Source organism: Pinus tabuliformis, chromosome 9, assembly GCF_031772625.1.
Source record: "Pinus tabuliformis cultivar Carrire ecotype Pingquan chromosome 9, CPIR1, whole genome shotgun sequence".
Classification (NCBI taxonomy): Eukaryota; Viridiplantae; Streptophyta; class Pinopsida; order Pinales; family Pinaceae; genus Pinus; species Pinus tabuliformis.
Window position 1 is genome coordinate 1,768,220,188 of NC_142307.1, and position 72,089 is coordinate 1,768,292,276.

Below are 72,089 nucleotides of genomic sequence, written 5' to 3' on the forward strand. Positions count from 1 at the left end.
TAGTTTGGTGATGTTGATAATGTCAAGTATGTGATTAATTAATGCGGTTAAATAAATCATGAAATGGATGAAAGGTTACATCATATAGTTTATGTTAATATACTACAAGAGTGGTTGTTAATGGTTATGCAAGTTACTATTCCTATACTAAAGTTACTTTATGTACTAATGAACATCATATCTAATGGTTAATGAGGAATCTGGAATAGTTATTTGAATAATTACCTATGGGTAATTTGTGTAAATTTTTTCTAACTCCATACATCTTCATGTGAGGTTACTAGGGTATGTTACATTCCACTTCTTGCTCGAATAAAATTTCTCTTTCCCATCTAAAATTCCTTTTTGAAGGAAGGTAGGTCATCCATCGACATGTAGTTTAACCATTTTTCAATCATGTGCTTTCAATTAATGCTACGGGAATACTAATATGGATCAAGGGGATTAAGGGGAAAGTCGGATAATTTACCAATATTGATTGTATTCTTGTTCCCTCGTTTTACTTGGGAGCTGATTATTATTTGATTCTAGTCCAGTGGGACCTCCTCTGGGGCCTTAGGGTTTTAGGAAGTGAACTATTGGGGAGACACTTATTAAAGTAGTGTGTTCAATATATTCAATACTTAGCACATTCCATCTTTCCCCTTATTAATCTCCATTCTTCAAACTAGTGGTCATCGATCATTAGGATTGACACCCTTTCATCCTCATCCTTGAGTTTGGGTCTAGAAAATTGAAGTAGTGTGTTCAATATATTCAATACTTAGCACATTCCATCTTTCCCATTATTCATCTCCATTCTTCAAACTAGTGGTCATTGATCATTAGGATTGACACCCTTTCATCCTCATCCTTGAGTTTGGGTAGGGAAACTTTTTCCCTAGAGGTTGATGTAGCTAAAAGAAATATAAAATCATAAGAAAGCCACACTGGAAAGAAAAAAAATGTAAAAGATGGTTGGTAAATTTGATTAGCACACGGGAAAAAGCCTAGCATGAGCTCTACCCCCTTCATTAGCCATCACCAATTACGTTAAGCATATGATGCTTCATCTATAAAAGGAACTATTGTATTGTCCTATCCTGTATGAGTGATAAAAAGACTCATCATTAAGGGGTAATGGAAAATTTCAAAAAGAAAGCTTGGGCTCTGTTACAGGGAAAAGTGTCTATACAGAACTACTTATCCCACTAAGGTGTGGTAGCTACCTTAGAAACAAACAAAGTAAAGCTACTTTCATTTTTCCTTTATGAAAGATAGATGAGAGAAGAATAGAGGAGACCAACCTTTGTCTTGCGCTTGGCTCCTAGTTCGATTCCTCTCTCTTTTGATAGTCCTTTGCCACTTGCTTCCTCGTACATCCAGTTGCACAGAGTACCTGTAGAATCAAAGTAGCATAACACTATACAAGAACATGGATCTATTATCATAAACAATCTAGGATCAGATGTAAATTGACCATACAAATGCATAAAACATAAATGACACAAGAGTATGGAGGAAAACTTGAATAGCTTTTATTGATAATCAAGAAAGAGCCAAGGGAGTTACAACTAGTTGTTCTGACCCAGCATCATCCTCTCAGCAAGTAAGCCCTTCTTCACCTCATACAAAGCTTAGATCACCCAATACTATGATGTTGTCTCAAGAAACCAACAACAATTCCTTACAAGATGCAAAATTCCAGCCTCTGGATCTCTGGGATGAGGGATCCATATATAGATATCTGTAAGGGAGATGAGTCAGCTTGTGATTTGATTAGTGTCTTCCCTTTGATAGTTCTTGCTTCCACTTGGATATTGATGATCTCTTACTCATCATTGGTCAAATTCAGAGAGGCAAGTGTCACAGGAGAAGTTTATGGAAGATTCCATGCCTCTCCACTTCGCGGATTGACACTGCCATTTGTCACTTCTCGCCCATCGCACCCCATAGAAGGTCTTTTTGAAATGAAACACACCCACAGAGTGTACTTAAGTGAGATGCAACGCACTTTGCCTATGGAGCAGGTGAAATGATCCTGTTTTGACCAGTTCTGAGTAGTTTTTCATGGAGAACTTTTGGGAGAAGCTGTAATCAGTTGACCTTGTTCCTTTAGGGGTTAGAACAACACTTTTAGGGACTTAGGAGCCCTTGGTTTATAGACATTTTATGCTTGGGGTTGCAGTGCCCAAAAATATCTATAACAGCTGCCCCCTAAAGCATGAGGTCGTTAATCTTTTTTTTTTTGTGATGTCGGGTGAAATGATTTATTATGAGGATCCGAAGTTCTTTCAAGCTGGGAGGAGACCTGTAATAGGATACAATGCAATACATTATCTTCAATTTTTTTTCATGATCTAGCTGAGGCGGGCATTCCCATGCTCAACTTTATAAATTCATTTTCATGTACATAGGACAGACAATCATCTGAGTGCAGACTGATGATTCTGGTAGAGCCATCATCCCTTTGATTGGATGATTATCTGTGCAACAATGATGTACATTTGATGTCTTTATTTCCATGAATATATATCACAGCCCGAATGGATGAAACCAGATCCGGGGTCTTCAATCGCGTTTGATATTCACTCGAAGTAAAATTCTATCCATAATGATAATGACCCTCAAGGTACTGTAGTACAATTCACGTGGTGTGAATAAAGGACTTGGCATCGAACACCACACAAAATCTTTCGATCGAAGGCCATTGATGTAAACCTGTCGCCGGAAGTGAGAAACTTGCCATTGAGGCATGCAAGCTTCAAAGTACTGAACTGGGTGTTCCTAGATCGACTTCTTGGATAATGAGCTGATGTCGACAAGAAGCGATCCGTCATAGGAGGGCCTTAATGAATCCCACATCAATGACACAGAATGGAGCAAATGATTTTAATGGAGGTGAAAATGATCTGGTGATATAAGGTTCAGGTGGCGGTCATGAAAGAATGGAGTGTAAATGTATTGGAGCGGGTGAGACACAGGTGAATTCTCTGAATGAATTCTCTTGAACATATTGGCGGCACTGACGTGATGGATTGGTAGCATTAACCCCAAATGTGGATGGTGTGATGGGACCATGGCGATGTGACCGGTGAATGAAACAACCCAACTCGACTTGGATGCGGAGTGAAAGTGTCATGTTCAAGAGCTACTTGCTACCAACAAAGTTTCTTCAAGTTTTCTTCCCAATTTTTCCCCAGTCATTGCTGACCAGTACCTCTTTATTTTTGTCAAGCTTGAGGAGGATAACATATGCTTGTTCTATAATTTTCCCTTCGGGCAAACCCATCGCTATGTTTTAACGAACCTAGCGATAGTGAAACTCGTTCTTGTCTGCTATGGACAAGTTTGTCACTATTAGGTTTTAACGAGTTTAACGACAAAGATAACTCGGTCCTTTTCAATTTTAGAGAGTCTGAAAAGGGACGTAAAGGAAACTCCAAAATTCCTTTTTCGTCATCTAATCCCTTAAGTCCGAAAAAGTATAAAACAATACAGAAGGGATGAATTTTCGATACTTTTAACGAGTCGAACAAAACAAGCGCTCGATCTTTTTGTGTAATAATCCCTCAGGTCCAAAAAGATTAAAATCTAAAGGAGGGATAGCACTTCCGGTCCCTTTAACGAGATGGAGAGGCCAATGGCTTGGCAATCTTTTCATATTTTACGAGTCAGTTGAAAAGAGCTTAAAGGAGACTCGTCTTTTGTGGAATGAGTGATAAAATTGGGTAGCAGCTGATTCCAGGTAAGGTTTGGAATTTTCCAATCATGGCAGTGTTACAAGGATGGCTAGTGGGATCACTCTTCGCAGCCGTTCCTCAAAAGGGGTAAACAGTCAAGTGGAGGTGAATGATCAGCCAATACAGAGTGGAGATGATGATGAGAACACGAACAAGGCTTTAAAGGCTGAAGTACTACATTCACGATGGTTATTTACCAGGAAATAGTTCATTTTTTAATGAGCTTAAATGCGGGAAGAAAGATTTGCTCATGACTTATGTTTATTTTTTAACGAGCTTGAACTATGTGCTAAAATTTCTCGATGTAGGTTTATTTTTTAACGAGCTTGAAGTCTGCGTTAAAACTGCTCGATGCAGGTTTATTTTTTAACGAGCTTAAACTTTGTGGAAACATTGCTCGTGGCTAGGTTTATTTTTTAATGAGCTTGAACTTTGCGGAAACATTGCTCGTGATAAGTTTGCATGCCCCTAGCATAATAACGCAAATCGAGGTGCATGCCCGCCAAGCTTCATTGCATTCAACTCGGTGGTTGGAATGAAGGTTTACCTTCAAGGTCTTCGAAAGACTCGACTTTGATTTTATGAGATCGTAATCAAAGACTCGATTTGGAAAGGGAGTCGTTTCATTTTTTAATGAGGTTGACACAGTAAAAGAACTATCCTCATGACTCCTTGTTTCATTTTTTAACGAGGTTGACACGAGATAAGAACCATCCTCGGAATCCACTGTGTTTACAGTATTTGATAGGAAATAAAAAACTGAGGGATGATGAAGGTCATCAGGAGTATCTTCTTCACAATCCAGAAGAAGGGAACGATGGTGGTAATCTTCCCATGGTGCCCCTTCAATTACCATTGATTGAACAATTCCTTCGTCGGTGTAATGCACTCGCGACCAAGGATCTGAAGGGGTGCCATATTCCTTAGACCTATCTATCCAAACACTCGATGAGCGTTGATTTGGGTTTGCCCCCCAAGCCAAGAAAATTGATTGCTACAATATTTCTAAAATGGTGATGATCCATGCTGACAAAATGTTTAGGAATCTTCCGAATCCATTAGATATAGAAGATTTCATATTGCAGGTTTCCACTATGGCCACTTCCGCCAAATTACTCGGAGGTGGCAGGGAAAAAGTACCCATTAAGGTAGGGTCTTTTAGGAGGCCTACTCCAATATTTTGAAGCGAATGATTGCTTCCATGGATCATTGGAATGCTTCCCGTAACCTGTGAAATGTTGGGGAGAAATGTTTGTTGGTCGACGATTGTAATTCCTCCTTGAAAGGGAAATGCAATCTTCCTAAAATAGGTCGATACCACAGCAGCCATAGCATATATCCATGGTCTTCCCAGTAGGATGTTGTAATCGAGATTTCCGTCGATTACCTCAACATCTATTTCTACTGTTTTCCCTCCTAGTTCAACCTTCAAGTTACTTAGAATACCATATGGGGTATATGTTCGTCCGTCAAATGCTTTTAATTTTGTCGAAGATCGCGACAAGGTTGGAGATCCTAAGGTTTTCCAGCAACTCATTGACATAATACATGTAGATGCCCCCTCATCAATAATCGTTCGATGAACAATTTTGTTGAGGGCTTTCACTTGAACGAGGAAAGCTAGTTGAGATGGTAACTGAGGATCGTATCCTTTATGATCAAAGGATACAAGATTGGAATCCTTTGGGTCTATCCCACCGATGGCTGATAATAAAGCCTGCTTTTGGGATGGGCAATTTTGTAGTACCTCAAGCGTTGACATAGCGGATGGAGATTGGGCCAAATCTTCCACTATATTATAATGCTGTGCTACTCTAGCACTAGGATTAAATGTCAACTTGTGTACTACTCCCTTTGGTGGTTTTATTGTCAACTCAGGAATGATGGGCGGTGCAACTTCTGTCGAAGTTGTTGTCGAACTTTTGACAGCTGTGGATTCTCGTAATCTTTGTTCCTTGTCGATATCAAAGCATCATTTTGATGTTTGGAAACCGACAACATCAGCACTTGAGACGGGGAAGCATTTCTACTGTCAACCAGATTTGTTCCTGGGTTCAGAAACGGATCAGTTAATACTGCTGAGGTCTTTGTATTCTTGAAGAATTTTTTAAGCTCAACTTTATATGGACAATCTGATGTCCAATGATCCTCATCTCATATAAAGCATGGATGATTTGGTTTCCTATTTCCAGAAGGGTTTGCAGAAGATTTTTCAAGTGATGATTCTTCCTGTTTCTTCTTCTTCCCTTTGCCTTTCTTCTTGCCCCCTGGTTGCTTCAGTTGTTTGCCCTTGTCGGTCGACACGACATTTACCTCCGAGGTGAGAAGTTCTTCATTTGCATTTTGACTGGAAATCTTACGAGCCTTTTTAGATGTAGCCTTTATCGATTGCGTGTCTATTGCGCCAATCATGCCATCGCCGGCATGAGAGTCATTGTTTGATTTAGGAGGAGGAGGGATCGATAATTCCGGTCTAGGAGCATCAGGTATCTTATCGTAGAGCGTGCCAGACTGAGTATAAATCAAGTCTAAATATTGCGCATGAGCAATGACTTTCTCTTCGGTGACGACTCCCCCTTTTGCCACATCTTCCGTAATGGAAGGCAATAATGACTTAATAAACCATTCAGCTAAAAGCTGATCAGGAACATACGTTTTTACCATTCTACGACGACATCGCCACTCATGTATATGATCAGATATGTGAGTGGCCGTTGTTTGTTTGAAATTGGTAAGAAGTTCCGTTCCTGTTTCGTACCTTATCGGTAACTGAAAATGGGTTAGAAAGGTTGTGGCTAGGGTACTGAAGTTGTCAAACGAAGCTCTGGGCAATTCGATATACCATTTTGCTGTCAGACCAGTTAACGTCCTCTGAAAAAGGTGAAGCCTAATCGAATCATCGTTTAGGGTGTTTGATGAACACCATAGATGAAATGTCATCACATTATTCGATGGGTCTTCACCCGGATTTCCATTAAATTTAGGAATATCTGACGGAAGTTTATGCGGAATCGTCGGCCACCAAGGGGCATAAGCAATTGGATCATTCATCAGCCGGTTTAGATCTGGTAATTCTAGAGTTGCTACAAAGGGAAATTGTTGATTCAGGTTAGGCGAAGCATACCCAGGATAAGATGGAATCATCTGAGCAGTGGGTCTTTGCATACCAGCATAATGTATTTGATGCTGGAAACTTTGACAAGGTTGATGGGCATAACCATTATAATATGGTTGTTGATAACCGCTTTGGAAATGCGGTTGCCCATTACTTACAAAGACTTGTTGCTCAGGTCCTTGATATGATTGCTGGAATGGCGGTTGTTGAGATTGAACCAACCATGGTTGTTGGACCATTTGCTGTTGCCCAATACTGGATGATTGACCAAGATGAGGAGTCATAGTACTTGTTTGAGCCCGAGTCGCTCCAGATAAGGAGGCACTAACCTGAGGTTGTGATTGAGTCGTTGAGACAAGAGTCTGTTGTATTGAAACCTGAGAAACTTGGGGTTGACATACAACAGGTAGCGCTTGTACTTGCAACGCAGTCACCATAGCAGGTATAGTGGGAATATTCGACACAGGGTGGACTGGTTGCATTGAATATACAACCCTTGGTTGCTAAGGCAGTATTGGTACCCAACCGCTGGATGTAATTCCAGTTTGACCTGAACTTTGTTGTAAACTCTCATATGGTTGTCCTCCGGGAGGGAACAATGAAAAGGCATACTGCCCTCCATATGGTGGAAATCCAATACTTAAAGGGTAGATTGGCCTTTGAAGACACATTGGATTAATTTGTTGAGTTTCAACATAAGAAATACCAGATGATAATCCAGATGAAGAAATAGGAACTGACCATGTCGTCAAAACAGTCTCTGATTGGACTCCGGCTTGTTGATAACTTGCTGGGACAGATGGTATATCGGCGAACATCGTTGGAGTAGCAACAGGAGGCTCCGCCACTGCTGCGTCAGATGACATAGTCCTGGATGTTGACGGTTGTTCAGACATATCTAGTCTATCCAAAATATTTCCTAGTGATTCTACAAGAACTTGCGATGAAGGGAGACTAACTTCTAAGACCAATGAGGGAACAGTGACGTTATTCCGATTAAAATAAATTTTAGATGCTTTTACACAACTTGTTTTTTCAATTTTAAAGAGTCGAGAAAAAGCAAAAGATGACTCTAGTCGCCTTCGATTTTTAATGAGCCTGAAGTGACAAGTGCTCAGATGGACCTTTTCCATTAAGGAGTCTGAAAAGGAACGAAAGGGACTGCTCTGGAAATCTAGGTAGAGGGATTACCAAACCAATCGCAAAACTGCAGAATACGTTTTACGGTACGGCAGTCAATCTTCCCGAATGCTGTGTTCAGTGCATTGCGATCGATAGGGCGGCAGACAGGGCTTCCTTAGGATAAAGGATTAAGCCTATTGTGGTCTCCCAAAATATACTCGACGGTACGTGGGAGCACAAGTCCGTACTGGCACTTATCGTCTCAAAGTGGAGGAATCACCCAACCAACAGTGAGAACAATAGTTACCAGGCTTTACGACGCCGGAATATGTCTCTAGCCTAGACTTCTAGATGTTGTGCGTTACGTTCCAAAGCATTGTTAGATTCATTAAATTTATTTTATAGTTGATCTTGCTTAAGAAATTTTCCTTTCAGGTTCACCGCGTGATGTAGATGTACAATTCCTAAAATGCAATCTAAGATGATAAACAGTCTTTTTATCTTCTTTGTGCAATGAAAATCCTAGCTACTAAGGAAAGAGAGACAATATTCTTTCACAAAGAGCATAGAGCACACACTATATGCACTGTCCTAAATCAAACCAATCAAATAGTCTAAATGCAAATGCACATGCATGTATTTGTTTTCAGCCTTCTTAATATGTGAATGATAAAAAGAAAGCTAATGCGCAAATCTGAATTACTTCTCAAAGCGACAATTACTAACAAGTTTCTTTTCAAAATAAAAAATGAAGACAATGACAACACTTTGCGATTTGGAAATGAAGACTTGCTTTCGACACTAGAAAAACTACAAATTCAGATCAAATACAACAGTAACAGGGTAATCGACTATCAATAGCAATCAGACTCTCTTCTATGACTGAAAACGACACTTGCGACACTTTCAAATCAAGAAACAACAGTACAATTACGTTACTTTTTTGCAAATGAGAACTGAAAATGACTCAACAAATACACAAAAACATTTACAGTTCTTTGCACAATGGAGGTGGAATATCAGCAAGGAAAGGGGTTTCAAACAGAGGTATACTGACTACAGGTAGCAAAACTCATGAATAGAACTGAAAAGAATGAACACAGAAACCAAAATTGAGGAACAATGCCTAGTCTGATCAGCGCACCTATAACACAGTGAACTTGAAATGCAGCGCACCTACTACACTCGGGAAGTGCGCTGAATTTCAGATTCACAGAACAGAGACTACGTTGGGCCAGAGACGAGACTTTGCTTGGGTTCTGGGTCACAGTTTGCAGTTCAGTTCAGGGATTTTGGCCGAGCAAGTGGTAATCAGTAAATCAACAACAGGGGTAGATCTAAGGAGGTTACTAGAGCCACCACAAGGGCAATTAGAGAGTTTGTAAATTAGTTGTTTAATTCATAAACAAAACCCGGAGATTGACTGAAGTGGCATTTATCTACTTTGCATTTGCATAGAAAATGTAGTTCGAAAGCTACCTGGCTCGACTTCAGGCTCCGTCTGTAATTTTATAAAGTAAACAAAAATGTAGATAAACAAACAACCTAGTCGCTCCCCAGCGGATTCGCCATTTTTTTATAGGGAAAAGTGTCTATATAGAACTGCTTATCCCACTAAGGTGTGGTAGCTACCTTAGAAACAAACAAAGTAAAGCTACTTTCATTTTTCCTTTATGAAAGATAGATGAGAGAAGAATAGAGGAGACCAACCTCTGTCTTGCACTTGGCTCCTAGTTCGATTCCTCTCTCTTCTGATAGTCCTTTGCCACTTGCTTCCTCATACACCCAGTTTCACAGAGTACCTGTAGAATCAAAGTAGCATAACACTATACAAGAACATGGATCTATTATCATAAACAATCTAGGATCAGATGTAAATTGACCATACAAATGCATAAAACATAAATGAAACAAGAGTATGGAGGAAAACTTGAATAGCTTTTATTGATAATCAAGAAAGAGCCAAGGGAGTTACAACCAGTTGTTCTGACCCAACATCATCCTCTCAGCAAGTAAGCCCTTCTTCACCTCATACAAAGCTTAGATCACCGAACACTATGATGTTGTCTCAAGAAACCAACAACAATTCCTTACAAGATGAAAAATTCTAGCCTCTGGATCTCTGGGATGAGGGATCCATATATAGTTATCTGTAAGGGAGCTGAGTCAGCTTGTGATTTGATTAGTTTCTTCCCTTTGATAGTTCTTGCTTCCACTTGGAGATTGATAATCTCTTACTCATCCTTGGTCGAATTCAGAGAGGCAAGTGTCACAGGAGAAGTTTCTGGAAGATTCCATGCCTCTCCACTTCGCAGATTGACACTGCCATTTGTCACTTCTCGTCCATCGCACCCCATAGAAGGGCTTTTTTAAATGCAACGCACCCACAGAGTGTACTTGCGTGAGATGCAACGCACTTTGCCTATGGAGCAGGTGAAATGATCCTGTTTTGACCAGTTCTGAGTAGTTTTTCATGGGGAACTTTTGGGAGAAGCTGTAATCAGTTGACCTTGTTCTTTTAGGGGTTAGAACAACACTTTTAGGGACTTAGGAGCCCTTGGTTTATAGACATTTTATGCTTGGGGTCGCAGTGCCCAAAAATATCTATAACAGGCTCCTAAGCTATGCAACCAAATTAAAGAAAATCATAAAGAAGTAAAAGGTGCACCAAAAGTGTGGAAAAAGCGAGCCAAGGAAAGGGGTAACTCATGCCTTGATGATTTCTCCCTCCTTACATCTATACACTCAATATGTTGGACCTTTGTTATCTTGGCACATGGCTATGCTACCTTTCTTTAAATTTTGAGTCCCACTTTTTAGCCACCATTTTCACACACACCTACGAATTGATGGGCTAACTTGGGGCATGTCACTCCTTGGGGATTAGAAACACCTAATAGGGTTATCCATATCACCATATGTAACATAGGGAGGTAACAAGTTTATAGGACTTTATCTAGTTAGAAGTTGGAAGGCGAAATTTATGTGAAGTATCACTGTGCCCCTAACATAGGCATGGTCCACTATGATGCATTTATGATTATTGTCCCTAGTGATTAGCGATTTTACTTGATTTTGAGTAAGGTTTTGTCAAGTGGTATTGCTATAGCATTAGAGGCCTCCTAAGAGGTGATTATCCTCCTTCTCAACATCATTCTAAAGGTCATTTTACACATCCAGAGAGCATATATTACCTTGTTGATGCATCATTTACTACCTAGAGCAGAGCATTGGGATATGTGATGGTTCCACAATGTACTTGAAAATCTAAATTACCCCTAGATGTTAAAACATTTAGCCCATGAAGCCTGAGTGATGATTATTATCCTTGATATGACAAGGGAGGTCTTGCACATCACTATGTGACACCAAAAATTGAGTAGATTGGTGCAACATCACCCTTCTTGTCCTTTAGAGGTTAACGTAGGGAATTTTAGTGATGAGTTCTTTGTTTGGAAGCAATCGGGAGGCATGCCAATGGACATAGAACTATTTTTTGGAGTATGGCCATGGACAATCAAACTGTTGAGTTAGCATCACCCTATTAATTCTTCTAAATTATATTTTTATGTTAGGGGGACTTACTATTCCCCCAATTAACCCATAAATATTAATTAAAAAAAAATAATAATAACAACAACAAACAAAAAAAACATAAATGAAGAAGACTACCATTAAAATAATAAATATGTCTCTACTTTTTGAAACATATAATCAATAAGAATTTTATGATTGTGAAGTTAGAGATAACAAAAATGATGAGAAATTTGGTGGTGTTATAGATCGTAACAATAATTGTTAGGGTTGTTTGAGTAGACTTGACTTGGTCAAGTTACTAGTGGTTTCAGGCTCTAGGTATACAAGCACCCATGGTTTTTCCCATCGTATTGATGTGAAATGTAGCCTATTTATAGGCCAATAAACTCCATGATTATTTGTCTTGCTAGCCAGTAAGATAAAACAAGTTGTCTTTAGAGGCCACCATCTCTCTCGATTCTCTGTGATCATAACATCTGGTATCATAGGCAAGTTGGTAAATATGAGAGCCTAGTAAGTATGAGAACTTGGAGTTAAGAGTGAAGCTCAATGATTTGGTATAATTTGTGTGTAAAAATTCATGAAAAGTGAAAAAGAGAAAATTTGGAGCAATCTACCCATAATGATAAGTCCCGAAAGTGAGAATAGTTGCTGATTTTTTCTGAATTAAAAAATAAAAATAAAGGAGACCTCATGGGATGTTTTTGTGATAAAAGAGAATGATTCTTGTTGATGGAGATCATGTGGACTAGACAAAATTGTGTTGAAAGGGAATATCAAGGTATGGATCGAGCTAGGTAAAGAAGTCAAGAGAGTGGTTGAGAAAGGATGAAGATGGAGTCAACAATGTTAAAGTTTAATGAAGGATCCAATGTGTAATGAGTGAACACTCGAAGGGTTTTGGTCCAAGGTAGGCATCTCCCTAGGAAGTTGTAAGACATGATGTTTAGGCAGACATGTTGCACCATAGCACGCATAGTTGTAAGGCCTTAAGATCTTGCTCGGGCATACATGCAGTGCAAGTGGCACATGGAGTCAACAAGTTGTGGAATGGACCACTTGGGGAGGTACCATGGTGGAAATTGTATTGGTATCCTTGCTTGAGGGGGGGAATATGAAAACTCATATGAGATGGTTTATGAATGGGATTAGTTAAATCTCCTGAAGTCAAGTTTAAGGAGGGGATTGTTAGGGTTTTCCAAGTAAACTTGACTCGATCAAGTTATGGGTGGTTCAAGCTCCAGTTATACGAGCAACCACGTTTTTTCCCATGATATTGATGTGAAATGTAGCTTATTTATAGGTCAATAAACTCCATGATTATTTGTTTTTCTGGTCAATAAGATCAAACAAAGGTGTCTTTAGACACCACCATCTTTGTCTGTGCTTTGTGATCCTAACAATAATGTGAATTTTTTTTGAGTGGTTGTAAAAAAAAGGTTTTATATGATAAAGTGAGTTTTACATTCGTTACATTGAAGTGGATTCATGTGACAACGTCAATGTTAGAAGAAACACCATAAATTTTGTAAAGAAAGAAAAGACATGATTGTTATCATTTAATATATGAAAAAGAAATGTGGCAATGAAAATAGAATTATTATAAATACCAATCATTAATGTTTTTTTATTGTGGTAGAGCCTAGTTTCATTTTGATGTTGTTTTTGGAGGCCTATCCCATTCTTGTCTTGTTGTTGGAGGATAACATAATCAACGAGATTAAAAATAAAGGGTATAAGATAATCTACTTAATTTAATAAAGCTTGAATTAGCGTTTAAGCACAATATGGTACTTCAGTTTGTTTGTATGTTTAAAATTATTTATGTTATTGGTTTTCTTTTAAATAATATTGATAGTAAAAATATTATTATATGTTTTTTATTCTTTTGATAATGTATAGATTGATGACAATCCATTGATATATGGTTGGAAATAAAAAAAATAATGAAAACATCGTTATTTGTTTCAATTTATTTAGATTCAAATAATTAATTGACAATGTAAATGTTACTCTATTTTTAGAGATGTGTTGACAAACATAAATATTGTCAATTTTTTTCTCAATCATCTAGTAATGTATGGACAATTGAAAATTATTGACCATCATTGAAACTAGCACATTACAATATACATGTTACTAAGCAAGTATGGGATGGAAACTTGGAAACAAACAACCTTATTTATGGCCATCAGTGAAATGTGAGGCAAACTCAATAGTGAATTTGTTAATCACCATTTTTCATATGAAATGGAAATTTCCACCGGGCGGGCGGGCGGGTGGGCCGCCGTGGTGCTGTGGGGTGGGCTGCCATCGTGAGTTTTATCGGGCCCACCATGCTCACGATGGACGTATTGGTTAATTTGGCTCACAAAAAGTATTAATTTAAAAAAAAAATCTACTTCATTAAACTAATTTAATATGAAAATTTTCAAGGAAAAAAATTTAACTAACCTTTCAATTGCGAGAATTCTTCGTTGAATATGTTGTTGATAGCAATGTAGCTACTCCACAAATTCGCTCAAGTCTTTCAATGAACCTCAGAAAATCTTGATGTGATGTGAGTAATAGTGATAATGGAATTTAGTATATAGGTGAAATTACGGAGATGTTTTACTGTACGGTTAATGTGGGATAATTTGTTTAAAAAAAAATTAACATGTTAATTTTTTTATGGCGACGAAGGAAAATATGATAAAGCGAATATTATGGAATTGTTTTACAGCGGGGTGAATGTGGGATTAATTTGTTTTAGAATGTATTATAAAAAAAAAAAAAAAAACATTCAATTGTTTAGCAAATATTATATACTTTAACTATTATAATAATTAATGTAGAATTTGCAGTTTACAATTTTAACTTTAATGATTTATTTCATAAAAAAATTTAGTTTACATTTTTCAATAAATTGTAGAATAAAATAATGAAGGGAAATAAATCTAACAAACTTTTTGGAGGGAAATATTTTCGCGAAACTTTTTGGAGGGAAAATTTCATTCTCTAAGCTATATAATATCTTTAGGAGACTCTCCATTTGTATCATTCAACATCTTCTATTTGAAAGGGATGGATTGTCCTGATAGTGAAGTTTCGATTTATACAACATCAACATCTTCATCACATAACAACTCTATTCATATTGATGAATATAGCGGGAATTCTTCCACTATGAATAGAAAGTCAATTCTTCCACTTAGTCCTGATCCTAAGGACTATGAGAGCAGCATTGATGAAAGAGGGGATGGAGAATTTCAAATAAATAAAGAGTCACAGATTCCACTTAGTCCTAATTCTAAGGACTATGAAAGCAGCAGTGATGATGAGCTTGATGACAAATTTCAAAAGAATGGAGTGTCACGGTGTCCATTTAGTCCTAATTCTAAGGACTATGAGAGCAACAATGATGAAGAGCATGATGGTGAAGTTCAAAAGAATGGAGTGTCATGGTGTCCACTTAGTGCTAATTTTGAGGACTATGAGAGCAGCAGTGTTGAAGAGCATGATGACAAATTTCAAAAGAATGGAGTGTCACGATGTCCACTTAGTCCTAATTCTAAGGACTATGAGAGCAGCAATGATAAATAGCATGATAACGAATTTCAAAAGAATGGAGTGTCAAAGTGTCCACTTAGTCCTAATTCTAAGGACTATGAGAGCAATAGTGATGAAGATCATGATGATGAATTTCAAAAGTATGGAGTGTCACGATGTCCAGTTTGTCCTAATTCTAAGGAATATGAGAGCAGCAGTGATGAAGAGTGGGATGATGAATTTCAAAAGATTGGAGTGTCACGGTGTCCACTTAGTCCTAATTCTAAGGACTATGAGAGCAACATTGATGAAGAGCGTGATGATGAATTTCAAAAGAATGGAGTGTCACAATGTCCTCTTAGTCCTAATTCTAAGGACTATGATAGTAGCAATGATGAAGGATAGGATGATGCACTTAGTCCTAATTCTAATGAGTATAAAGGTGGCAGTGATAAAGGATAGGATGTAGCATCTTCAATAAGTAAATAATCACATTTTCGACGTAGTCCTAATTCTATGGACTATGAGAGCAGCACTGACAATGCACATGAGGAAGAATATCCATTAAACATCGAGTCAAATTTTCCATTCAGTCCGAATTCTAAGGATTATGACAGTAGCACTGGAGAAGGGGAAGATGAAGAACATCCTCCAAGTCAGTATTGAAAATCACAGCTGATCATAGTGTGGATAACATTCCTCTTAATGATGATGAAAATCCTTATACAAATGATGATCCAATGATGGAGATGTTGCCAGGAAATATTGTATCGAGGAGTAGGAGCAGACCTCTTTGTATCAATGCAAGATGTTCTAGCTATACAAGGGGTGGAGCAGAATATCTGACGAGAAGAAGTTCTATCAGCACTCTCATTTCAAGTGAATGTTGCCAAAAATATTGCTTGAAACATATGGATTTCAAATTTGCATTAGAGAGCAGGAAGAGATATTTGTCAATGAATAAACGCATGCAAAATTCATATTTAGTTGGGTGCATGCAATCTACATTTTCAAGTTATGATTATCATATTAGGACTTTATTTATCTGTAGAAAATCTTTCAAAATGTTTCATTTGATTGGGAATTTTTGTCTCTCAAGAATTCAAGAAAATTTGGAAAAGGATCCCACATTTTATTCAGAAGTACGTCTTAAAAGAAAATTTGGGCCATTATCAAATACTACAATGTCATGGATGAAAAATTTCTTTTCAAAGCATGGAGAGTGTATTCCAAATAGAAAGACAATACATATTCCAGATAATTTTTCAAGACGAGAAATCTACAACTTATACAAAGAATATGGAGAAGGTGTTGAGGGACATGGCCGGTTTATTACATATCAATATTTTGTGAAGGTATGGAAGAAAGAATTCAACAATGTCCATATTCCTAAGAAGACAAGGATAGCGATTTGCAGTACATGTGCTTCTCTTAAATAAAAAAGGGACAAATGTGAAGGGTCAGAAAGAGGTAAGCATTCATAACTTTAACTTTTAGAATTGTATAGTCGTCAATTATGAAAACATATTTCTTAATGACTTTCTTTTATGTTGTGTAGATTCAATTGTCAAAGAACTTCAGGAGCATCGCGAAAAACAAACAAACGAAAGGAAAAAGTTGTACAAGCATCAAAAGAAGTGTTATGATAATCCGAATAAATATTTGGGTTTGATAATTGATGGTATGGAGTAGAAGAAAACACTTTTACCACATTTTGTTCGCACATCCAAAAATTTACAGTAGGAAAATTTTATTTAGTATCACTTGGTCGGTTGTATGGTCTTCAATGGGAAAATGTTGCCAGGGGTGTACTTCACAGCTCCAAATATTCATAATGATGCAAATCTGACCATAACCATAACTCATGATGTGCTTTCTCATTGGTCTGGTAATCTTCCTGAAGTTTTGTATCTACAATTGGACAACACTTGCCGTGAAAACAAAAATCAGGTTGTTTTTGGATATCTAAACATGCTTGTTGAATTGAGAATTTTTCAAAAGGTAAAGGTTGGTTTCCTTCTTGTTGGTCACACTCATGACCATATTGATTAGATGTTCAGTCGTTTTTTAGTCACATTGAGGAGGAAGGAAGTTGGGAGCTTGCCATCATTAATTGAATTTATTAAGAAATCATACATGCTAGAGCCTACTTTTGATGTGTTGGAATAAACTATTGACATGCGAACGTTTATTCTAGGATCATATGATGAGGGGAAATGCATTGAATAACTTAATGACATTAGCTTCCAACATCAATTTTGTATCAAAAAACTTGATGGGAAAACACTAGTATGGGGAAAGAAGTATTCAACTACTGCAGAATGGGCACCGTCATCAGGTTTGCAATTTTTGAAGTTCATTCTAGATCATCCAATATTTGCATCAAAAATATTGTTATTACAATCAGTTGGTGAAGTTCATAATGCACGCAGACAAATTAGAGATATAAATTATTCTGATTTCCTAGAAGAAATTAAAAAATGTATTAGATATACATATGAGTACTTTGACATTGCTGATTCAGTTTGGTAGGAATCATTTTTCAATAATCAAAGTGATATCATTTCAACAACAACAAATGAAGATATACCTTTGAAAAATCCATTTATTTGGCCACAAAATGTGTTGAATGAACATGAGGAAATAAACATTGTTGAACGGCAACAATCTCAAGGTATTATTAATTCTTCACAGGCAGAGGAAAGAGAGACGTATATTGGTTCCAGAAGATCTCGTGCACAACGTGAAGCCATGGAAGACCTTTATAGGGGTTCAGTACAGGATATTAAGGAGGTTTGCATGATTGCAGTGCTAGCAGATGGAGATCCCAATGGCTATCCATTATGGGTTGCTAAAGTTATAAAGGTCTTTACAGAAAATGAGGATGTTACAAGTGTTGAAGTACATTGGTATGCCACAAATACACACCCATTCAATGGTGTGTATAAGGCAGAGATGGTAGTTGACAAAAAAAATGGCGGAAAGAGAAAAAGAAAGGGTACAAAAATAAATCACCGCCGCACAGACATATTAAAATTGGAGGATGTTGATATACTTGTTTATGACTTCAATTTAACAAAGAGAGGAACTCTTCACTTCAAGAAGATAGAGATTCTGAAAAGGTGTTACCAGAAGGAATAGTGTTGAGATGGGAGTCTGTTGAAACCAGTCATAGATCTAGAAGAATTTTGGAACCTGAAATGGTGGCATGTGGACTCAGATGGGGCAGTAGTTGATGAAAGAGAAGAATATGGAACATCTTCGTTAGCATCCAGTCACTCATATGAAGATGTGAATTCTGATGGTGTGCAAGAAAATATGAGTGATTTTGAATAATTGTTTAAGACAATTTATATAACTGATGTATGCATCGTATCTTGAAATAAAATTTTTGATTTCCATATGGTGTTAAATGAGAAGTTATGAGGCATTTTTATGTTGTTGGATTATATGTCTTAATTATGATAATTTTTATTGTTTAAAATATCTACAATGCAACATTAAATTAGAGATATAATGTATGTTTTATTCAATATACAAATAATGACTTTTGAATTCATTTAGTGATGTAATTTGTTCATAATGTCATGGTTTTTTAATTTTATAGTTGAAAAAATTTCAATTTCTTTTGTATCTAGCATGTTATGGTTGAGAACATGTTGAATTTATACTTAGGAAAGAAAAATGATATTCTACCAAAAACATTAGTGTGTTTTTTTCCTCATAAACAACTTTGTTTGGCACATAAAAATTTGGTTTTACTAGCATTTTTTTAAAATTTTGAAGATTGACCCTAAAAAAAATCATTGTTCCAGTATCATCACTTTTTCGTTTTCAAGCTGTATTTTGCACGAAAATTTCATTTTCACTGCCATTTTTAAAACATGTTCAAAATTGACCCTTAAAAAAAAAAACCATCGTTCCAGTATACACACTTTTCGTTTTTAGCATTGTTTTTGATGTTTTTTCGGGGTTTTTTGGCCAGAGTTCCCGTTTCAAAGTTTACATTGTTAGGTAAAGGAGTACCAAAAATCAATTCAATTGAATTTTTGACATGGTAATGTAGAGATACTACCACACGTAAAGTGAAAATATATTTATATGCCTCTACAATATTGTCCACCTTCTTTTGTTGTGTCAAGAGGCCCTGTGCCAAGGATGTGGTGGAAACAATGACTAGATTTTCACCTTTTGATTGAACTATGAAGAGGAAAAATGTTGTAGTTTGAGAGATTTACTTTTGGCGCTATTTTGTTAAGATCAATGAAATCATAGTACTTGGAACTTCCTATCGTACCATGTAGAATTGAATAACAATGAAATTTCATGGATGTGACTCATAAATAGCATGGTATTTACACATATAAGGTTTTCCTAAAAGAACATAACAAAATTTAGTGGGGAAGCATGACATAACATCTCATATTGAAGGGCTTGATGCTATAGGAAAGATGGAATTATTGGTTGATGTAGATGTATCATCCCTGGATCAACCAACCAATGGTGTATGGTTGGGTGTATAGAAATATTGATGGTGTTAATATTAGATATCATTTTTTGGGATTCAACTACGTTAAGTAAGTCATTCATCCATGAACATTTCCATGAGAGGTAGTCATAACTCCCACTATCAATTATGAAATTAGTGTGGTTCCCATTCACCCACATATGTGAATGGAAGAGGGGATCCCCCTCCTTAGGCTTCTTCGAATCTTTTGGTCAAATATTTGCATTAAAAATGGTGGTACTATGTTTTGCATCGATGTTTCACTTTCCTTTCTCCTACTCAGAATTTGAATATGATCCAAAGTTAGTTTATTTTTCTTTAAGCTTTGCAAAAGATGATTGTTTTGAGTGACACTCATCAACATTGTTTCAAGCGATTCTATATAAATCACACAATTTTCTAGTGTTCTTATTCAATTTACCATGACCCTTATTTTCCTATGACTTGGTTGGTTGTATTGAGGTTTTCACTCATTTCTTTGACCATTTATTTGTGAGTTAGGGTCTACTTTTCAAAGCTTTTGTTGAAACTGATTTGCAGATCCAAACGACCACTTATTCCTTTATTTAAATATTTATTAAATTTTGATAACATATCGATATATGGCTCCCAGTGAGGAGATGTCAAAAAAATACATGTCTATTTATATGTACCTATGTAGGCCACTAGAATGTAACTTAAAAACTAGGTGAAACTCAGAGTCTTTGATAATCCGATTTGAGTGCAAGATATGGAAAATATTGGTGCACTTCGATATTTTCTAGTCTCTCTCTGGTCATGGAGTTGTCCATCTTATGCATTTATCATCATATTTCCTTACAGGGTAGAATTCATATTTGAGGGAATCAACAAAGGCTTCCTGAGTGGGTCCTACATTGAATATCATAGACTCATCTTTGTTGTGTCTCTCCCAGTAACCTTCCCACCAGCCTTTGACACTAGGAAGGGATTTTAGGGTGTGAAGGTGATATTTTCATTAAAAAAAATGGACAAAGTAATAGCCCTCTAATAGATTTAAACATTTCCCTAAAGCATCTACATATCAGCCTTCAAATAAGGGGATATCAAAGTTAAATTACACCTTGATGGGCATCACACCTCCAAACTAGTTACTTATTGAAGATGCCTTAGCTATTGTTGATCATTTTTGAATGATTTGGGAAACATTGTCCATCATCTCATTCCTTTGTCATACGAGTGCTTCCTTGAGCAACAACTTGATAGGACCCAAATTTTTTTACCTTGACTTTGTTGGGGACATGCATTGAAAAACAACAAGGAGTAGATTACTCTAAAGATATTGACTTTGGTTGTAAAAGGAACTAAATGAAATATAGAAAAGGAAATGTAAAACACTCACACACACACAAAAAGAAATATAGTGGAGAGAACAATAATATAGTGAAAACCAAATTTTTTTAATAAAAAAAATACCAAAATAATGTAGAACACAAAATAGCTAGAATGGTGGTAGCTTATCTCTAAAGAGAGATAGATGGAGGCTATTCTCATTCACCAAAGCTATTGAATAGGTTGAAATAATGAAATTTAACCTAAATAAAGAACCCTAAATATATAAAACCCTAACCCTAGAAGATGGAGCACCAATAGGTTCATGATCCTCAAGTTGGTTAGTTGGTATGTCAACTTTATGGTGGTGCAAATTTTGGACACAATCTCTATTTGAGGCACACAAAATCTCATTGGAAAGAGCTCACCATGGATTATAATTTTTAGTTTAGGATAGGGTGTGCCATTGTTGCACATACTATTTTCATTGATGTTAAAGGGGATGCCTAAGGAAGCAGTAGTGTCATTCACAAACCAAAATAAGCGATATGATAGTTTGATCTCTTGCATGCCCTCATAACCTGAAGACAAAGATGTTTCAATTTTATTAATATTTTGTCTAAGTTATGGTGTACTAATTAGTATGTGTATGGTATGATTGTATAATACTCTTTGATACCTTTCGAATGGTATATCACACTCTAAAAAATTGCTCTCGAATGAGAAGTTGTGGCCATTTGAAGATCAACATTGGGTAAAAGACTTGAACGATGGGGTAAACCCACAAACCCAAAATTCGTTAAATATCACACATGTTATAGAGAAGATCATGGAGGCTTGGAAGAATGATAGTGAAAAATTCCCTAACCTGCATGATATTTAACCCCATTAAAGGTTGAGAAATTGTGCACAGACTCTGATGACTCTGATAGTTGTATAAAGAAATGAAAGGTAGATTGTACTTCACAATTCATTAATTTTAACACCCCTATTCAGAAAAATGAAGATAGGGTCACGTGGCAAGGTCCTATGGTTCGCTAAAGCACTTAAGATCAGCTCATGACCAAATGACAAAACGGTTTATCCCGAACAATGGGTATAAGTAAGTCACGGCAGAATGGAAAACAAGTGTGGATCTGTGTGGCTTTTTGGTTATGTGACTGTGTGTGGATTGTTTGGTAGTAGAAGTTGTTGGTTTGATTTCATAGGGAGGCTCATCATAATGTTATATTGTGTAATCCAACTAGGCAATTATTTTGATTCTTTTGTTTTATTGTTTCACACAGGTTGTAGTTTGCAACTCAAGGCTCAACACAATGTTATATTATATATCATAGAGGGGGCTTGCTGTAATGTTATATTATAATATCATGGTGTGGTGGATTGTAAGCCTGAAGTCATAGTGTTGGAAGGTCATGGGGCTAGTCACAATGTTATATTGTAAGCCCATGGTGTGATGGATCAAATCCCGAAGTCATAGTGTTGAAAGCTTATGGGGCTAGTCATAGTGTTATATTGTAATCTTGTGGCACAATGGATCATAATATTAAAGTCATAGTGTTGGAAGCTTGTGGGGCTAGTTAAACTATTATGTTGTTATAAGCTCATGGTGCAGTGGATCGTAAGCTTATAGTTCATGGGGCCAATCATAGTGTTAGGAGCCAATGGAACTCATCGTTGTGTTATATTGTTACTTGTGGCACGATGGGGATAGTCGCAGCATTATATCATATCGTTTGTGGCTTGGTGGGGGTTTGAGCCCACATGTCATTTCATATATGAGTAATACACCACCATAAAATGGGTTTGGGCCATAGTCTATTACAACTTGGTGCTTTTGTTAGTTGGTTATGTGACTTGATTTGCAAAACAAAGGTTATGAGTTTGAGCCGTGTTGAACTCGATTTGATTTTTGGTAAGATGGAATTGCACACTTCATTGGTTCATTTTGTAGAGTCCCTAAAGTATCATTTTTTTGAGCCCATACATGAAATTTTTGTAGAGAACACCTGGATTGTGCCATTCTGTCAAACCTTTAATTTAATTTTTGGTTTTATAAGGTTTTGGGGTCACTATGAAGCGAAATTGAAATCTAGAAGAAGAATCATGACCCAAATTTAGTTGTGATCATTTAAGGAGGCATGAAGAGGCTTGATTATATGTTTTTGATGTCCAAAACCTATAATCTTGCTTTTGGGGTTCTTCAAATTTCATGAGCAAGTTGTAGCAAGTGGTGTATGTATGACCAAATTAGGATCAGGGAAAGGTGCCATGGTATCATATTGATGAAAACATGGTTGTGATGAGAAAAGTAGGTTATGCGTAGGATGTGGAAGCATTGACAGTAGAAACATGATCAATTTTGAAGATCTAGGTTGAAGAGCATGTGGGTCCAGTGTGAAATATTGTGAAAAGTGGTCCACACTGGGTTGAAGAAGGAGGTGGGTACCTCCATCGAGATTGGTGCCTAAATCAAGTTGTATCCTATTGTAAGTGGGTGCTTACACATTCTTGAGGTTGGCGCCTCTATCAAATTGTATCTTATTGCAAGTGGGTGCTTGCACATTTTCGATGTTGGTGCCTCAATCAGGTTGTATCCTATTGCAAGTGGGTTATTGCACATCTTGGGGATCGGTGCCTACAAATATATTTAAATGAATTGAATAAGAATACAACAAGAATTTATGGGTTTCTCCTACAAGGGATTCCTTGTAAAAGCTCTCATTCTCTTGTGTTGATGTGATGATGGATTTTTGATGCATAGTTTCTTTCATTGTTATCATGTAAACCATTTTCTGATTCACTATTTATTGATGAAAAGTCTTGAGATGAAAAGTTTTCCATTACACTAATTCACCCCCTTTCTTGGTGTGATATTTGTTCTAACAAGTGGTATTAGAGTGGGTGCCTTCAGGAACAGTTAATTACTAGAAGGTTGATATTAGGAAAGATGGCCTCTGTCAGATCATCATGCAGTCATGCTCTGGTCAAAGGATCCAACTAAGACTTTTGGAAGATAATAATGGAAACTTACCTCATTTCATTGGGAGTTTATGCTTGGCCTATTGTAGCAAACAATGATCAAGTTCTTGATACTCCTCCTATATATACATCTAGTAAGACCTTCTATACATTTAATCCAATAGCTAATCATGCCTTTTTGAGTGGTTCTTCCGATACAAAATTTGAAGGTAATGCATTGCAACTAAACCCATGATATATGGAACAGGAATAAAATTTATTATGAGGGGTACAAGAGGGTAAAGGAAGCTAAGCTACAACCTTAAAGGGCTCAATTCGAAAGTTTTAAAATGGAAGAAGATGAGGATATTGCTTCATATTTTCTTCGAGTAGACAAGATTTTCAACTCTATTGCAGATCTTGGTGATTCATGAGGAAATCACAATGATGTTGTTGTTGAAAAAATATTGAGATCTCTTCCTTTAATATTCAATCCCAAGGTATCAACGCTTGAAGAGTTGTTAGATATGGATATGATGGAAACTTGAATAAACTGAAAGTGGGGGGGGGGGGGTGAATCAATTTAGTACATTCATGGACAACTTATTTTTTTTCTTCTTCATGTTTATCTAAACTATTCAATGAGTATTTTAACACCATACAAATTCCATATTTAATATACGAACAATATGTAATATGTGAACCATAACATAACAACTTTAATGGAAGCATAAAATCAACACTCAAAATAATCACATATGGACACCATATATAACTCGAAACCCATAAAGGGAGAAAACAACGAATTTTTTTATTGTTGTGATGCAAAGGCAAGCTCTTACTCCCTTATTACATCTAATTTTCTGTAGGCTTCAACCTATAGGAGGTTGCTACCTCAAGTTTTTTCAAGCTACAACATGCCAAGAAGCTCCAACTCCCATAAGTTTTTTGTAGGCTATAACCTACAAGAGGCTCCTACCTAAATATGATCCAACTTGTTATCTATCAAGCTGCAAATTTAAAGGAGACTACAATCCCCTCATACATAGAGAAAACAATGTGCTAGTTACTTGGTCTATAAATTTGCATGCCTTCATCTCTATCTCTGCTTCTTCTTCTTCTTCTTCATGAATCTGCTTAACTTTTTCTCTATATGTGCCAAGTAATAAACAACTCAAATAAGCTCTCACATTCTCTCATTCTCAAAAAACCATATAGCCTTGCAACCTCACACAATTTATAAGCAAGCTTTGATGGTTGTTAATATTCCATACAAGAAGCTTAAATGAACAACTTTGTCTCTTTGCATTCCACTCATTCGTTTCCAAATTCTTTCAACATTTTAAATATTAAAATACATATGATGAAATCTGAAATATTAATATAAGCCACCTTTAAATATTACAATAGAAAAATTCCTCTTGCATCACAACATCTTAAGCACCTTTAATCAACTTTACACATGCACAAATCAGCCTTCAAATCAACATTACACATGAAACATATGCAAGCCAACATCTCTACAAAAATTTTTGCAACACATTTACCATTGCCATAGTGTTGCATCACAATATTCTTCATGCTTTTTCCTTGCATCACAACAACTCAACCATCATATGCATACATCACAACATAAGAAAACTGTAATCAATAGCACAAGCAACCTTTCAACAATACCCTTTGCAACATTTGGTCATCAACTCATCAACATCACTAGCATATGCAACCAAAAAGTATAACATCATTAGCAATAATTGCAACATCAACTCAACGTGCAACACCATATGAAAGCATGTTGTAACAAGTTGTTCTCCTTCATATCTAAAGCATAACAATACCAAAGCCATCAAAACATAAGAGACATGCCTTGTTTCTTATGTTGTTCCTTTGATGCTCCTTTTCCTTTGCTTCTCTTTTGCTGCTACTTTTCCTTTGCCATATCATATTTTGTTGCTCTTTTGTTGCTTCTTTATGTTGATGACAACCATAAATGCTTGATCTTGCTCCTTTTCCATCACATCTTCTTTTCTTGCTTCTTTGCCTTGTTGTTTCGTTGCCATCATATCTTATTTTATTGCTTATTTTCCTTGTTTCTTTGATTCAAGTGGCTCCATAGATGCTTCGAGGTTAACAAGGGCTTAGAAAAGCTCAAAAATAAAAGTCATCAGATTGAAGTGAAACTAGGGCTAGATCGTAGCGCTCATCATCATGATTCCAATGACGTGAATGGTAATCAAATCCAAGTTCGTATGCTCAAGATATTTGTGATCAAAGTTTTGGTCAAACTTGGCCAAGTGGTAGTCACTAATGAGGAAACAATTTTGAATTTTTCTGGCGCACAGAATTTGAACGCCATAGCGAGAAAATTTGTTGCCTCCTTAAATTGTCCGGTAACCCAAAAATTGGTCAAAATATTTTTGAATAGTTTGTTTATGAAAAAAATATATTAAAAAATGGGGTGGTGGGCTGCCACCCCTGCCGACATCATATAATAATAATAATAATAATAATAATAATAATAATAATAATAACAAAGGTTGGTTTGTGGGCCACCACTCCTGCCAACCATAGCACACTATATATGTTGGACCAGTGGGATTCGAACTTGCGCCGACCAAAATTCCATTCAAAACCACCACCTGTTGGCTTATTGGGGCCTGACCCAGGTTCAGTGATGTTTAGCCAAACAAATCCTGACACTACCAGCCCTTTCGGAAACAGTCTGCGGAGTGCGGACTAAAGTCTCACTCGAGGTAGTATGGGAGGGTGCTGGAACCAGGTTTCCGCACCCTGGGGATGTCTTGATGTGGTTTGGGGTTTAACGAATAGAACCTACGTGCTACGTTACTTCCGTGCGGCTGGCTTTTCAGAGTAACTGCCTTAGACCAGCGCGAATGCAATTTACCCTTTTCTGAGCTTAATATTATTATAGATCTTGTGTTAACTTACGAAAGCACAGTATACTTAGTTACCATTTAACATAAAAAAACATGTCGTAATCATAAAGCGTGAACAGATGCATAAACAATAATATAGAAAGAGCTACTCAAGATTCCAAGAACAACTTATATTTATTAATGTCTTTTTCAGTTACAATCCGCTTCCTACCCTGCGCACACAGCTGCAGCCCTCCACGCACGTAGCTACGGAGCCTCTATCTCCTATTACACCCTTGACTCAGACTTATAGACTCAGATCTAATATCACCTTCAGATGCCCATATCAATTCTTACATTACCAAAAAACTGCCTTTTTCACGTAGAGATTTTCTCTTCTTTATACATTCCCATGGTTTGCGGACCATGGGTAGGCCGACACATTTCTAGATTACTTTACAATAATTTAGGACAGACTACCCTTAGACTTGAATCATTACAATTCACGCTCCATGCACTTCGCGGATCTTTTACAAATCCAGTACCCAAAAATGCGGGCTTTAAGCCCCAAAACCATTACGCGGGGGATCCGTTGCCCAACAGGCCCCCAACACAATCATCGTGACTCATCCCAAGTCACTCGTCGATGTGGCGACACGCGCTTCCAAAGCTTTGCAGTTCACCATCCTTGTGACTGACGTACTGCGCTTCGTTGTTCCATCCTTGCCTCCTGCAACCCTGCTTCAAGCTCCTGCTCCATTTCCCCTGCTAATTCACATAACCGATGATGCTCATTCTACTCTGCTTGGTTAACACAAAGTGGATCCTTAAAGGATTTTAGCTCTAGCTGAGAGGCCAAAGCCATGAAATTTTTGTGTAAGAGCAGCAAGTTTGCGATTTCTGGGCCTGTATACTCAATATCTGCTAAAGCTTGTGTTGCATTTTTGTAAGAGAGACGTTGCAACCGTGAGGTCCCAATCTTCAAGTTTCGTCATGGGCATGCAACCCAGGGGTGCACTTTTCCACGAAATTCTGTCTTTCAACCCAAGATTCACCATCTCGCCCATATCTTTCATAGATTGCTTACCAGACCACAAGTTTCAAGGCGACATCCGGACCAGTCCTGCTATCTGTCTAGGAATTTGCGGTATATTTCTCATCACTAGCGTTGGGCTTGGCACGACGACTTCGGCCGTCGGCATTATGTTGTCCCAAAGGTCCTATTTCTCTGGGTTTATTTGCAACGCGTCCAAGTTGTATAGGTCCATATCTATCAGGTAACTCAATAACTTAAGTCTCATAGTGCCATGGTTTGTTCAGTAGATGACTAGCTGTGATTTATAAGCCGGCCAATATTCAAATTCGACCGTTCCCTCCTTTTCTAGTGCATTAATGCAATACAGACTGGAGATCTTTTCAAATCTTGTACTGACTTCATATCTTAAATGCCCATCGGCCGCTCCTTGTTGTCTCAGATGGACCATCTTGTCATGAATAGTGACTGCAACGGTCACTTTCCCACCTTTCTGCATAGCAGCGCAACCCTTTATGCGTGACTGCGATTCCTGTAATAAATGCTCCTTACATGGAACCCTGTTTCTGCGCAGCTTTCCGGCAGACTCGTTTATAGTCCCACACCTTCTTTCAACTGCTTGAAGTGCTGAGACTATACTTCGGTTGATTAGTCAGACAGCCGACCCACTCATGTAGAGCTTACGACAACTGCCATTTACTTTTCCTGGGAAGGGCTCTCCATTAAGCTTGCCAAGTTAGACCGCGCCACCATCTATGACCTCTTTGACTACATATGGTCCCAACCAATGCATTCAGAGTTTTCTAGGGAATTTCTCAAACTTTCTATCATACAGTAATACCAAATCGTTGACTTTGAATGTGCGCAACTTGATGTGGTGATCGTGCCAAGCTTTCTCGCGTTGTTTCTGTACCTGCTGATGAAAACCTGCCCAAAATTGTTCTTCCTCTAGTTCTTCTAGTTGAGCAAGCCTCTCTTCTAGGGCTTCGTGGTCGGCCATGCCTATCATTGCTGCTATCCACAAATTGGGTACAATATATTCCATTGGCATGACGACTTATGTACCGTAGACTAACCTAAATGGTGTCTGCTCCATCAATTTTTTGGGTGTGGTTCTGTATGCCCATAACATGGCAGGTATCAGTAAATCCCAATCGGTTCACTACGCGTTACATACTTTGGTCAATGCAGTCTCCAGAATCTTGTTGAATGCTTCTACAGTTCCATTCACTTGCGGATGGTATGGCGTGCTTTTCTGATGACACACTTGGAATTCTTCAGTAAGTGCACTGATAGTTTCATTTAGGAAGTGTTTCGTGGTCACTCATTAAAATTTTTGGACACCCAAACCATGTCAAGACATTGTCAAATAGAAATTTTGCAGCTGTAGCAGCCGTGCAGTCCTTAATTGGCTGTGCTTTCGCCGATCTAGTCAAATACTCTGTCGTAGTGATGATGTAGCGCGCACCCGTCTTCCCTTGAGGGGTGATAGGCCCTACAAAATCTATGGCCCATTTTTTGAATGGTTGCAGAACCATCTGTGGATTGAGTGGCATCTCATCCCTTCGCAATGGTTTCCCAGTCCGTTGACATACATCATAGGCCCGACAGTATGCTTTTGGATCTTGATGTAGGGTTGGCCACCACAGTCCGGCGCGAAGGATCTTCTATGCTGTCGCCCGTCCCGCACAATGTCCTCCTGCAACCCCCCCATGCGCTTCTGCGAGGATCTGTCCTCGTTCAAATTTAGGTACATATCTTCGTAATATTTCATCGTTCCCCATTTTGTAGAGGTGCTCAACGATAATAGTAAAATCCACCGCACGTACCACCAATTCTTTCTTTTGTTGAATTGAATATCCCTGCGACACGGTCCTTGTGGTTAAGAAGTGGATTATATTCTCAAAGTGGCCATCTGCGACGCACACTGCATAGAGCTATGCATCAGGTAGTCCTTCCTCCAAATTTGTTGGCTCCTCACTGTTCTTAATTCGGCACAGGTGATCCAGGCCTACGTTTAGGCAACCCGACTTTATGATGACCTTGAAATCATATTCTTGAAATAGTAACAACCATCTAAAAATGTGCCCCCCCAACATAGGCTTGTTCACCAGGTATTTCAATGCAGAGTGATCGATATACATTTTGAAGTGCCAACCGAGTAGATAGTGGTGGTATTTCTGGAGTGCGTATACCATCGCCAACCCCTCACGCTCAGTAGTGGAGTAGTTCTTTTATGCTTTAGACAATTGTTGACTTTCAAATGCGATCGGGTGATCAATGCCTTCTGCTCCTTCCTGCGTGAGTACAGTGCCTAGCACGATACACGATGCATCAACATGTACATGAAATTCGATGTCCCATTTTGGGAAAACCAAAATGGGGGCGGATGCCATCTTTTCCTTGAGAATCTCCAGACTTTTCTTATAGTCATCATTCCAACAATATGTAGCATCCTTTTTCAACAATTGTTCCATTGGTGCTGTGATTTGTGCATAGCACTTAATAAAATTTCGATAGTAGCCCATGTGTCCCAACGTGGTACGAAGTTATTTGACACTACGCGATGCTTACAGATTGAGTATGACAACAATCTTCGCAAGATCCACCATCAGGCCTTGTCTGCAGACTACATGGCTGAGCAATTTTCCAAAAGGGACGAGGAATGTACACTTTTTAAGATTCAACGCAATCTGGTGTCGTCAACATGTATCCAAAATCAACTATAAGCTTGCTACATGTTTCTTGACTAGCCCAAATACAGTCCAATTGTCAAAATGAAACTCCAAAAATTTATGGATGAATTCTTTGAATGCGGCCACTACCACACGCAAAAATATAGCTGGCGCGTTCTTCAACCCAAAGGGCATAATAGTGTACTAAAAGGATCCCCATTCGGTCGCGAAGGTGGTCTTGCTCCTATCTTCCGGCGCGATCTTGATCTGATGGTACCTTGAGAACCCATCCGTGAACGAGTACACTTCCTATCCACCAACATTCTCTAGGAATTCATCTATAAAGGGGGTTGGGAATGGGTCGAGAATGCAGGCGTCATTCAATTTTCGGAGGTCCACGCAGATTCGAATTTTGCCCTTCTATTTTTTCTCCTGCACTATCATAGGACTCACCCAATCAGACTCTTCCACAGGTTCAATAATTCCTGCTGCAAGCATTTTGTCCAATTCTTCGTAGACCTTTTCCTTATACTTCGGATTCAAATGGTAAGGACACTGCTTAATGGCTTTGCTTCTGGTTTCAGAGTTATCTTCATCATCCCTAGGTCACCGAGGATCCCTTTTAACTCTGTTATTTTGGTCGGGAATAAGTCTTGATATTCACGAAGTAACTCGACGACCTTATCCACCGTGACATCATCCAAATAGTCCCCAAGCATTGCGTACTTCGTCTCCTCCTCTGTACCAATGTTCACTTGTTTCATTTTTAGTGGCGTAGTGATGTTGGGGTCCTCAATCGATGGTCCTCGAATTTCACGACTCCCTTCTGTTTCTCAGATGTTAATGTTTCAGGGGTCATCATCATCATCCTCTACTTGCATGTTGTAACATTCTAGGGCATGGATTAACTAATGCGACCATTCTATTTCGACTATTTCTTCTGGTTCCTATGGTATTTTGAAAATGGCAGCTTTCACAACTTGCAGCGCATCGTCAACAGTATCCATCCATTGGTCTTCAAATAAGAATGTTAATAAAAATCCTTCGTGCAAGATATCCCATTCTCCCGTACCATGTCGGAGTTCTGTCTTAGTATACCAGTTTCTTGGGATGACATCCAGGGTATGATAAAATAAGTGTACCCATTCAGGCTGGGGCTCTTCGCCATAGGCTTTGGTCCATTTTGCGAGGTGTATGCACGGGTTATCGCGTCCATCGTATTTCTCGGTTATTTGTAGCTCCAGCTTTCCAAACCTTAGCTGCATCATCCTTCTGCAATCACGCCAGTTTTCAAAATTTCCTTCATGTGTTCCCCACCAACGTGTAGGTCTTGCATGCAACACCCACTTTAATGCATCAAACCTATGGTTTTCTGGTAGTGCATTCTCAAACTTGCTCAAGAATTGATCCACCGTTGTCAGTCCATCATATGTTGGTAGATCTCTAGCATGGGCAGTTAAGCAATGCAGTGATTTGGTCATCATGTTACAATTTAGCGTCGTCACTTCACTCAACCGATTGTGCCATCATCCATCTTCTTCGTTGGACTTTGAAAGGCAGGATTCTGCGCGCTCTCGCGGGACCCTTCCATCTGCAGTCGGATTTATCCAATCCTAGTTTTGCATAGTTATTTTGTAGATACAATATAACTCCTCATCATTTTCATCGTTGCGCACGGGTTCTGTGTAACGTTCTCCTTTAGTGGGATCTAGCGGAACTATCACACGAAGGGAATTTTTCTCAAAAATCATTTTCCGCTTCTTTAGGTTGATGACTCCATTCATATTTGTTTCCTAGTCTATTCCTAGTAATGCAGGGTAATGGTTACTGTCATCTACAATCTCTATTACCTCGAAATCTATCTGTGTGCTCACACCATCGATATCCACTGTTACCCCTATCAATCTTCCCATGGGTAAGATCTTTTGTTGGTTCGTCATCCATAATTGAATAGGAGACCACTGCAATATGGGCCTGCCCATGCGTTCCCAGGTCTACTTCGGTAATACGTTCGTGTCCGAACCTAGGTCTAAGATTACCTAGTCCATCTCATATTCACCAATTTGCGCTGTCAACCGCATTTCCCTTCTGGTGTGCAAAGCATGGTTCCCCATTTTTCGAACTACGAGCGGTTCCCCTGACCCTGCGCACCTAGAAATCAGCTCTTGTAGTCCTCTAATTGCCTTATTGTCACGCATCAGTTTCATACATGTCTCTAAAAAGGTAGTTAGCATAGAAGGATCCAGGCCTAGCTCTTGTTGATCCCTACTACCTAAAGTAGAGACCTTCACGAAGCTCTTCTTAGCTTCCATAAACATTTCTTTTGCGTGATCCAAGTCAAACTCAGGTTCCTTTGTAGGAGCCTTATGTACCCAAGTATCCTCTTCAGGCTGCTTCCCCTTATCTTCCCTCGTGGTCGCGCCACTTCTAAGCATCATGTTTACGTTGGGGTCCTCTTCGTGTAGTTTAGACCTCATCATTTGGATATTTTGCGTCGGAGTGGGCTGCAGCACCCCTATTTCGCGCATTTGTGTGATCAGCGTTGGACAATCTATCATTTCATGATCAAACTGTTCACAGTACGGGAAAAATAGTGTCGTTGGGTTGGTACAATCACAAGCGTAGTGCCCAGGCCCTCTGCAACTGTAACAAATTAGTTGTTCGCGCCCTCGTCCTGGCCCCATTCCTCCTCGTCCTTGGAATTCCCCTAGTGCGATTGCTGCAGCTGGATCGAGGCCTCGCGTTTTTGTCTTCATTCGATAAGCTGGGGTCCTATCCATCATTAGCTCATAGCTCTGACAGGTCCGCTCATCGTGCCCACTAACCTACAGAAATTACAGTACAGTTGTTGCAGAGTCTGGGTATACTTCTGCAACAGGTGACAGTTGTCCATCGCGTGCTTTCCTCCCACCTGACAAATTGCACACTAGAGTGTGGCGGACGCACTCGGCCTTGCTTGTGCCTCCAGTCTCAACGGCATCAGTCCCCCTCCCGCCAAATAGTTCGTGAATACAGGACAGTGATCCTTATCGTGACCCTTGCCTTTACATTTTATACACCACACTTCTTTGCACGCCTCTAGCCGGGGTGCCCTATCCTACTTCAAACTTTGCATATCTAAACATAGGTTTTATAATTGCGCGTGGATTTGTTGGACTCCCAACCTTAGATACTATATTGGTTTTTCGTGCAACCTCATCGCCATTTCCAACGCCTCTGCCTGTGTTGAGAGCTTCTGTTGCGACAGTGCCATCCTCAGGTGTGGTGTCAAAGACGCCACAAACCACGCGTGGTGTTGCGCATCCATTAGTGTCATATTTGCCTCACGGATTGTACTTTTCAACCTTTGATCTAGATCCCAGGGGGTTTCAATTGGAAGCATTGCAATCCCCTTGACTCTGATGATCGACTACGTCTCCGATTTTGGTCGGATAAATTCTCTATTCAATGCAAGCTGAATTTCTTCTATTATGACATTCAGGTGATCATTCGAGTGCTTGATATACCAATTTAGCGCGTGATCCTGTAGTGCACTTAACAATGTGGCCTTCTTAATGTTATCATCTGTAACCCCGTGCGCTTCCCACACTGCTCTTACTACGAACCAAAACTTATCTTTGTCTTTGTTTCCTACTCCTCTAAATACAGGAAACTTGATCGCGCTCGCCATACTAAATTGCTGGATTGGTGGAGGCGGAGTGGGTGAAGTTGGAGGTGAAGAAGGTGATGGGAGTGTTGGCGTTAGCAGAGATGATAAGTGTATAATGTGCTGCCCAATCAAATTGACCACACTCCTCAGGGAAACCCAAGCACGCTCTTCCCCACTTGCTCACGGCGGTGAAATTAAAGGACTGTTTCCTAACCCTTCGACCCCTTTAAAGATCCTCCTGCTTTGCGTCGTTCTGTTCATTAATGTATGTGCATCACCCGTTTTTCTCATAACAGCATCTTAATCCAGGTATTCAAAGACTTGACGTACTTACCTTGCGGCCCTTTGAGGAAATGCCTTTCTGATTCACTGTAGCTGACAGTCGCGTCTATCGCAAATTCAATGATAAACCCTCCTATTATCTGATCTAGCCAATGATCTACGGCCCATGTGATCTTATCTTTAGATGCCTCTAGCCTGCGTACCAACTCCGGAGTCCACACTATCGGCTGATCAAGCTTGCACCTTCCCTGGTTGTCTGCCAGCCTCGCGATCCAATTGTATAGTTCTGAAGAGAAGTTTGCGAAGAAGACCTCATGGATTTCTGTATATATGAAGAGATCCAACCACCTTTTCTCAGATATCTGTGGAGTTTTGTTTTCCTGTATTATGAACTCGTGCAACTTCTGATCCAACCACTCTTCAATTTCTTTCTTCGTAGTGTTCTAGCATTCCGACATTAGACATCCCTTAGGCAGATCCCGGTCCCAGCAACAGAAGCATTTGTTGGCTTATTGGGGCCTGAACCAGGTTCAACGATGTTTAGCCAAACAAATCACGATACTACTAGCCCTTTCGGCAACAGTCCACGGAGCGCGGACTGAAGTCTCACCCGAGGTAGTATGGGAGGGTGCTGGAACTAGGTTTCCGCACCCTGGTAATGTCTTGATGTGGTTTGGGGTTTAGCGAATCAATCCTACGCGCTGTGTTACTTCCACGTGGCTAGATTTTCAGAGTAACTGCCTTAGACCAGCGCGAATGCAATTTACACTTTTCTGAGCTTAATATTATTATAGATCTTGTGTTAACTTATGAAAGCACAATATACTCGGTTACCATTTAACATAAACATACATGCGCGTAATCATAAAGCGTGAATAGATGCATAAACCAGAATATAGAAAGAGCTACTCAAGATTCCAAGAACAAATTATCTTTATTAATGCCTTTTTCAGTTACAATCCTCTTCCTACCCTGCGCACACAGCTGCAGGCCTCCGTGCACAAACTCACTGCACATGAAATAGCTGCAATTGTTCTTTGATTTCCTGAAAATGTTGAAACACAAGTTACAAGAGTTCTATCCTCAAATGTCAAACCCTTCTCTATGACTGAGAAAATGATACATATAGACTAATATAAAAAACTTCCCCACCTTCAGGCATCAAATCCATGAGTGGTGGAATAGTTTCCAAGAATATCTCAACCAACAAGTGAGAGTGAGAAGGTAAAAAACAAACTCTTCTCTTATACTTTGATTTGAGTTTTTCTTCATTTATGAGGCCTAATTAAACATAAAAAAACCTATCATGCTAATTTATTTATGATTACATCATTGATACTTCGAACTACTGAAGTTACATCATCAATTTTCCTTTACCCAAGTCAAACTAGAAAATCTGAGAAATTACATAGTGAAATTTTTAATTAAAATCCCAGAAAATTTCAGAAGGGCAAGACCAAGTTTGAGGCCACTTTTAGGTGTGTTCCTGGAGTCAAAATTGACATCTAAAAGAACAGTAAACTAGCCTTGTCTGTCTAGTTTCCAGAAAATCTTTAATTTTTGAAAATGACCCATGGGAAGGCCTCCAAAAACTAATTCTCCCCAGGTGTCTCTAGAAGTGTAGCGCCTGTCAAAAAGAGGGGCATAATGTTGATTTTTTATCCCTTTTTCTCATTTTTCTCAAAATTTGAGACTTGTTTGAAAAATATGAGGAAATTGGTTTTGCGAGGAGGCCATCAACTTTCCAAAAATGCAAACCATTTGTCATTTAGAGCCCTGAGGAAAAAACCTAGTGTATTTTCCTGAATTTGCACCAAATTTCACTAAAAACCAAAAATGCTCAAAAAAATCCCACAATTGGTCCACAAGAGCCAAATGAGGTGTAATATGATATCATGGATGCTTAAGAAAGAATCTCCAAGTTTTCCTTCTCATATTTTCCTTTTAGGGTTTCCTTCAAATTGTTTTGCGTTTGTTTGACCTTGATGTTGCAAATCTTGTTTCTGGTTTGGTAGTGGTGGGACACGTGCCTCAATATTTGGTTATCCTTGTTAGATTTTTCAAGAAGTTTCTCTAGATGGTCATTGACTTTTCCTATCCAATATTCCCTGTCTTCATTGATTTCCATAGAGATTTGTCTTTAATGTAAGTTTTAACCCCGTATAGAAATTACCGCATACAAATTCTAAAACACAGAAAATAAACAATGCGAGAGCATAACACATATACACAGAGATTTTCCCCTAGATCCCAAACCCGGGACTACCATCTTGATTTTTCATTATTTTCCTTTCAATGTTACAATACATATTTATACATGCCGAAGCATCCAATACCATGGACTTAAAACCATCATGTCGAAAACCATGGACCAAAAACCATCGCGTCCAAAACCATGTGCGAAAACCATGCACAAAGCCATAGGTAGGTCCACCCAACCTAATATAGGGTCCATTTTTTTTTTGCTCGGGGTGCTGCACCGGACCCTGTAGAGGGGGGCTACCCACCCTCCTCAAACCCCCAAGATAGGGGGGATACCGCCCCCCTGTGACCCCCCCATTGCACAATCCGCCCAACGAAGGGGGGGCTCTACCCCCCGTCTAACCTCCTGGTTAACTACATAGGATAGTCATGGACAGAATATAACACAACCCAACATTCTCCCACTCATTGTTTTCTTTCCACAAGGGACCATAGGAGAGCTTATTCATTTATCCAGCCTGCAATGCCCATTGTTTCTCTACACCAAGAGAACTTCTCAGAGCTCACAGATTTTGTCAATTCATCTGCAGTATTCTTCAAATTTTCCACCTTTACCAGCAATACCTTTTTGTCTTCTATCATATCCCTCACAAAGTGATACTGAACATCAATTTTCTTTGTCTTTGAATGGTAAGTAGGGTTCTTTGCCAAGAAAATTGCACTTTGGTTATCACAGTCTATCCTTATAGCTCCCTGTACTAAACCCATACTTAAACACAATCTCTGCGACCAAACTAATTCCTTGCTTGCATGAGTGGCTTCTGTTAGCACTCAGAATGAACCTCAAGGCTGAGAAGAGGCCATTTTGAGGTAACCATAGACCAAGCTTTGATCTGGCATCTAGTCCTGCCAGACCAGAGAGGGCTCTCTCTTTGCCAACAAGATGTGGCTGCAATAAATAAAATTTTTAGGCTAGCTATGGAGTGTGGGGATTTTATTTGAAAGTTTTTGGGTTGAAAACAACAAGAGAGGACCATTTGCGCTATGGATTCGATGCTAGTTTCTGCCAGAAAACTAGGGGCAAAGTAAGTGCAATGTTCAGCCAGATCAAAGATTGCGAATGTAAGAAGAATAGGGGAGAAAGCCCACTGCCCTGCAGGCATCAAATAGGGGATGGATCTGCAGCAACAACTTTAGACGAAAGAGAAGCACAAGGTTACTCAACAAAGCATCTATTATGGGATGGATTCTGAAAAGATAACCACACATTTAACAGCAAAATCATCATGAAATGAGCATCATAGGGGATCGATTCCTAACACATCTCTTAGATAATTTTGTAACAAGGCAGAAAAAACGTAATGTGTAAATGAATTTATGAGAAAAACATACTGGACATTTAAGCACCGTGATGGATCCCAGGTCTAAAAGGCAGAAAACTACTTTATTAAAATAATATTCAAAGAAATTTTACATAGTCCAAATGCCTCTTCTTGTTGCAAAAATTGAACCATTACATCTTTTTAAAATAATTTTATATATACCCTATTACATATTAATTATGAATTCCTAAACATAGGAATCAAAATAATTAAAATAGAAAAAACAAACAAACACCTAAATATATTTTTATGTGGTCAAATAAAATAAATCTAACTTATAACTAAGGAATTAAATGACAACAAAACAGAACAATTGATTTGTTGCCACAAGTCGAATTGCCTACCTAAGTTTGTTTTGGAACATCGCTGGAAATCAGGGATAATCTGGGATGCTGATCAAATCATCCTCCACCTGCACTTTGTAGATGCCTTGGATTCCTGAAATATTTTCCATTTGTTCGTTGAATGTTTTGAATACTGCCACCTCTCCTTCAAAAACTCAATGCTGTTGATTTCATAGCTAAAATACTTGCCATCGATTCCTAGAAAATATGAACGTCCAGGAGGAGATGTGAAGTCAGCTCTACGAAGGGCAACATCAGTGTAGTCAGCTTCTCTTGGCACATAAGGCCTATTGATCTCATCGAGATAATTCTTCTCTAAAACATGTTCTCTTGTTCTCTGACGGTGTAAATATTCAAGCCCTGGATCTACCCCACGATAATCAATATCAGATAACAACCCATTCCTCATAGGCAATGGATCAGTAGGAGGCAGGGCCTGCCTTTGATATGTAGAAGCATATGGATCTGATGCTTGCAAAGCATAAGCATCAAGCAATGGTGCACGCTGAGGCAATATTATGTTAGGTTGATATAATGGAACTTGGGGAACTTGATCAACAAATGGTACACGTCTTGCTGCCCCAACATTATCACGAACAGGTTTCCTAGGCCTACTGTCTCGTGGACCACAAGAGTTTGAGGACCATGAGAGTTCTAAAAAGGTACCGGTCGAAACAACTGGGACAACTTTTTAACCTGTTATGCATTCAGTTGAAACTTGAACTTGTTTTTCCCATAGTAATTATCTTTAATCGCAGCCTTGAATTTTTTCTCTGGCAATGGCAAGCATTCCTTCTGAATACGGAAGTGTATCTGGGCTGGAAAAGGCTTCTTCGAAGTCTTGAATGCATCAGGTTCAAGTTCATATCCACCTTTACCTACAACCTTGTATATTCCATACATCAGACGAAGGTTGAAGTCATACCAAAAAAAAAACCACATTCCATTCATAACCTTCTCAAAAAGCTCCTTGTGTGCCTGAGGCAACCCAAAAACATGATAACGGAAACCTATCGACCACGACCCTTGCTTTCAGAAGCGCCTTCAATGATTCCAGGAATTCCACCCCATGGGAGGTGTCCTACTCAACTCATTGTCCAACAGACTTCTTGGATTAGAGCCAGCGTGAGCGAAAGAGCAATGCGAGGCCAAGCGGGCACCTACAGAACTTTGTTTTTTAGAATGGCACTAAGCGCAGTGCCAAAGGGTTACGTGCAACGCTCTTTGAATATGGCTATACACACAGTGCCTAAGGGCTACGTGCAACGCTCACAGTTTTTAAAGCCACCAAACACTCATCTAGAAAATAGCTAATGTGTCTTTTTCAAATTGACATCTGGCATTGGAATGGGTTTCATAGGATGTCTTTGGCACACTGTGATGGATTTTTCATGCTCAAGAACCTCCAGATAGTGTTTGCTTCCTGCTTTAAAACCATTCCTTTCCTTGTAGTACAGATTCATTACCCTCGTCATTGCAATTATGTGAAATCAACTTGAAAGTCACTGAAGAATCATCAAAAGAGCCATCATTTCTTTCTATTTCTGTGTCCTTTCCTGTTGTACCAGTAACCTTACCTTTCTTCAACTTCTTACTGGGGACTCCGGACTTTCCAATTTCACTAGCTTTTTTTCTTGCTCTCTTCTCCATCTCCTTCTTTTGCTTCAACTTCAGTTTTATCAGCCTCTACAGCTAAAATGTCCTTCTCAAGTCTCTCTTCTAAAGAGTCTTCCAGTATCCCCCAACGAATCTCTTTTTGATTTATCTATTCAACAAACTCTTGACTACTTCCTGTTAATGTTATGACTTCTCCTTCGCTCGAATATGGACCACATGGTTGTCCAAGAGAGACTTGGAAATTTATCCTTTCATTGACAATTCCAAGCATGTTTTTACACTCTATCTTAAGCAAATATTGTAGCAGAAGCTCATAGGAGTACTGACACATGTTGATGTTGACTTTGTTTTGTCTCAAAGAATGAGCAAATTCCATCTCCTCCAAGTGTTGGGGTGAAAGAATGCCTTCCAACTTTTGCAAGTCATGAAGATATAGGGCTTCATGGTCTTCCTGGAAACTTTGAAAGAATGAACGAGCTTCTTGAGTGTGACCCTTTGCCACTAGGTCCATGGAACAGTGGATGAAAGCTAGATAAAGTACACAGAGTAGTTCATGCTTATATAGGTCCAAGGAATTATAAGTCCACGAACACAGCTTGCTGTATTCCTCTTGTAGCTTCTACTTTCCAGCCATCTTCTGTGGTTCCACCACGTAATTCTATGTTCTTTTTCAATTTGGCTACTAATTCCAGCTCAATATTATGTAATTCATTAATCTCAAGGGCCTTTTCATTGCATATATCCAAGTCTAAACAATTAGTAGCTGCCCCACAAACCTTAGAATCTAATAATTGGTCATGATCAGCCTTTGGAAACGACTCAATTTTGGGTGCAGAGCCATCCATTCCCTTTAATGATAGCATGGTACTGGAAAGCTTCTCATTTTTCTTAGGAAACAATTCACTAGAGGCTTCATTACTTCCCTTGTACCTGTCCTTTTAAAAAGAAGACACATCCATCACGTCCTTAGTTGCATCTCTTTCATTTGCATCTCTTTAGTTTATGTGTCTTGCCATCTGATATGCGCATATTTGATAACTCTAAATCCATTTTTGGCCTTTTACAATTAGTAACTGGTTCTTATGAATAATAATTTACGATAGAAACATCAAGAGTCCCTATCTGTTCAATTCTCTACCTCTTACTAGAACACAATTCCCTATCAACTAGCATCTTTTCCAATTCTTGAAATATATTACCTGCTTATTGTGGAAATCAGAAGGCTATCTTTTATCACCATGAATATTGTGTATCTGCTACAAATATGTTAAGAGATATAGAACAGGTTGTCACCACAGGATGTCTAAATTTTAAAAGGATAACCCTTTTGGTATATCTGACTTACCCAAAACTGCTTAACTTATGAAGGCAAAACTCACTGAAAATCGTTTGCCAGAGAAATATTTTGAACTAATTACAGACCAGACTCAAATAGTGCAGCTAATAAGCTCTAGTGCCTCCTTCCTTCTCCTATTGTGTCATATTTGTAAATCCTTCAATCCTATCCCAAGTTGTTTTTAAGGGGGGATGTTAGGATATTCCGACACATAGGAAATAGTTAAGTACAACTTGGTCTAGTATAGAGTTAGGTAAAGTGTGTTTCTTTACCTTGTACATTTTGTAACTTACAATCCGACGGCCACGATATGTAGTGATCCGACGGTTCATTCTCTCCTCGGTATTACCGACACTTGATCCGTGGCTTAACACCCGATTGATCCATGATTTCTATTTAAAGCGCATGGAGGGTCATTTGTAGGGTAATCCGTCTATGAGAGAAGCATATGTAAATTTTCATTCTTTTATTAATAAATTGCCTGAAGTGGCCGCGTTGGCTCAGGCCGTGGACTGTTTCCCTCTTTGAGGGTTTTAACCACGTCAAAATACTGGTGTATTGATCTGTGATTTGTTTGTGAGCGGTGTCCTTTGGTGTTCTGTTTGAGCAACTTACCCTGTAAATTCCTACATGGCATCAGAGCTACTTGAGGGCCGCGTCCGTTGGTGATCCAAATATGAAGCCGGTAGAACTGCATCTGACTGCCGTTTCCTAGATCTATTGTTTCTGACTGCTTTCAGGCCGAGAGGACTACTCTGTTGTGTTGGGAGCATCTGTTCCAGTGAGGAACCCCTTTCGTTTCACGCGAAAAGGTTTCCGGTAGCCCTAGTTGCGTCATTTTTAAGATCTAGAGGTATACAGTGTTTATTTGCAGTTTACAGTTATTTTCTCTCTGTTTATTTCGGTTTCAGTTTATTTAGCTTTTTTTATTACCGGATCTATACCTTTCATTTCTGCATATGCTCTTTGCCCTGCGACTGTGTGCGATCTGGGCAAATCAGAAACAGAAAGGAAGGATTTTTCTCATGCATATGCTCTTTTCCGCTGCGCCTTAGTGTGATCTCGGAAAATCAGAAACATTGAGAAAAATATTTAGTTTCCGGCTAAAGCTAACTTCGAGCCGCAAGGTTTGTTTTTGAAAATATTTAGTTTCCGGCTAAAGCTAACTTCGAGCCGTAAGGTTCGTTTTTTTTTGTATTTCCGTGTTGGGTTTTGTGTTTTTTGTTTTGTAGGGAAAAAGAGCTTTCTCAAAGCAAGCACGCAACCCAAAGCATCACCCCCCCCCCTCTCTCTCTCTCTCTCTCTCTCTTGGGTTCAAGTCTCCATTTTGTGGGGGCAGACTTTTTCATTTCCGCACATTCCCGCACTTCGTCGGCAACTCCATCAATGTTTTTTCAAAAAGCCATAACTTCTTCATCTGGAAGCCGTTTTCAGAACCGTTTTTTTTTAAACGGCCTAATTTTTTGAGATCTTTCCATTGCTACACTTAGTTTCAGCATCTACAGCTTTATATTCTGTTAAAAATGGAAAGTCCATGCCAAGTCATTCTTGATAGCACTAACTACTTCCAATGGTGGTCCTACATTGTGGATTTACTTAGAAGTAAAGGTCTTTACAGAATAGCCACAGGCCAAGAGACCAAACCAAAAGATGAAGATAAGGCAGCTAAATGGGAAAATAGGCAAGACCAAGCACGTGGGTTGATAGGGATGTCTATTTTTCCAGATCTTAGATTCCATATTGCAGAACTTGATACTCCCGATGAAGCATTGCAACAGATTACTAAAGTCTTTGGAATTAAAAATGAACTTAAAGCCCATCAACTTGAAAATGAATTGCTTACATTGGACCCCAATAATTTTTCTTGCATTGAAGATTTTTTGTCCAAATTCAAGACCCTTAGACTTCTCTTGGAAGGTGTTAAGGTTAAGAAAGAAGATAGTAGCATTATCTACTCCATTCTTACTAAGTTGGGACCAGCCTATTCTGTGTTTTTTTCCACCTTCCATTCTACAAGAGAAGCCTTCATTTCTCAAGGACAAACCTACAAGTCCCCTTCCTTTGATTCCTTTTGTGATTCTTTAATAAGAAAACAAGAAAAACTCTTACACCTTGGTCTTCTTCATCTTGGAAACTCTTCTAAGAAAGCGTTAGCCGCCCAACAGAAACCAAATCCAAATAATCCTAGGAAGTTGTATCCTAAAAAGAATGGTCCTAAACCAAACAAGGGTCCTAAGCAATTTCAGCCTCAAAATGAAAAATCATTTCAAAAAAATGATAAGACAATTAAAAACAAAGGGAAGAAGACTGATAGACATTGCAACTTTTGTAATCGAGATGGCCACTTAGAATCCAAATGCTTTAAGAAGATGGAAGCCTTGGAAGCAGCAATGAAGAAGCATAACATCCATTTGGAGCACTCTTCAACTTCAACTTCATCTTCAGGAATGGCACTTTCTGCATGTGGTTGTCAAGCATCTCGGTCTGGCTATGCACTAAATGTATCTTCTTCTTCTCATTCTCATGAGTGGCTCATTGATTCTGGAGCTTCTTATTACACGGCCAAAAACAAAGCCATGTTTTCTTCTTTAAATGATTGTAACACCAAAAATATATATGTTGGTGATGATAGATCTCTTAGTGTTGTAGGGACTGGAACTGTTCATCTAGACAATGGTCAGTTTAATGATGTATTATGTGTTCCAACCTTATCCTGCAACCTTCTATCTGTATATCAGATAACTCATTCAGGTGAAGGTAAAATCGTTGAATTTTCACCTCACAATGTTGTAATTAAGGACCTAAGAGATCCTAGACAGATTTTAGCTACTGGCATTGCTGATGATTCTACAAGGTTGTATAAGTTTCACAACTTTGGGTCATCAAATCTTCCCTCAGTATTTTTTGCTCATAATGATGAAGTGAACAAACTTTGGCATGAGCGATTTGGTCACTTAAACTATCGCTCTCTTCAGAATCTATGTAAAGAAAATATGGTGACAGGGCTTCCAATGGTATCTTGCAGAGATGGTGTTTGTTCCGGATGTGTACTCGGAAAACATAATCGGGACAGTTTTGAAAAACTTGCCTTTTGGCACGCCTCAGCCCCTTTACAGCTCGTGCATAGTGATTTATGTGGTCCACTTCCAGTTGCTTCATTCTCTGGCTACAAGTATTTATTAACTTTCATTGATGATTTCTCCGGACGCACTTGGGTATACTTCTTAAAACTCAAGAGTGAAGTATTTAACATGTTCTTGGCCTTTAAGGCCTTTGTTGAAAAACAATCTGGACATCAAATTCTTAAGCTAAGATCTGATAATGGCGGAGAATATGTTAAAAACACATTCATCAACTTTTGCACTGAGAATGGAATTCAAATGCAACATACTATTCCATATACTCCACAACAAAATGGTGTAGCTGAAAGGAAGAATCGCACCTTAAAGGAAATGGCTAATTGTATGCTTCAATCTAAAGGACTTAGTCTTAATTATTGGGCAGAAGCAATTAACTGTGCAAATTACATAATAAATCGCACTCCTACTAAGGTTTTAAAGAATATCACTCCAGAAGAAGCATGGAGCTCAATCAAACCAGATGTAAGTCACTTTCGTGTTTTTGGAAGTGAAGCATGGGCCCATATTCCAGATGAGAAACATAAAGCTTTAGAACCTAAGAGTGAAAAATGTATTTTTGTTGGATATTCTGAAGATGTCAAAGGATATAGACTTATTCCACTTAAGTCCAAAAATGTTATCATTAGAAGAGATGTAAATTTTGATGAAAATATATTGGCATGCGAGCCTAGTTCGGTAGATGTGCCACCTCTCCCTATCTCTTCTACTTTTGAAAATATTTCTTCTTCAGATGATGAAAGCGAGGATGAAAATCCTCCCCCACCTTCTCAGGATCCTCCTTCAGCTCCTCAGCTTCCAAAATGGGTCTGTGCTACTCGGGATGCAGCAGGTGATCCTACAGATCAGCGACGTACACATTCTCAGTTCGATAGGGCCTCTTCTTTACTGGCTCAAGCTTCAGTGAATTATGATCCTGACACCTTTGCAGAAGCTTCAGGCCATCCAGATTGGGAAGCAGCTATGAATGAAGAATATCATTCATTGTTGGCAAATGATACATGGGATCTTGTTCCTCTACCAAAGGGATGAAAACTTGTTAGATGCAAATGGGTTTACATAACCAAGTATGGACCAGATGGGAAAGTTGATAAACATAAAGCTCGTCTTGTTGCTAAGGGTTTTTCACAAGTTGAAGGCATTGACTACACTGAAACCTTCTCCCCTGTTGCCAAAATGAACTCTATTCGCCTTGTTCTTTCCCTTGCTGCTTCTTTCAAATGGGAAGTCCATAAGATGGATGTTAAATCCGCCTTCTTGCATGGGGACTTGTATGAAGAAATATATATGGAACAACCCATTGGCTTTATACAAACAGACTCAAGCCTTGTATGTCGGCTTAAGAAATCCCTTTATGGTCTCAAGCAAGCTCCTCGAGCTTGGTATGCCAAAATGGATAACTTTCTTTTAGAAAATGGCTTTTCTAGGTGTCATTCTGACAATACTATCTACACAAAGAAAGTGGGCAAGTCTCTTATCATTCTTGTTCCTTATGTTGATGATCTTATCCTGACTGGTAGTGATCCCAACCTTATAAACCATGTGAAGTCTAGCCTTAAAAGGAAGTTTGAAATGACAGACTTAGGACACTTACATTATTTTCTCGGTCTTCAAGTCTTGCAATCCAAGGAAGGTATTTCCCTTTCTCAGTCCAAGTACGCCTGTGATATTCTACGCCATTTTCACATGGAAGACTGTAAGCCAGCCCCTTCTCCCTTTCAGTTTGGAGTCAAACTTTCAGTCGCTTGTACTTCTCCTGAAGTTGATGCTACCTTATACCGTCAACTTGTAGGAAAACTTTTGTATCTAACCCATACTCGTCTTGACCTTTCCTTTGCTGTTGGCCTTGTTGCTCGGTTTATGCAAAACCCACGTGAAATTCATTGGAAAGCGGCTAAAAGAATACTTCGTTATGTTCGAGGTACAGTTCAGTTTGGGATTCATTACAGTGCCGAAGCATCTCCTCTATTGGTCGTTTTCACTGATTCTGATTGGGCTGGTGACCCTGATGATCGGAAGTCTACTGCAGGTTATATGTTCGCTCTTGGTTCAGGGCCTATTACATGGGCTTGCAAGAAACAAGGTGCCATTTCTCTTTCCTCAGCAGAAGCAAAGTATCGTGGTGCCGTAGAAGCTAGTAAGGAAGCCTTGTGGCTTCGTCAGATCCTGTCAGAGTTTGGCTTCAGCAGCAGCATCCGACTACACTTTGGTGTGATAATCAAAGTGCCATTCAGCTATGCAAAGATCCAGTCCAACATCAGCACAGCAAACACATTGAACTGCACATGCACTTCATCAGAAAGCTCATTCATGACCATGTTCTTGAAGTGCAATATTGTTCAACAGATGATCAAGTTGCAGACATCTTTACAAAGGCTCTTACAGAGGCAAAGTTCACTAAACTTCGATTTATGGTTGGAGTTCAGGAAGTTGTCACTAAGGGGGGATAGGCTCCAGTGCCTCCTTCCTTCTCCTATTGTGTCATATTTGTAAACCCTTCAATCCTATCCCAAGTTGTTCTTAAGGGGGGATGTTAGGATATTCCGACACATAGGAAATAGTTAAGTACAACTTGGTCTAGTATAGAGTTAGGTATAGAGTTAGGTAAAGTGTGTTTCTTTACCTTGTACATTTTTTAACTTACAATCCGACGGTCACGATATGTAGTGATCCGACGGTTCATTCTCTCCTCGGTATTATCGACACTTGATCCGTGGCTTAATACCCGATTGGTCCATGATTTCTATTTAAAGCGCATGGAGGGTCATTTTTAGGGTAATCCGTCTATGAGAGAAGCATATGTAAATTTTCATTCTTTTATTAATAAATTTCCTGAAGTGGCCGCGTTGGCTCAGGCCGTGGACTGTTTCCCTCTTTGAGGGTTTTAACCACATCAAAATACTGGTGTATTGATCTGTGATCTGTTTTTGAGCGGTGTCCTTTGGTGTTCTGTCTGAGGAACTTACCCTGTAAATTCCTACACAGCTAACCCACCCACTTTAGAAACATTGGAAACAACTTGGATGGTTGAGCCAACTACCTTTATTCCTTCACAACAGCCATCCAATCAAACGAGCAACAATCTTCTTTTGACCATATCTTCTGATCCAGGAGCTGGTTTTGGGAATGTGATATACCGTTGGAAATATCTTTCCTAGCTACTTCTGATGGACACGTTTATGACATGTTTTGCATTGAAGATCATGTGTAAAACATCTAAAAAAACTAGAACATAGTAAGAGCCCATGTTGACCCTTGGTGATAGGTTGCAAACACTGGAACTAACAACTTCCATGTATTCTGCCTGTGTAGTTGATAGTGCCACTACAGATTGTTTCTTACTCATCCAACTGACTGCACCTCCAAATAGGTTAAACACATACCCACTTGTAGATCTTCTTTGATCCAGATCTCCAGCTCAGCCACATCAACAAAGCCATGGATATCCAAAACTTTGTCCAATCCTAGTCTTCCTTGGTAGCACAAACCATACTCGCTAGTGCCACGCAAATACTTGAAAACCCGCTTCACTGTTGTCCAATGCTCCTTCCCTGGTTTTGACATAAACCTACTTAATACTCCCACTGCATGTGCAATGTCTGGTCTAGTACAGACCATCACAAATCAAGCTATCAACTGCACTTGCATATGGAACACGGGACATATCTTCTTCCTCTTCTTGTGTCTTGGGACACTATTCAACAGATAACTTTACACCTACAGGAATAGGAACCTTCACCAGTTTACTATTCTGCATATTGAACCTCTCCAGTATTGTCTCGACATACTTCCTCTGGTTTAACTAGAGCTTCCTCTTTACCCGATGTCTTTTAATTTCCATGCCAAAAATATAGTTTGCAGCACCAAGATCTTTCATGTCGAATTTGGAGGACAATTGGGTCTTCAAATCCTTGATATTTTGTTTGTCATTTCCAACCAATAGCATATCATCCACATATAGGACCAAAAAATAACACAGTCACCAATTAATTTAAAATACATACAGTGATCTGCCTTGCTTCTAGTGGTGAAGCCAAGTCCCCATATAATGTATCAAATTTTTGATACCACATCCTTGGTGACTGTTTTAACCCATACAACGACTTCTTTAACTTGCATACCAGTTCTTTCTTACCCTTCACCGCAAAACATTCAAGTTGCTTCATGTAGATCTCCTATTCCAGATCCCTGTGAAGAAATGTTGTCTTCACATCCATCTATTCTACCTCAAAATCAAAGCAGCAGCAACACATAAAAGCAATCTAATAGAAGCTACGTTGGAAACATGAGAAAAAATATCACTAAAATCAATTCCCGGCACCTAGGAATAACCTTTTGCTACCAACTGAGCTTTGTATTTCTCCACCTTTCCTTCTGAATTTGTCTTCTTCTTGAGCACTCATTTGCTGCCAATGGGTTCCCTTCCAGCCAACAACTCCACCAAATTCCAAGCCTCATTTGTGTGAAAAGATGCCATTTCATCAACCATGGCCTCTTTCCAGAGTTTTCCATCCTCCGAATCTATTGCTTCCTTCACAGTTCTGGGATCATCATCAGTAATAGATAAAGCAAAATTTGAATAGAAAGCAAATGGACTATACCTTTCTGGCTGCCTTCTTTCTCAAACTGATCTTCTCACACTTGTAGTTTGTGGCTGTTCATCTTTTGGTTCCTCCTCTGTTGTAGAGTCTGATTCTTCCTCCTTTAGCTCAAACTCTATCTTCTCAGTTTCCTTTGATGGGACTTCATGTTTAATAACATCTTTCACCTCTCTGAACACCACATCTCGGTTGTACACAACCTTCCTTGTTATTGGGTTCCAAAGCTTATAACCCTTTAAACCATCCTTATACTTAATAAAGATGCACTTTTCAGATTTACTATCCAACTTGGTTCTTTTATCCTTTGGAACATGTACATATGCATCACATCCAAATACCCTCAGATGTGAAAGAGAGGGTTTCTTACCAGTCCATACCTCTTGTGGAGTCTTATCCTCCAATGCTGATGAAGGTGATTTGTTGACCATGTAACATGATGTCTCCACTGCCTCTGCCCAGAATTCTTGTCCTAACCCAGCACCACTGAGCATTCTTCTTGCCCTTTCCATCAACATCTTGTTCATTCTTTCTACAGCTCCATTTTTCTCAAGTGTATATTGAGTAGTCTTCTGCTGTGCTATACCACACTTCTTACAGAATTCTTCAAATTCCTTACTGCAAAACTCTCCACCATTATCTGTCCTCAACACCTTTATCTTCTTCTCTGTTTGGTTTTCCACCAAAGCCTTAAATTCTTTAAACCTGTCAAAGACTTCAGGTTTCTTCTTAAGGAAATATATCCATGTATTCCTTGAGAAGTAATCTATAAATGATACATAATACATAGACTTACCCAGTGATGGAACCTTCACAGGTCCAAACACATCACTGTGCACAAGCTCTAATATATGTTTCGCCCTCTTACCACCAGAGGGGAAACTTACTTGATTCTGCTTCCCATATACACAATTTTCACAGAAATAAAAATCCAGAGAACTATTACTCATACCTTTACCATGAAGTATTCGAAGGAACTTCTCTCCAATATGTCCAAGCCTTTGATGCCACAACATGGTCTTCTCTCTAGAGACCACTAGATTTTCTGCTCCACTTTCAGGAACCACAGAACTGTTGCACCCATCAACAACAATGCTACCTTGCAGCTTGTACAGAGTTCCAACTCGAACCCCCAGTGTTGGGTAGCGGAGGTCCCGCGTAACATTTTTGGGGCTTAAAACCTATAAGTTAGAATAATAATATTGTAAATCTCTGAAATATGCGAAGCGCGAAATGTAATAGGTCAAGTCAAAGGGTTTTTCGCCCAAGAAATAGTATAGAATAATAGGAAGTAAGTCGGCCTGCCCTTGGTCCACGGGCCATGGGAATGTATAAATAGAGCATGGCTCTAGGGTAAAATGTAGTTCTTATGGTTGATAGATCTAAGTGCTATGAGTTTGTGAAGACAGTAATCTCTGCATCTGTAAGTTCGAGTCAAGGGTGTTGGTAGGTAGATAGAGGCTCTGCAGCTATGTGCACAGAGGCCTGGTAGAGTCCACAGTTGTGTGCGTCGACCCCTGCAGTTGAGTGCACAGGGTGGATCTAGATGTATTGGTGAAAGAGTTGAATAAAGATAAGTTGGTTCTGAAATAATGTGTTGAATCTGGAATATTGTGGATCTGGTTAATTTATGATTGATATATCTGTTTGATCTATGCGCTTATGCTTATGTTATGAGTTTATGCAAATCTATAACTTTTATGGGTGTGTGAACTGGTTATCTCTGTTAAATGTTTTCTTAAAGATCGTAAAAGGTAGATCTGATCAATAATAACTCATTAGTGATAAGTATCAAGGAATTGCCTTGTTCTAGATCTACGGGGAAGCAGAGTAGCGCAAGGCCACAGAACAGTGTGTGAACCCTCCAGACCAAATCAAGACATCCCATGGGTGCCGAAACTTGGTTCTAGCACCCCCCCCTACTACCTCGGGTGAGACCTCAGTTTGCACTCCGTGGGCTATTGCTGAAAGGGCCGGTAGCTGTGGGATTTGTTTCGCTAAATAACTCTTCTGAACCTGGGTCAGGCCCATATAAGCCAACAAATGGTTCCATTGCCGGGACCGGGATCTGCCTAAGGGATGTTTTGATGTCGGGACACTGGAATCCTATGGAGAAAAAGTCTGAGGATTGATTGAATCAGGAATGATACGAGTTCATAGAAGGTCCTAGTGCACCAACGCGCAAACCAGAAGTTAAACATGACAAGCGCAATTCAGTTGCCGGTATTCAAAGGAGCAGGAAGCGAAGATCCAGAACAATTTTGGTTCGTGGTGATGGCAGTATGGGAAGCGCACGGAGTTACGAACAACAACATCAAAAAGGATACCCTAGTTAGCGCACTGTAGGACCTCGCTCTGACATGGTATATAAAGTACTCAGGCGATCACCAGAATGCAAGAATAGCGGAGATTCGAGATGAATTGAAAAAAAAATTTAGCTAGCCAAAATCAGAAACGCAGTCGATCATAGGGTTCAAGGAGATCGTGATGATTCCTGGTGAAACTCCATGGGATCTAGATCAGAGATTGAAAAGTATAATCCGCGAGACAAACATGACGCTGTCAGATGTGCAGCACTACGCGTAGTTTGTGGTGTCACTGACACCACATCTGAGGATAGCACTGTCATAGCAAAAGATCTAAACCCAAGCTGAAGCATTAGAGACAACAATGAGGTTGCATGAAACTCCAATACAGGATCCGGGGTTGGGAGTTCAACAAATCCACGCGCAAATACAAAACCTGTGTTTAGAAATGCAGAATTTAAAAAAAGAGAAGGCACCCCGCTCAGAAGCATGGGAGGAAGTATGGTGTATAAAGTGTAGAAACCAGGGTCACGATAAGGATCATGTCCAGTCCTTGCGAACTATGTGGAAATGGGGGGACCAACACCGTTGCGACAAGAGGCACAAGCAGGGCCAAGTGTGGCACCCTCGCTCTGGTGCTCAATCTGTTAGGTGGGAGGAAAGCACAACACAGACAACTGTCATCTATTACCAAAATTTAACCAGACCCCCCAATAGCTGTTTTGCAACTTTTGTAGATTGGTGGGCCATGAGGAGCGAGACTGCTATAGTTATCAATTATTGATGGACCAGTCACCTGCCTACAGAATGTAGACTGCAGCGCACAGTCAGGATCCAGCCGCAGCGATAGCACATGGTGGATTCCAGGGACGTGGACGAGGATGGGGAGGAATGGGGCTAGGAAGGAGTCGCGGGCAGCTAATCTGTTACAACTGCGGAGGGCCAGGACACTACGCGTAGGACTGTACCAACCCAAATAGAATATCGTGCCCTTACTGTGAGCAGTTCGATCATGAAATGATAGATTACCCCACATTGATAGCACAGATACAGGAGAAGAGGGCAGCGCAACCTACGACGATGCAGAATGTCCAAATGATGAGGGCCGAACCGCGTGAGGAAGACCCCAACATAAACATGGTGCTCAGAAGTGGCATAGCTACAGGGGAGGATAAGAGGAAAGTGACCAAGGACGATGCCGGGGTTTGCAAGGAAACAGATCTGGAAGCTAGGAAGAGCTTCACGGAAGTCTCTACCCCAGGTAGTAAGGATCAACCCGAGCCAGAGAGGGATCCCTCAATGCTAACTACCTTTTTAGAGACATGTATGAAATTGCTTCACGAAAATCGGGCAGTTAAAGGATTACAAGAATTGATAACTAGGTGTGCAGGGTCAGGGGAACCTCACGTGGTCTGAAAATTGGGGAAACAAGCGTCGCAGACTGGGTGGGAAATGTGACTAACGACGCAGATTGGCGACTTTGAGATGGATCAGATCATTCTGTAATTGGGCTCAAATCAAATGAACTGCCTAAACAGACTTGGGAACGCATGAGCATACCCCAACTACAATGGTCTCCTATTCAATTTTGGATGGTGAATCAATAGAAGATTCTGCCCATGGGAAGACTGCAAGGAATTACAGTAGATATAGAAGGCGCGAGCACCCGAATGGACTTTGAGGTAATAGAAATTGTGGATGAAAGTAGCCCTTATCCTGCGTTGTTAGGGATAGACTGGGCCATTGATATGAATGGGGTTATTAATTTAAAGAAGCAGAAAATGATATTTGAGAAGAAGTCACTCCGCATAGTCATTTCGATAGACTCAGCTGAAGGACTGCGTTACACTGAGCCTGTGCACAATGACGGAAGTGATGATGAATTGGATTGCATCTACAAAATTTCCACATGAAATCAAGATTAGGTCAATCCGACTTCAGAAGGAAGAATATCATGGGGCCATGCAGATTCCTGCACCGAAGATTCAGATGAGGAAGATGAATGGTGGCATAATCAGTTGAACGAGGTAACGACGTTAAACTACAATATGATGACTAAATCACTGTATTGCATCAAAGCTCAAGATCACGAACTGCCAAAGTATGATGGGCTGACAACAATGGATGAATTCCTGACCAAATTTGAAAGCGTGGTTCCAAAGCACCAATGGTTTGATGCGTTGCGATGGGCATTGCATGTGACACCTGCGCATTGGTGGGGCACACATGAAGGAACTTTCGATGATTGGTGCAGCTGCAAGTGCATGATGTAGATAAGGTTTGGGAACCTGGAACTATGAATCACTGAGAAATACGATGGATGTGATGACCCGCGCATGCACCTTACCAGATGGATCCAAGCCTATGGAGAAGAGCCTCAACCAGAGTGGCTACACTTATTTTATCATACCCTGGATGTCATTCCAAGGAACTGGTATACGGAAACCAAACTCCGGCATGGTAAAGGCGAGTGAGATATCTTGCGTGAAGGCCTTTTGTTAACGTTCCTCTTTGAAGATCGATGGTTGGATACAGTGGCTGCTATTTTCAAAGCCCCCTTGGAACCAAAAGAAATTGTGTAGCCAGACTGGTCGCGATAGTTGAGCCAGGCCCTGGAATGTCACAATGTATAGGTAGAAGATGATGAGGACGACCCTATAAACATCAATATTCCAGAAACAGAGGGGAGTCACGAGGTTTGTGGACCAGCAATTGAAGATCCAGACATCACCATGCCATTGAAAATGAAACAAGTAAACATCAGAATAGAGGAAGAGCCGAAGTATGCAACGCTTGGGGACTATTGGGACGATGCCATGGTGGAAAAGGTCATCGAACTGCTTCGAGAATATCAAGATTTATTCCTGACTAAAATCACGGAGTTAAAAGGGATTCTCAGTGACCTAGGAATGATGAAGATAACCCTGAAGCCAGATGCGAAGCCAGTTAAGCAGCGGCCTTACCGGTTGAATCCAAAATACAAAGCGAAGGTCTGCGAAGAATTGGACAAGATGCTTGCAGCAGGAATAATTGAACCAGTAGAAGGGTTGATTGGGTAAGTCCTATGGTGGCTCAGGAGAAAAAACAAAAAGGTGAAATTCGCATCTGCGTGGACCTCCGGAAGCTCAATGATGCATGTGTTAATGATCCATTTCCGACGCCATTTACAGACGAGGTATTGGAGAATGTGGGAGGACAAGAAGCCTATTCCTTTATGGATGGCTTCTCGGGGTATGACTAGCTCAAGATTACGCCAGAGGATAGAAGCAAAACAACGTTCGCTACCGAATGGGGCTGCTTTTAGTATACGGTGATGCCCTTTGGACTAAAGAATGCGCCAACGATATTCTCTCACATTGTGGTAGCTGCCTTCAAGGAATTCATACATAAGTTCTTAGAGGTATATCTTGATGATTGGACCGTATTTGGGCTAGTTAAGAAACATACTGCGAGCTTACGGTTAATGCTGGATACATGCCGACGCCACCAGATTGCGCTAAACCTAAAGAAGTGTACTTTCCTCATCCCCTTTGGGGACTTGCTCGGCCATGTGGTCTATAGGCAAGGCCTCATGGTGGATCCAAAAAAGGTTATGGTTATACTCAATATCCAAGGATTGCCAAGTGTCAAGCAGCTGCGCGCCACACTAGGACACACTGGTTACTATCGGAAGTTCATCAAGAGCTATGCGCAGATCACAGCACTGATGGAACAATTGTTGAAGAAGGATGCTACTTATTGCTGGAATGAGGAATGTAACAAAAGTCTAGAAACACTCAAGGAAAAGATGGCATCAGCTCCTATCTTGGTCTTTCCAAAATGGGACATCAAATTTCACGTACATGTTGACGCGTCGTGTAACGCGTTGGGTGTCATACTTACATAGGAAGGAGTGGAAGGAATTGATCACCTGATCATGTTTGCAAGTCGACGATTATCCAAAGTTGAGAAGAACTACTCCACTACAGAGCGGGAGGGACTGGCGATGGTGTACGCGCTCCAGAAATACCACCACTACCTACTTGGAGGACACTTTAAGATGTATACTGATCACTCTGTGCTCAAATACCTAGTGAACAAGCCTGTGTTGGGGGGGTGAATTTGTAGATGGTTGTTATTATCTTAAGAATATGATTTTGAAGTTGTCGTAAAGCTGGGACGTCTAAACGCAGGCCCAGATCACCTGTCCCAGATTGAGAACAGCGAAGAGCCCACAAACCTAGAGGAAGGACTACTGGATGCATAGCTATATGCAGTACGGGTCGCGGATGGCCATTTTGAGGATATAATCCACTTCTTGAACATAGGAATCGTGATGCAAGGATATTCCGTTCAGCAAAAGAAAGAATTGGTGATACGCGCAGCATATTTTATTGTTATAGCAGGACACCTCTATAAAATGGGTAATGACGAAATATTACGTAGATATGTAACTGAATTCGAGTGAGGACAGATCCTGGCTGAAGAGGGGGGTTGCCGAAGGACATTACGAGGGCCGCGCTACAACACAGAAGATTCTTCGCGCTGGACTATGGTGGCCAACTCTACATCAAGACTCGAAAGCGTACTGTTGGGATTGTGACGTATGTCAACGGACTAGGAAACCATCGTGGACGGATGAAATGCCACTCAAGCCACAGATGACGCTGCAACTGTTTGAGAAATGGGCGATTGATTTTGTGGGACCGATCATCCCCCCAAGGAAGACGGGGGCATGGTATATCATCACGGCCACAGAGTACTTGACCTGATGGGCGGAAGCACAGCCGGTTAAAGATTGCACGACCACTACAGCCATGAAATTCTTGTTCGAGAATGTGTTAACGCAATTTGGATGCCTGAAAATTCTAATGAGCGATTGCGGAACACATTTCCTGAATGAGACTATCAGTGCGCTCACTGAGGAATTTCAGATATACCATCAACAGAGTATGCCATACCATCCGCAAGCAAATGGGACCGTTGAAGTGTTTAATAAAATTTTGGAGACAACATTGACCAAGGTATGTAATGCGCAGCACAACGATTGGGATTTACGCATACCTACTGTGTTATGGGCATACCGAACAACATGCAAGAAGTTGACGGGCCAAACACCTTTCCGGTTAGTCTATGGCAAGGAAGCCGTCATGCCCATGGAGTACATTGTACCTAGTTTACGAATAGCAGCAACGACAGGCATGGCAAACCGCGCGGCTTTGGAAGAGAGGATCACACAACTGGAGGAACTGGAGGAGGAGCGCTTTCTGGCAGGCTTTCATTAGCAAGTACAAAAGCAGCGAGAAAAGGCTTGGCATGATCACCATATCAAGATGCGCACGTTCAAAGAAAATGATCTAGTATTACTCTATGATAACAAGTTTGAAAAATTCCCTAGCAAGCTCCATATGCACTAGTTGGGACCTTATGTAGTCAAAGAAGTTACAGATGGAGGCGCAGTCCAGCTTGCTAAGCTCAATGGAGACCCCTTCCCAGGAAGAGTAAATGGCAGTCGCCTGAAGCTCTACACAGGTGGGCCGACTGCCTGACTCACTGCTCAAAGGACAGTCTCACCTCTCCATCCAGTTGAAAGAGAGCGTGGGACATTAAAGCAGTCTGGGGAGAAGCTGCATGACAACCATGGTGCACGTAGATTTTATCTATCACAAGGGTCATGGTTGCGCAGGAAGGGCTACGCTGCTGTGTTGACAAGCAGAGAGGTGACCATTGCTGTCACTATTCATGACAAGATGTCTAAGTTATGGCAAAAGGGAGCGGGCGGTGGGTATTTAAGAGACGAGGTACAAGCCAGATTGGGAACAATCTGCCGCAGGCTTAGCATGAGGGCAGCAGAAAAGGTGGGAGCCAACAAATTTGAATTTAAAGACACTTATAAATCACCAAGGGATATCCACCGACCGAGCTATGCTTCTGAGCACAGTAAGTTATTGTTCCTTCCCGCTGCTATGGACCTATTCATTATCTACGCTCAAGGAGTGAGGCCAAGGGTTGTGATATGGCCATTGGAGGTGCAGGGCTTACTGAAGAGGACGGTGGTGCCCGTTGCAGTCACCGTGCAGAACTCAACTTCGACGGTAGGGGATGTGCCAGAAATTTATAGACACGAAGCAGAACTGGTCCGGATGCCACTGACTCACCCATGGGCTGGACAATGAACCATGAAGGATAAGGGAAAGGCTGTAAATACGGAGACAAATGGTGGAATTGCAGTTAATAGGTTGCCTCTGATGTACCTTGATGATTGGGATCTCACGGATAGTAGCAATGGTCTTTTCAAAATTGCAACACAAGCTGCAGCAGAAAGTGCATACAAAAGATACGAAATTGGAAAATGGCTGCGCTGGTTCGAGGAGTTCCCATATGCAGCACCCCAGCTAGAGCTAAAACCCTATGAGGGGGTATTTTGTGTTAACTGAGCAGAGCAGAATAAGCAGTATCTGTTGCAAGAATTGGTAGCGACATTGGAGCAGTAGCTGGAAGAAGCATTGCAGGAGCCAGAAAGGGAGCAGTACGTCACTCACTGGAAGGTGAACCGCGGAGCCTAGGCAGCACGTATTGCCACACCGATGAGTGACTCGGGACAAGTCATGATGATTGTGTTGGGGACCTGTTGGGTAGCGGAGGTCCCGCGTAACAGTTTTGGGGCTTAAAACCTATAAGTTAGGATAATAATATTGTAAATCTCCGAAATATGTGGAGCGCAAAATGTAATAGGTTGAGTCAAAGGGTTGTCCGCCCAAGAAATAATATAGAATAATAGGAATTAAGTTGGCCTACCCTTGGTCCGCAGGCCATGGGAATGTATAAGTATAGTGTGGCTCTAGGGTTAAAAGTAGTTCTTGTGGTTGATAGATCTAAGTGCTATGGGTTTGTGATGACAGTAATCTCTGCATCTGTAAGTTCGAGTCAAGGGTGTTGGTGGGTAGATAGAGGCTCTGCAACTGTGTGCGTAGAGGCCTAGTAGAGTCTACAGCTGTGTACGCAGACCCCTGCAGCTGAGTGTGCAGGGTGGATCTGGATGTATTGGTGAAAGAGTTGAATAAAGATAAGTTGGTTCTGAAATACTGTGTTGAATCTGGAATATTATGGATTTGGTTAATTTATGATTGATATATCTGTTTGATCTGTTCGCTTATGCTTATGGTATGAGTTTATGCAAATCATTAACTTTTCTAGGTGCGCAAACTGGTTATCTCTGTTAAATGTTTGCTTAAATACCATAAAAGGTAGTTCTGATCTATAATAACTCATTAGTAATAAGTATCAAGGAATTGCCTTGTTTTGGATCTACGCGGAAGAAGAGTAGCGCGGGGTCACAGAACGGTGCGCGAACCCTCCAGACCACATCAAGACATCCCAAGGGTGCAGAAACCTAGTTCCAGCACCCTCACCTGCTACCTCGAGTGAGACCTCAGTTCGTGCTCCGTTAGCTATTGCCGAAAGGGTCGGTAGCTTCGGGATTTGTTTGGCTAAATAACTCTTCCGAACCTGGGTTAGGCCCATATAAGCTGACACCCTGCATCAATACCAGTGCTCCTCGAACCATCTTACAGGTATCCTTCTCGAACACTTTTTTTACACCTACATCATCCATCTTGCTTACATAAATCAGATTTCTAGCCAATACAGGAATATGCATAACACCCGGAAGTGTTCTAACGCTTCCACCTTGCAACTTCAACTTTACTTTTTCGCGACCAATGATTCTAGCCTTCCTATCACCCCTTAAGAAGACTTCACCACCATCGTATTTCTCATACTCATAGAACCACTGTCTGTGGGGAGTGAAGTGAAAGGATGCACCCGATTCAATCAACCATGCCTCATGATATACATGTGTACTTGAAGAATTCAAGAACGCATCCCCACCTTCGTCTGAGGTGGTTTTCACCTCTATAGAAGGAGCATCATTAGATCCCTTTCCTTTGTCAAGAGCTTTATATTTACAATCCCTTTTGTAGTGCCCTTCCTTTCCGCATTTCTAGCAAACCACCTTTACAGGCTTTCCTAGAGATTTAGATCTCCCTCTAAATTTAGATCTCCAACTTGATGACTTATTTTTGTTTCTATTATGGGACCATCCTTGTACAGGCAAAGCATCAGCATTCTGGCTCTCCATATTTTTCCGTCTCATCTCCTCCGTTAGCAAGGATGAGACTATTTCATCAAACTACAAGGCAACTGCATTGCTACCTATTGCAACAACCAGACTATCCCACAAATTTGGTAGAGAACACAACAAATTGATGCACTTATCTTCATCTGAAATTTTAATATCAACAGACAATAACTGACTTACCATGGTATTAAATGCGTTTAGATGCTCTGTCACCGAGTCTCCATCTTTCATCCTCAGGTTATACAACTTTTTCCGTAGGAACAGTTTATTCACTAGAGACTTAGATTGGTACAAAGTCCCTAACTTGTTCCACAAAGCCTTTGTCATAGATTCCCTTGATACATTCAGCAATACAAAATTTGAGACACACAATTGTATTGTGCTCTTTACCTTCCGATCCAGCTTATTCCATTCTTCATCGTACAATCCCGTTGGTTTAGTACTTGGATCTACCACAATCCACTGATCTTCATCCACTAGCAAATCCTCCATCTTGAGTTTCCACAACTCAAAAATCTGGCCATTAAATTTCTCGATCTCTATCTTTCCACTGCTCGCCATCTTCTTTCACCACTAGAATTGATCTTGCAGATCTCCCAATGAATAGGGTCTACCACAGGCCCGAGTGAAACCCCTCAACAACAAAGGCATCCCCTTGAAGCCAAAATAGCTCCAATACCAAATGTAGGTTTTAACCCCATACAGAAAGTACCTGCATACGAATTCTAAAATACAGAAAATAAACAATGTGAGAGCATAACACATAAAACACATATACATAGAAATTTTCCCCTGGATCTCAAAACCAGGACTACTAGCTTTATTTTTCATTATTTTCCTTTCAATGTTACAATACATATTTATACATGCCAAGGCATCCAATACCATGGACCAAAAACCATCGCGTCCAAAACCATGTGCGTGAACCATGCACAAAGCCATAGGTAGGTCCACCAAACCTAATATAGGATCCAATTTTTTTCTTTCCTGGGGCACTACCCCAGACCCCGTAGAGGGGGGCCACCCACCCCCCTCAAACCCTCTGAACAGGGGGGGCTGTCGCCCCCCTTGTTACCCCCTTGCTGTGCAATCGGCGCAACGAAGGGCGGGCTCTACCCTCCCCCCTCTATCCCCCCCTGGTTATCTACGTAGGATAGTCATGGAAAGAATATAACACAACCAAACATTCAATATCCAAATCCTCATCTGGTAGGTTTTGGTTTCTTTCCTTCTACAATGCTCTTTTGAGACCCATAGTCCTAGGCCTCTTCCTTCCAACTTGTTTTCTTGTTCATCATGATCTAGCACTGCTTTACCTTTGATCTCTTGCCTCAACACCCTAGATTTCTCTTTTTCCATCGTTAGCTATTTGACCTTGAGTTGATTGTTTTCTTACTCAAGGAAAGAAATGATAAATCTTGCCCTTGCCAAATTTTCCAGGAGCTCCATGATATCGAAATCCTTCTCCTTGATAGCTTGTTGCAAGGTTGAATGATCATTTGTTGCCTCCAAGTTAACTAGGTCAAAATCATGCTCAATTATCTCCTCATCCTGCAAATGTGATCCCTGTTGTGTTGATGTAGAAGGCTTGGCCCTTTTCTCAACTTGAAAAGTAAGCACATCTTTTTCCTCTTTGGTATGTTTTAGTCACCTCAGGTCTTGGTGCCTTGGGAACCTCCTCTGATTTGTTTGATGACCCTACCTCCATAGGTTGTGCTAATGTGTCTTGGTGATGGCTTGGTGAAGTAATCTCATCCCTCTACAAGGCTGTTTCAATAAAGATATCCCATGTTATGTTCTTTTTTTCCAACATATGGAGGACTACAACCTTTATCAAACAGTGATGGAAAAGGCTAGGGTAATTCTCTTTCTTTTTCATTTTCACCTTTTCTGACATTTTGATGACACTTCTACACAAGTAGTTACATAGGTTAATAGGTTTCAAAGTTGTGAAGTGCATGAGTAGCCTAATGTGATATTGATACAACCTGGAAAAACTCCCCTCACAAGTGAAAAAATTCATCACAACCTTCATCAGTGGTGCATAATTTTCCAACAAGTATATGAATGGAATGATGTGTGAATGGGCCTCTTTATAGGGTGATTTCAAGAAGGGTTTGTATTGCTCAAGGTCTAGGGTCATGCCTTTGAACCAATACTCCCGTGATTTAGTATCCCTGTGGCAAGAGAGATGACAGAACTGAGACTATAATATCAATCCCTGTAATGGTGCCTTTTTCTCCTTTCAGATTGGTGGCAATCAAATTAGAGATTTGCTCATGAAAGCCTACTTCTCCCACTCTTTAACAAAACCCTAGGTAGTTTACATCTTCAAAGTGTCATCATATGAATGGTGAAGAATTGATCTCATTTCAATTTTTGGGATCACACCTGAGAATATTTCCCCCTTTATGATGTTTTCTTTTCTTTTATGGTGAATAATCTCCCATTTTTGAAACCCTAGATGACAAGAAAATGAAAAAATAGCAAGAGGTGATTGAAGTGGGGAAATGAGGGAGTTAGGGAAGGGAAATGGTAGTAGGGAAATTTCTGGAGATGGACAGGGGTTTTAGGAATCCTTAGGAAGTTAAATGGATGGAAATGAATGAGGGAGATAAGCTAGAAAATTTAAACACAGTCCTAGCTAGGGAAACTACCCAATTTGATAGATTAGGGCTAGGGTTTGTAGGGAGATGAAGTGGAATAAAAGGAAATGGTTTATTGGTGATTGGGGATTATGAGTTGCATGTAAACACAGGTATAGGGATAGCGATTTTAGGTTTCAAATCTCCAACTGATCATTTGCAAGCTCAAAACATGAAACTCATAGAAAACCTTAGAGGACTAAACTCACCATCATTTTGTTTGTCTTGCCAAAGGAAGAGAGGGAATGAAAATGAGTGTACTTACTTTTTATGAGGCTTAGAGGATGAAGAAACTGGAATGCATGCTTGAAGTTTTGATTTGAGTGATTTTTGATGATTTTTGGGAGACTTTGTCCCGTGCACAATGCAGTTCACCGGTGCACAACGCCAAAACGCAGTGCAAAAACACAACGCATTGCTTCTATGCACAACGACTCCTCCAGAAACGCAACACAGTGTTTGTATGCGCAACGCCAAGCAAATTTTTCCACTTTAAGTTGAAAAACCCATGTTTTCTCACCTAAGGAGGAATGAGCTCGATAACAAGATGAGATAGGAATGCAAATGAAATGTGTATGAGTCTTTTTGGGCTTTTATAGACATAGCATGATTCTCCTTTAAGTGATAATGGGCCCTACATGTCTCTTTCAAACATGATTTTCATTCTTTTTGAACTTGGCAACCTTGGACATTTGTAACCTGGACTTTTTGTATCTTCTTTGAACAATGAACCTTCTTTTTTGGAACCTTGAAACTGCATCTATGAAGTACTTATGAAATTACATTTGAAATCAAAATTTATTGAAAAGAATTTCTTATCACAACTCATCCTATGCCAGATTTTTATGCATGAAATGAAAGTGTTGGTGACCTTGAAAACCTAATGACCTAATGGAGACATTAGACTGAGTGAAATCATGATGGTGATGACTGACATGATGATGATATTCTCTTAATGATGATACACTCAGCTGAGTGATGATTGTATTAACCAGTGATAATCCTAGACACATTAACCAGTGACCAAATTTTATTCTGAAAACCTAGTGACATGATAAATTTTGACTTTGAGACCCCTAACAAAGCTTGGTAAAAGCATATTTGATTAGTGGTGACAGAAAGAACTGACTGACACTATGTTATGAAACTAGCTCAAGAAAAGATAGAAAAGATAGATCAACGCCTTAGAATTCATCCTCTTCGAGGGGGCAACCTCCTTTACATTACATAAATGAACAATTCTTTGATGATTCAAATGACAAAACCTCCTTTCTATATATAGGAGTCTAAGGAGTCACAATATAATCCAGCCGACCTAACAATAATAATATAAAGCCACAAAAATGACAATAGAGGGATTCTATGGGGCACAAAAATAACAATATGGGGGTAATAGGGGCACAACAATATAAATAAGGGGTATAACTATAATAGTAATGGGGTAATCACTAGTATTATAGGGACCCAACATGCCCCTCTCCTTCAAAAAAGTGTTGTCCTCAACGCTTGAGTAATTCTGGATACTTCTGCATAAAATTCTCATCCTCCCATGTGGAATCTTCAGCGGATAAGTTCTTCCACTTGATAAGATACTCTGAAATTGATCGATTTTGTAGCTGTCGAGTTCTTGTTTCTGTGACTGCTTCTGGTTCCAATATAATTTTTCCTTCCTCGTCAAGTTCTGGCAATATTATTTGAATTGGGAGCTTGTCGCCTATAACCTTCTTTAAACATGAAACATGGAAAACTGGGTGCAATCGAGAAGCTGCAGGAAGCTCCAATTTGTATGCCATAGTACCAATCTTTTGCAACACCTTGTACGGACCATAATACTTTGGTGATAGTTTATTATCCTTCTTAGCTTGCTTTAGGGACATTTGCTTATATGGTTGTAGCCGTAGGAATACCCAATCACCTACATCAAAACTTCTTTCACTGCGATGTTGATCTGCCTGTTGTTTCATTGTATTTTGTGCCAACACGAGGTTATCCTTTAAGAGTTGGAGGACTTGTTGTTGATGTTCGATGTGATGTTACACTGCCTGAACCTTAGAATTTTCTCTTAAATATGATGTGATGGATGGTGGTTGATACCCATAAAGTGCCATAAATGGGGTCATTTTTGTTGTTGTATGGAAGGAAGTTTTATACCACCATTCAGCCAGAGGGAACCATTTGACCCATTGTGTCTGTTTATTAGATACAAAGCAACGAAGATATCCTTCCAAACATTTGTTTACTATCTCGGTTTTCCCATCAGATTGAGGGTGATAAGATGAGCTATGAGCTAATTGAGTACCAAGACAAGAAAATAATTTTGTCCAAAAATTTCCAGTGAAAATGGGATCTCTGTCACTTACAATAATCTTTGGGTTTCCATGTAGCTTTTGAACTGTTTCCATAAATGCAGTAGAAACTGTGCTGGCTTTAAATGGGTGTGATAATGCACAAAAGTGTGCATACTTGGTAAGTCTGTCAACTACCACCATGATGACACTCTTTCCTTCAGACTTGGGTAAACTTGTGATAAAATCAATTGAAACCTCCTCCCAACGTTGGCTTGGAATGGATAAAGGTTGTAATAGACCCGGTGTCTTAATTGTTTCAACTTTATTTTGTTGGCAAACCAAACATTCTGCCACAAACTTTTGAATATCTGATTTAAGGCCATCAAAAAAAAATTCCTTCTTAACCCTGTGGTAAGTTTTTAAAAATCCTGAGTGCCCTCCTAAGGGAGAAGTGTGCAATTCCATAAGAATCTTTTGTTTTAGCTGGGAATTCTTACAGAGGTATAAGCGATCATTGTACCATAACGAATCATTTTTCCAGCTAAATGTATCAGAAGTACTGGAATCTTGTTGTAGCTTTCGAATAAGTGCCCACACTTCTTCGTCATTCTTCCATTCCTCCCTTGCTTCGTTTATCCAATCTGGTTGGATAATAGAAATGGCACACAACAATGCTTCCACATCCTCATCCTTTCTTGAGAGTGCATCTGCCACCACATTTTGCTTCCCTTTTTTGTAGATGATTTCAAAGTCATAACCCAACATCTTTGTGACCCACTTTTGTTGTTCTTCAGAGGATAATCTTTGTTCTAAAAAGTATTTAAGGCTATCATGATCCGTTTTTACCTTGAAGTGTCTTCCCATTAGGTAGGGTCGCCATTTCTTAAGTGCATGGAGTATTGCCAACATTTCCTTCTCATAAATAGCTTTTCTTAAAAACTTTCCCTTGATTGGACGACTTTCAAAAGCAATGGTTCATTCATCTTGCATTAGAACAGCACCAATTCCATTTCCTGAAGCATCACATTCCACAATAAAGGTTTTTGTGAAGTCCGGTGTAGCTAAGACCGGTGCTTGGCACATTGCCTCTTTAAGATGTTCAAAGGCCTTTGTTGCTTCCGGAGTCCATGAAAATGAATCTTTCTTCAATAATGTTGTTAGAGGTGCTGCTATTCTCCCATAATTCTTAACAAACTTGCGATAATACCCTGTCAACCTAAGAAATCCTCGCAGATGCTTTATGGATGTGGGGATTTTCCATTCCTTAATGGCTTTAATTTTGCTAGGGTCTACCTTAACTCCTTCATGAGATACAATATGACCCAAATGTTCCACCTCCTTGACTCCAAAGAAACATTTGGATATTTTTGCATATAATTGTTTCTCCTCCAATAGTTGTAGCACTCTGTCAACGTGTTCAACATGATCCTTCCAAGACTTGCTGTAGATTAGTATATCATCAAAAAATACTAACACAAATTTTCTAAGGAATGGTTTGAAAGTTGAATTCATCAAAACTTGAAATGTTGAAGGTGCATTGGTAAGGCCAAAAGGCATGACCAAAAATTCATAATGACCCTCATGAGTTCTAAATGCCGTTTTCGGAATGTCTTCAATCTTCATTCTAATTTGATGATATCCTGAACGAAGATCCAACTTGGTGAAGTAAATTGATCCATGCAATTCATCTAGTAATTCATCAATGACAGGAATGGGGAACTTATCTTTAATAGTGAGCTTGTTGAGCTCCCTATAATCCGGACACATGCGCCATGATCCATCCCTCTTGTGTACCAATACCACTGGAGCTGAGAAAGAACTTTGACTCGGTTGAATTATACCAGCCTCTAGCATTTCTGCAACCATACATTCAATTTCACTTTTTTGGACATAGGGATCAGGGAAAATTTTAAGAACCCCCCCTAAATTTATAAATATAATAAATGGGCGAATCTCCATGGTATATAGAAAAAATGAAAGGCGATTTTATCAATAATATAATATGTATATATAATTTTTTGGCGAATCTCTCACCAGGCATGGCGAATATTTTACTCAATTATAAAATCTTGTAAGATCTTGGCGAGTCTTTCACTAAATAATAAAACTTTGTAAAGTCCTAGTGAATCTTAGCATTGTGAACTCTTAGAGAAGAGTAAAAATGGATCTATGCTGGTTTAATTCCCCCATTTAAATAGGCCACATTCCAGGTGAATACCATGGGTCAATACCATGTGCCATTTTGGTGAATACCATGGGTCAATACCATGTGCCATTTTTATTTTTATTAATTCTAATATTAGGGTTAATAATGGTTTTTTGCATGGTATTAATAACAATCTAGTCCATGGTATTTGTCCCATAGTATTTTTCTCATAGATTTCACCTAAATATAACCCATTTCTTGAGTGTTCGTAAATATAAGGTGAATTATGGAGTAAATATAAAAAAATGTTTTATTTGTTTACCATACCTCTAGTTTATTTATATTTTTATTAATTTACCATACCTCTGTTACAAATATGGTATTTGGCCCATAGGATTCACTTAAATAAAACCTCTTTCTTGAGCCTTCATAAATAGAACGAGGGTTATGGACTAAATATAAAAAGGGTTTTATTTATTTACCATACGTCTAGTTTATTTATATTTTTATTTATTTACCATACCTTTTGAGTAAGTATAAAAAGACATTTTATTTATTTACCGTACCTCCACTTTACTTATATTTTTATTTGTTTACACCAGGTGACTTATGGAGTAAATATAAAAAATGTTTTATTTATTTACCATACCTTTCATTTATTTATATTTTTATTAATTTACCATACCTCTTTTATAAATATGGTATTTGGCCCATAGGATTCACTTAAATAAAACCTATTCTTGAAAATGGGCGAATGGATTCACTTAAATAAAACCTATTCTTGAAAATGGGCGAATGGAAGGTTGTAACTCCTAATTTCAAGGGCTAAATTTACATTTTTTACCCTCTCCCTTAAAATAAGGTGGGCTATTTGAGGTGATTTGTAAAAATGTACTATGATACAAAATATTCACCCACTAAAAATTTAAAACCCCTTAATTTTGCCAAAGGGCGAACATTCACCCCTAAAATTATCCTTGATAGGGATATCTGTACGGCCTGATGTTTGGAGGAACACTTCCTGGAATAAAATGAATAGCATGATCATGATCACGCATAGGTGGGAGACCTTTGGGAGTCTCAAATACCTTGGAATGATTGTCTAGGACTTTTTGGAGATCTGGAGCAATAGATGATTCCAATGTGGAAACATCTAGCGAACATAATTGTGCAATTACACCTCTTTGCTCCTTTTTTAGAAGCTTAGTCATGCCATTAGAGTTGATTATCTTTCCTGGTTTCCCTACAATACCCCTTAATTCAACTTCCTTTCCTTCCGTAGAAAATTTGATGAAGAGTTCTTGAAAATTAAAAGCTATTGTACCCAAGGATTGTAGCCATTGGACTCCTAGTACAACATCGACACCTCCCATTGGAATGGAAAGCATTGGGCTAGTCAATACATATTCTCCCATGGATAGCTTGATATTATGACACTTTCCAGAGCAATTTATTGTTCCTCCATTTGCAATCATCACTTGACACTCTGGTGCTGGATATAGGAAGCAATTCAATTCTTTTGCTACCCTACAATGAATAAAATTGTGGGTGCTTCCTAAATCAATCAACACTATTACCTTTTTCTTCTTGATTTGTCCTTCTATCTTGATGGTTTGAGGAGTGGTGATTCCCGCCAATGCATTACAAGATATGGTCGGATTTATTTGTTCTTCATCTAGGCTTTGTTCCTGGAATATATCCTCTTCTTTTGACCTTTCTTGCTCCTTTTCTTCTTCCTCTTCACAATCTATGTAGAATAATTTCTTCTCAGCACACTTATGACCTTTTGTGTATTTTCTATCACAATTGTAACAAAGCCCTTTTGCTCTTTTTCCTTCCAATTGTTGTAGTGTCAACCTTGTAGGTTGTGGAAGACTAGGGGCAACAACACTTCCATCTTTATAGTTGTGAGTGGTATGCTTCCTAGTTGCCTTAATTTTGCTTTCCATTTTTCTTGCTAACCTGAATGCCTTCTCTAATGAATCAGGTTCCCAAAGGCGAACATCATGTTGGATATTATCCTTTAAAGACCCTATGAACACATCAATCCTATGCTCCTCTGGAATATCTTTTACGCTTATGTTCAATTTTTGGAACTCCTCAATGTGCTCTATTATTGAACCCTTTTGTTTTAGACTTATCAATTGGCTAAAAAAAGTGTTGCTTTTTGTATCCTCATAATGTGCTATCAATTCTTCCGTAAAAATTGCCCAAGTGATAAATTGTTTACGAGAACAAAGCCATTGATACCATACAAACTGATTTGGTTCCAAATATACAGTTGCCATACGTACCTTTTGTGCGTTTTGCACATTATTGAGATCGAAGAATTGCTTCATCTGTAATATCCATGTGGCGGGATCCTTGCCATCAAACTTCCTTATATCAATTTTTGGAATATGGTGATTCTTCGATCCAACATTAGCGTCTATGGAATCATGATTAACATTTCTTTTGTTCTCATCATGAGTTTTCTTTACTACCTTTTCACCATTAGTAAGTATTTCTTGTAGAAAATGTGTCAAATCTGTCATGCCTGTCTTCAAATTTGTGTTCAAATCTATCTTCAAATTGTCCATCTTAGCTTCCACGCCATTTATCTTAGCATCTGTTAACTTTTGTGAGCGTGACATTTGTTGCACTTGTTCTTGTAATTTTGATATATCATGTAGCATTTCTTCCTCTTCTTCATGATTCATGCTAGAGATTTCAGGTTCCTTACTAGGTGTTTGCATTTTCTTTCCTCGGGACATCAGTTACTGATAATAATGCTCTACTATGCCCTTTGAATTCCTTCAAAATAAATTTTCAAACCAAGCTTAAGCAAAAATTTAAAAAATCTACACACCTTTTTTCACTTTGTAGGAGCTCGATATTGCCTCTGATGTACCTCTGTACTTTCCAATCATCTAGTTCTGAATTTGTGACCTGTAGTATCTCTCTATGTTCTCTTTCCAATGCCACTAGTCTGATCCAAATTGGATTCTCCAAGAAGGGGTTATGCACAATCTCCCAAGATGACCTGATTATAGACCTTTCCAGAAGAGTGAAGTTGTATGAAGTGCCACGTGTACAATTTTTGATATTTGGTTCTGAAAAAAATTCACAAGAAACTACAGTCCGTCCTCTTTCTGTACCTTCTTACAAAATTTCAATCTGATTCCTAGAGAGAAAGTTATGACAATTTTCCCCAGGTCACCTGTTTTGAATGTAATTCAGGAGTCTGCAAAAAGACCAACTTCCTCAGATCATATCTCCGAAAATATCACGCGAAAAACTCTGAAATTTGGACCCAAGGTTCACCGCGATTTCTTCTCAAATGGGTTTTTTTTGTGACTTCGGAAACATCACAAAAAAAAAGTTATAGCGAAAATTCCATGATGACCTGTTTGGAGCAGTGAAACCCTAGAATCCAAAGCTCTGATACCAAATGTTATGAAACCAGCTCAAGAAAAGATAGAAAAGATAGATCAACGCCTTAGAATTCAGCCTCTTCGAGGGGGAAACCTCCTTTACATTACATAAATGAACAACTCTTTGATGATTCAAATGACAAAACCTCCTTTCTATATATAGGAGTCTAAGGAGTCACAATATAATCCAGCCGACCTAACAATAATAATATAAAGCCACAAAAATAACAATAGAGGGATTCTATGGGGCACAGAAATAACAATATGGGGGTAATAGGGGCACAACAATATAAATAAGGGGTATAACTATAATAGTAATGGGGTAATCACTAGTATTATAGGGACCCAACACACTAACATTGGCTGCAGCTGGGGATGGCAACTCCTTGGATGTCTCAAGAACACTGTAGAGCAAGTAGCCTTATTCATTGGGAAATGGAGTCAAAATGAAAAAGACTAAACTCAAAGTAAAATCTGAAAAACCATTTAACATTACATGACCCTTAAAAGAAAAATAAAACCAACAACTGTTCAAAGAAGCCTTATGGCCTTCTCCTCGGGCTTCAAGCTCCTATGATAGCAACTTCACACTTGGACATGAAAAGTAAGTTGCTATATACAATGGTGATGAAAATTTGTAGAAATTTCTTCAGATATAGTAGTGCTTGAGAAGCCTACCATTGATGGCTCCTCCTAAATAATCTTGCCCATTCATCTCCTCCAAAGGATAAGCATTCTTTCCTCTGAAAGCTGATATTTTGTACGATCTTTTCCATAAATGTTTAAACTTTCCATGTTTTCCCTTTTCTTAATTTCTTGCATCCCAACGAAGAACCACATCACCTAGGTTGAAATTGTCTTCCTTTGTCTTGCGATCATAAATATTTTTTATTCTTTCTTGAAGTTTATAAGTATTTTGAAAAGCTTCTTCCCTAGTTTGCTACAAATGGATCATCTAACTTATTCTTTGCTAGATATAATTTGTTTTGATGTACAGTTCCTGCAAAATTTTCTTGACTGGGACAACAAGGGATGAAGGAAAAACAATATCAAACCTGTACACCAATTGAAAAGGAGACATACCTATGGATTTTTTAGTACTGACTCTATCCGCCCATAAAGCATTAATGAGCTTTTTATGCTAATTCTTTTTATTTACCTCTAGAACTTTTTTAATGACGTTGATAAGAGATTTATTAGAGGATTCAACCAAACCATTCCCTTGTGGGTGATAAGCAGTAGAATTCCCCAATAAAATATGATACTTCTCACAAAACTCCACCATCTTCCTGGACTTGAAAGCAGCAGCATTATCAGTGATTATCTTCTGTGGGCAGCCAAATCTAGACAAGATATTAGATTCAATAAACTGAATGATAACAGAATCAGTAGCTTGCCTGGTTGGGATTGCCTCAATCCATTTTGTAAAATAATCCGTGGCTGTTAGGATCCATTTGTGTTGTGTAGACGATGAAGGATGGATTTCCCCGATAAAATCAAGACCCCATTGTTGGAAAGGAGCCGTGACTGAAACAGGTTGCAATGGTAATGGTAAAAGTTTTCTTTTTCCTTGAAAAATATGACATTCATGACAACTCATCATTGTTTTATATACATCAGAAAAAAGAGTAGGCCAATAAAAACTAGCTCTTAAAATTTTGTTTGTCATAGTTTTCCAGAAAAGGTGGCCACCACAATCTCCTTTGTGGAAATCTCTCATTATGTCCTTTGCTTCATTTTCAACTAGACAGTTTAGCAACACACCACCCGAATCCTTCCAAAACAAAACACCATCAAGAATACAATATTTTGAAGATTTCAACACTAAGGATTTACTTTTACCTTGAGCATTTCCAGTGGAGGATTTAAATGTTGCAATACATAAACTATGTCAGAATACCATGGAGATGAAGTGAACATGTCAGACACTTGTAATTATGAATCTTCTACTTCTTCTTTAGAAAGAGTAGCAATTAGATTGATATCTAATGCATGAAAATTAGATTCAGCCATGAGCTTGGCCAAACCTTGTCCCTTGATGAGCTTTGTGGGCTTTATCTCCAAATCATATTCTAACATTGTTGCAATCCATTTACCCCACCTACCTTCTGGATTTGTCTACAGAAGAAATTCTTTTACTACTGTTGTTGGAACATAAGCAATGGTGTGAGAATGTAGAATGTATACTCAGAAATCTTTGAGTGCTTTCACCAAAGCCAAATCTTACTTCTTAATTATATTGTATTTCAGCGCTGC

At 39.4% G+C, this 72,089-nt stretch overlaps 1 pseudogene; it reads right to left on the reverse strand.

The window, feature by feature from the left end:
- Positions 1-38,280: 38,280 nt before the first annotated feature.
- Positions 38,281-39,878, reverse strand: LOC149155854 (uncharacterized; annotated as a pseudogene).
- Between the last annotated feature and the right edge of the window lie 32,211 nt (positions 39,879-72,089).